General features: G+C 46.2%; 1 protein-coding gene and 1 pseudogene across 1 annotated transcript; both read left to right on the top strand.

Annotated features, from left to right (window-relative positions):
* The first annotated feature begins 16,257 nt into the window (after window positions 1-16,257).
* On the top strand, window positions 16,258-47,047 carry LOC123038945 (wall-associated receptor kinase 3-like; annotated as a pseudogene).
* Window positions 47,048-48,361: 1,314 nt separating this feature from the next.
* LOC123040395 (wall-associated receptor kinase 2) lies at window positions 48,362-54,064 on the top strand. Its single transcript, XM_044463254.1, has 5 exons — window positions 48,362-48,771; window positions 49,162-49,371; window positions 49,566-49,849; window positions 52,315-52,488; window positions 53,019-54,064. The coding sequence occupies exons 1-5, from the start codon at window positions 48,362-48,364 to the stop codon at window positions 54,062-54,064; spliced, it is 2,124 nt and encodes a 707-aa protein (XP_044319189.1).
* Window positions 54,065-72,089: the final 18,025 nt, after the last annotated feature.

The raw sequence follows: 72,089 nt of genomic DNA, 5'->3' as shown, positions 1-72,089 counted from the left end.
AGTACCCAATGCTGATACACAACGACAGAGCTATTGGTTCTTATTGGATTATCTATATTGAGGGTGGAGACGAACTCAGGTTCACCGCATCCCGGTACCTTCTTCACTACCAAGAGCATCGATAGAAGTCCGCTACCCATCTCTGGGAATTTAAGAACTGAAGCGGTCAGCACAGTTTTGCGAGACAAGGAGGAAGCAGAAAAACACAATTAGGACACGAATTTGGACGAAGAGAAGAGGGAAGATCCCGACAAGTAAAGGGCGAATGTCTGGCGGGAGTGTTTAGTGGTTCCCATAACGAATGAGCGGTCAGCGGTACATAAAAGTCACCCTACAAGTAAAAATTGTTTTAAAAAACAAGTCACGGACACGTTAGGGGTCACATGTACGTGTACTACTCCAAGCAACAACCTTTATTCAACTTCTAATGGTAATAATGCAATATGCATAGGATAGTGCAAACATATATGGCATGCTAGTACTAGTACCTAATGCTGATACACAACGACAGAGCTATTGGTTCTTATTGGATTGTCTATATTGAGGGTGGAGACGAACTCAGGTTCACCGCATCCCGGTACCTTCTTCACTACCAAGAGCATCGATAGAAGTCCGCTACCCATCTCTTGGAATTTAAGAACTGAAGCGGTCAGCACAGTTTTGCGAGACAAGGAGGAAGCAGAAAAACACAATTAGGACACGAATTTGGACGAAGAGAAGAGGGAAGATCCCGACAAGTAAAGGGCGAATGTCTGGCGGGAGTGTTTAGTGGTTCCCATAACGAATGAGCGGTCAGCGGTACATAAAAGTCACCCTACAAGTAAAAATTGTTTTAAAAAACAAGTCACGGACACGTTAGGGGTCACATGTACGTGTACTACTCCAAGCAACAACCTTTATTCAACTTCTAGTGATAATAATGCAATATGCATAGGGTAGTGCAAACATATATGGCATGCTAGTACTAGTACCCAATGCTGATACACAACGACAGAGCTATTGGTTCTTATTGGATTGTCTATATTGAGGGTGGAGACGAACTCAGGTTCACCGCATCCCGGTACCTTCTTCACTACCAAGAGCATCGATAGAAGTCCGCTACCCATCTCTGGGAATTTAAGAACTGAAGCGGTCAGCACAATTTTGCGAGACAAGGAGGAAGCAGAAAAACACAATTAGGACACGAATTTGGACGAAGAGAAGAGGGAAGATCCCGACAAGTAAAGGGCGAATGTCTGGCGGGAGTGTTTAGTGGTTCCCATAACGAATGAGCGGTCAGCGGTACATAAAAGTCACCCTACAAGTAAAAATTGTTTTAAAAAACAAGTCACGGACACGTTAGGGGTCACATGTACGTGTACTACTCCAAGCAACAACCTTTATTCAACTTCTAGTGATAATAATGCAATATGCATAGGGTAGTGCAAACATATATGGCATGCTAGTACTAGTACCCAATGCTGATACACAACGACAGAGCTATTGGTTCTTATTGGATTGTCTATATTGAGGGTGGAGACGAACTCAGGTTCACCGCATCCCGGTACCTTCTTCACTACCAAGAGCATCGATAGAAGTCCGCTACCCATCTCTGGGAATTTAAGAACTGAAGCGGTCAGCACAGTTTTGCGAGACAAGGAGGAAGCAGAAAAACACAATTAGGACACAAATTTGGACGAAGAGAAGAGGGAAGATCCCGACAAGTAAAGGGCGAATGTCTGGCGGGAGTGTTTAGTGGTTCCCATAACGAATGAGCGGTCAGCGGTACATAAAAGTCACCCTACAAGTAAAAGTTGTTTTAAAAAACAAGTCACGGACACGTTAGGGGTCACATGTACGTGTACTACTTCAAGCAACAACCTTTATTCAACTTCTAGTGGTAATAATGCAATATGCATAGGGTAGTGCAAACATATATGGCATGCTAGTACTAGTACCCAATGCTGATACACAACGACAGAGCTATTGATTCTTATTGGATTGTCTATATTGAGGGTGGAGACGAACTCAGGTTCACCGCATCCCGGTACCTTCTTCACTACCAAGAGCATCGATAGAAGTCCGCTACCCATCTCTAGGAATTTAAGAACTGAAGCGGTCAGCACAGTTTTGCGAGACAAGGAGGAAGCAGAAAAACATAATTAGGACACAAATTTGGACGAAGAGAAGAGGGAAGATCCCGACAAGTAAAGGGCGAATGTCTGGCGGGAGTGTTTAGTGGTTCCCATAACGAATGAGCGGTCAGCGGTACATAAAAGTCACCCTACAAGTAAAAATTGTTTTAAAAAACAAGTCACGGACACGTTAGGGTCACATGTACGTGTACTACTCCAAGCAACAACCTTTATTCAACTTCTAGTGGTAATAATGCAATATGCATAGGGTAGTGTAAACATAGATGGCATGCTAGTACTAGTACCCAATGCTGATACACAACGACAGAGCTATTGGTTCTTATTGGATTATCTATATTGAGGGTGGAGACGAACTCAGGTTCACCGCATCCCGGTACCTTCTTCACTACCAAGAGCATCGATAGAAGTCCGCTACCCATCTCTGGGAATTTAAGAACTGAAGCGGTCAGCACAGTTTTGCGAGACAAGGAGGAAGCAGAAAAAACACAATTAGGACACGAATTTGGACGAAGAGAAGAGGAAGATCCCGACAAGTAAAGGGCGAATGTCTGGCGGGAGTGTTTAGTGGTTCCCATAACGAATGAGCGGTCAGCGGTACATAAAAGTCACCCTACAAGTAAAAATTGTTTTAAAAAACAAGTCACGGACACGTTAGGGGTCACATGTACGTGTACTACTCCAAGCAACAACCTTTATTCAACTTCTAGTGGTAATAATGCAATATGCATAGCGTAGTGCAAACATATATGGCATGCTAGTACTAGTACCCAATGCTGATACACAACGACAGAGCTATTGGTTCTTATTGGATTGTCTATATTGAGGGTGGAGACGAACTCAGGTTCACCGCATCCCGGTACCTTCTTCACTACCAAGAGCATCGATAGAAGTCCGCTACCCATCTCTGGGAACTTAAGAACTGAAGCGGTCAGCACAGTTTTGCGAGACAAGGAGGAAGCAGAAAAACACAATTAGGACACAAATTTGGACGAAGAGAAGAGGGAAGATCCCGACAAGTAAAGGGCGAATGTCTGGCGGGAGTGTTTAGTGGTTCCCATAACGAATGAGCGGTCAGCGGTACATAAAAGTCACCCTACAAGTAAAAGTTGTTTTAAAAAACAAGTCACGGACACGTTAGGGGTCACATGTACGTGTACTACTCCAAGCAACAACCTTTATTCAACTTCTAGTGGTAATAATGCAATATGCATAGGGTAGTGTAAACATAGATGGCATGCTAGTACTAGTACCCAATGCTGATACACAACGACAGAGCTATTGGTTCTTATTGGATTGTCTATATTGAGGGTGGAGACGAACTCAGGTTCACCGCATCCCGGTACCTTCTTCACTACCAAGAGCATCGATAGAAGTCCGCTACCCATCTCTGGGAATTTAAGAACTGAAGCGGTCAGCACAGTTTTGCGAGACAAGGAGGAAGCAGAAAAACACAATTAGGACACAAATTTGGACGAAGAGAAGAGGGAAGATCCCGACAAGTAAAGGGCGAATGTCTGGCGGGAGTGTTTAGTGGTTCCCATAACGAATGAGCGGTCAGCGGTACATAAAAGTCACCCTACAAGTAAAAATTGTTTTAAAAAACAAGTCACGGACACGTTAGGGGTCACATGTACGTGTACTACTCCAAGCAACAACCTTTATTCAACTTCTAGTGGTAATAATGCAATATGCATAGGGTAGTGTAAACATATATGGCATGCTAGTACTAGTACCCAATGCTGATACACAACGACAGAGCTATTGGTTCTTATTGGATTATCTATATTGAGGGTGGAGACGAACTCAGGTTCACCGCATCCCGGTACCTTCTTCACTACCAAGAGCATCGATAGAAGTCCGCTACCCATCTCTGGGAATTTAAGAACTGAAGCGGTCAGCACAGTTTTGCGAGACAAGGAGGAAGCAGAAAAACACAATTAGGACACGAATTTGGACGAAGAGAAGAGGGAAGATCCCGACAAGTAAAGGGCGAATGTCTGGCGGGAGTGTTTAGTGGTTCCCATAACGAATGAGCGGTCAGCGGTACATAAAAGTCACCCTACAAGTAAAAATTGTTTTAAAAAACAAGTCACGGACACGTTAGGGGTCACATGTACGTGTACTACTCCAAGCAACAACCTTTATTCAACTTCTAGTGGTAATAATGCAATATGCATAGGATAGTGCAAACATATATGGCATGCTAGTACTAGTACCCAATGCTGATACACAACGACAGAGCTATTGGTTCTTATTGGATTGTCTATATTGAGGGTGGAGACGAACTCAGGTTCACCGCATCCCGGTACCTTCTTCACTACCAAGAGCATCGACAGAAGTCCGCTACCCATCTCTTGGAATTTAAGAACTGAAGCGGTCAGCACAGTTTTGCGAGACAAGGAGGAAGCAGAAAAACACAATTAGGACACGAATTTGGACGAAGAGAAGAGGGAAGATCCCGACAAGTAAAGGGCGAATGTCTGGCGGGAGTGTTTAGTGGTTCCCATAACGAATGAGCGGTCAGCGGTACATAAAAGTCACCCTACAAGTAAAAATTGTTTTAAAAAACAAGTCACGGGACACGTTAGGGGTCACATGTACGTGTACTACTCCAAGCAACAACCTTTATTCAACTTCTAGTGATAATAATGCAATATGCATAGGGTAGTGCAAACATATATGGCATGCTAGTACTAGTACCCAATGCTGATTACACAACGACAGAGCTATTGGTTCTTATTGGATTGTCTATATTGAGGGTGGAGACGAACTCAGGTTCACCGCATCCCGGTACCTTCTTCACTACCAAGAGCATCGATAGAAGTCCGCTACCCATCTCTGGGAATTTAAGAACTGAAGCGGTCAGCAAAATTTTGCGAGACAAGGAGGAAGCAGAAAAAACACAATTAGGACACGAATTTGGACGAAGAGAAGAGGGAAGATCCCGACAAGTAAAGGGCGAATGTCTGGCGGGAGTGTTTATTGGTTCCCATAACGAAATGAGCGGTCAGCGGTACATAAAAGTCACCCTACAAGTAAAAATTGTTTTAAAAAACAAGTCACGGACACGTTAGGGGTCACATGTACGTGTACTACTCCAAGCAACAACCTTTATTCAACTTCTAGTGATAATAATGCAATATGCATAGGGTAGTGCAAACATATATGGCATGCTAGTACTAGTACCCAATGCTGATACACAACGACAGAGCTATTGGTTCTTATTGGATTGTCTATATTGAGGGTGGAGACGAACTCAGGTTCACCGCATCCCGGTACCTTCTTCACTACCAAGAGCATCGATAGAAGTCCGCTACCCATCTCTGGGAATTTAAGAACTGAAGCGGTCAGCACAGTTTTGCGAGACAAGGAGGAAGCAGAAAAACACAATTAGGACACAAATTTGGACGAAGAGAAGAGGGAAGATCCCGACAAGTAAAGGGCGAATGTCTGGCGGGAGTGTTTAGTGGTTCCCATAACGAATGAGCGGTCAGCGGTACATAAAAGTCACCCTACAAGTAAAAGTTGTTTTAAAAAACAAGTCACGGACACGTTAGGGGTCACATGTACGTGTACTACTTCAAGCAACAACCTTTATTCAACTTCTAGTGGTAATAATGCAATATGCATAGGGTAGTGCAAACATATATGGCATGCTAGTACTAGTACCCAATGCTGATACACAACGACAGAGCTATTGGTTCTTATTGGATTATCTATATTGAGGGTGGAGACGAACTCAGGTTCACCGCATCCCGGTACCTTCTTCACTACCAAGAGCATCGATAGAAGTCCGCTACCCATCTCTGGGAATTTAAGAACTGAAGCGGTCAGCACAGTTTTGCGAGACAAGGAGGAAGCAGAAAAACACAATTAGGACATGAATTTGGACGAAGAGAAGAGGAAGATCCCGACAAGTAAAGGGCGAATGTCTGGCGGGAGTGTTTAGTGGTTCCCATAACGAATGAGCGGTCAGCGGTACATAAAAGTCACCCTACAAGTAAAAATTATTTTAAAAAACAAGTCACGGACACGTTAGGGGTCACATGTACGTGTACTACTCCAAGCAACAACCTTTATTCAACTTCTAGTGGTAATAATGCAATATGCATAGGATAGTGCAAACATATATGGCATGCTAGTACTAGTACCCAATGCTGATACACAACGACAGAGCTATTGGTTCTTATTGGATTGTCTATATTGAGGGTGGAGACGAACTCAGGTTCACCGCATCCCGGTACCTTCTTCACTACCAAGAGCATCGACAGAAGTCCGCTACCCATCTCTTGGAATTTAAGAACTGAAGCGGTCAGCACAGTTTTGCGAGACAAGGAGGAAGCAGAAAAACACAATTAGGACACGAATTTGGACGAAGAGAAGAGGGAAGATCCCGACAAGTAAAGGGCGAATGTCTGGCGGGAGTGTTTAGTGGTTCCCATAACGAATGAGCGGTCAGCGGTACATAAAAGTCACCCTACAAGTAAAAATTGTTTTAAAAAACAAGTCACGGACACGTTAGGGGTCACATGTACGTGTACTACTCAAGCAACAACCTTTATTCAACTTCTAGTGATAATAATGCAATATGCATAGGGTAGTGCAAACATATATGGCATGCTAGTACTAGTACCCAATGCTGATACACAACGACAGAGCTATTGGTTCTTATTGGATTGTCTATATTGAGGGTGGAGACGAACTCAGGTTCACCGCATCCCGGTACCTTCTTCACTACCAAGAGCATCGATAGAAGTCCGCTACCCATCTCTGGGAATTTAAGAACTGAAGCGGTCAGCACAATTTTGCGAGACAAGGAGGAAGCAGAAAAACACAATTAGGACACGAATTTGGACGAAGAGAAGAGGGAAGATCCCGACAAGTAAAGGGCGAATGTCTGGCGGAGTGTTTAGTGGTTCCCATAACGAATGAGCGGTCAGCGGTACATAAAAGTCACCCTACAAGTAAAAATTGTTTTAAAAAACAAGTCACGGACACGTTAGGGGTCACATGTACGTGTACTACTCCAAGCAACAACCTTTATTCAACTTCTAGTGATAATAATGCAATATGCATAGGGGTAGTGCAAACATATATGGCATGCTAGTACTAGTACCCAATGCTGATACACAACGACAGAGCTATTGGTTCTTATTGGATTGTCTATATTGAGGGTGGAGACGAACTCAGGTTCACCGCATCCCGGTACCTTCTTCACTACCAAGAGCATCGATAGAAGTCCGCTACCCATCTCTGGGAATTTAAGAACTGAAGCGGTCAGCACAGTTTGCGAGACAAGGAGGAAGCAGAAAAACACAATTAGGACACAAATTTGGACGAAGAGAAGAGGGAAGATCCCGACAAGTAAAGGGCGAATGTCTGGCGGGAGTGTTTAGTGGTTCCATAACGAATGAGCGGTCAGCGGTACATAAAAGTCACCCTACAAGTAAAAATTGTTTAAAAAACAAGTCACGGACACGTTAGGGGTCACATGTACGTGTACTACTCCAAGCAACAACCTTTATTCAACTTCTAGTGATAATAATGCAATATGCATAGGGTAGTGCAAACATATATGGCATGCTAGTACTAGTACCCAATGCTGATACACAACGACAGAGCTATTGGTTCTTATTGGATTGTCTATATTGAGGGTGGAGACGAACTCAGGTTCACCGCATCCCGGTACCTTCTTCACTACCAAGAGCATCGATAGAAGTCCGCTACCCATCTCTGGGAATTTAAGAACTGAAGCGGTCAGCACAATTTTGCGAGACAAGGAGGAAGCAGAAAAACACAATTAGGACACGAATTTGGACGAAGAGAAGAGGGAAGATCCCGACAAGTAAAGGGCGAATGTCTGGCGGGAGTGTTTAGTGGTTCCCATAACGAATGAGCGGTCAGCGGTACATAAAAAGTCACCCTACAAGTAAAAAATGTTTTAAAAAACAAGTCACGGACACGTTAGGGGTCACATGTACGTGTACTACTCCAAGCAACAACCTTTATTCAACTTCTAGTGGTAATAATGCAATATGCATAGGGTGGTGTAAACATATATGGCATGCTAGTACTAGTACCCAATGCTGATACACAACTACAGAGCTATGTTGTGTGCTGCAGGGGCCATGCCCCCCCCCAGCCTGAGTAAAATATGTGAAAGAAAAAAAATGGAAGGAAAGATTAGGGAAAATATAGACTTTTGGCCCCCCCAAACATCTATATATTATGTCTGCCCCCCCCACAAAGATTTAACCTAGCTCCGCCAGTGCTGATACACATGGCTAGTACCCAATGCTGATACACATGACTATCTAGTGAGTCCATGCAGCTGGATTGGTCATGATGCTGCATGTAGACCCCGAACTTGAAGTAGTAGGACTCGCTTGGGGTCACGCTGGTGCTGAACTTGCGCTCGCCGTCGACATACACGGCCACCGTGGATGTGCCGACATCGTGCATCACGTTGAGTCGGAACCACCAGTCGTAGATGTTGGGCTCAACGGCCGCCCCACTATAGAAGCGCAGGACGCCGTCGTAGACATGCAACATCAAGAGTGTCGAGTGCGCAGCGCCCTCCTGGTTGTGGATTTGCATCACTGACACGCCGGAGGTCCCCGACGGCACGTAGCCGTAGCCCTCGAACTGCCACACCCCCGACGAATAGTCGTGGCCCTGGAATAGTAGGATAGCTCATTTACCATGGCCGATTTGGAGCGCAGGAATTTCAAAAACAATGTGGTTTGTACTTACTCAGAGCCGGACTTCGGAGCGCGGGTTGGTGTGGGTGGCGGTGTTAAAGGGTTTGTCGTTTCGGTGCACCCAGAAGGTGCGCACGCCATTGTGGTACCGGAACCGGCACGTTGTACGGGCTCTGCACCCGAAAGTCCCCGTCGGCGAGCTGCACCTTCTGGAACCCGGCGGTGGGGTTCCCACTGCCACGGGCCGCCGCCGCGAGGGCATGCTGCAGGAAGGTGGTCATGGCCACGAGAAGCACTAGGAGACGAAGCCATGGATTTGTGAGAGAAGCCATTGCTGCAAGCTGTGAGGAAGAGGAGGGGGAAGAGCCGAAGAGGTGGAGCACTAGGTAGCTAACTGATCTCTAGCTAGCAAGCAGAAGCTGCCTTGGTTCAGATCGATGTGGGAGAAAGAAGATTGCGCGAGTTTAAATAGCAAATCGGTCAGTTTGAGGCGTGCGGGTGCCTGGATGCAGCTGGCGTTCACTCTGCGGCTCTGCCTGACGTGCATTGGGGTGCACCGTACATACGTTCTACTCCCTTCGTCCCATAATATAAAAACGTTTTTAACATTATACTAGTGTGAAAAACGTTCTTATATTATGGGACGGAAGGAGTAATTTTCAAGCACGCACGTACGCGTACCTAGTAGCCCAGTTGTGCGATTGGACATGCAGTCCTTTTCTTCTCCGTGTGCTCTCTTGGACTTGTGATTATTCAGAGAACAGGGGAGCCAAGCACCCTGCTTGAAACGTCGGACAGGCTTCATGCCGGACAGGCAGCGTACGTGTCGCTGCACGCCTGCACTTCATGCTGGAACATTCTTGCGTTTCTTTTTTTTTTTTGCGAAAGGAACATTCTTGCGTCCTAGTTATATATACATTATTACAGGATAACACGTGCTTTGCTACGCCGTTCTTCAGTTCTGAAAATTAACTCTAGTTTTCTCCCGAAGCTTCTTATGTCGATTCACATTCCGCTGCTTACCCACGGAGGCGGTCGAGTAAACATGTACCCCACGGGGCGATATTGGGTTGGTCATTTAGGGAGGTCCTTCCGATTTTGGGAATGTTTTGTTTGGTTCTTTCTTATCTAATTATTTCCATGTTTCATTTTACCGTTCATTTATATATTTCCTTTACTTTTTAGTTTTTATATTTGTGGATGTCTTTCAAATTTATTTTAAAAAATCAACATCAAGAAACATAATTTACGTGACAGATTTTTTTTTGGAAAAAACAAAGCGTTTTCTTATAAATTTGCGAAGAAAAATATAAAGCGTTTTCAACACTGACTCTGATTTGCTGACAAGTAGGTAGCACCTAGATTATCACACCATAAACATGGAGATCTAGTGCTTTTCATACCTAGTTCCTTTAGGATTGACTGCACCCATATGATTTCTACTGTTGCATTTGCCAATGCCTTGTATTCTGCCTCTGTACTGGATCTTGAAACTGTAGCTTGCTTCCTTGCACTCCAAGATATTAAATTAGGTCCAAAGAAAACTGCAAAGCCACCAGTTGAACGTCTGTCATCTAGACATCCAGCCCAATCAGAGTCAGAGAATGCACTGATAAGTGTAGAGGATGACTTGCTGAAATTTAGACCAACATTCAACGTATTTTTCACATATCTTACTATACGTTTTGCAGCAGTCATATGAACAGTGGTAGGTGCATGAAGAAACTGACATACTTTGTTAACAGCAAGGGAGATGTATGGTCTAGTCAGTGTTAAATACTGAAGTGCACCTACCAAGCTTCTGTATTTTGTACCATTTTCTAAGCTCAGAGGCTCTCCTTCAACAAGTGATAATTTTTCTGTGCTAGATAAGCGAGTGGGTGCAGGCTTACAATTTTGCAACCCAGCCTTTTTTACCAAGTCTGTTGCATACTTTTCTTGAGATAGGTGAAGGCCATCCTTATGTTGCTTTACCTCAATGCCAAGAAAATAATGCAGATCTCCTAAATCCTTGAGAGCAAACTCTGCACTCAAGTCCTTCAACAGTGCAGTTATTGCTTCATCAGATGAACTTGTCACAATTATACCATCAACATATATGAGAACAAATATGGATATACTGGACTTGTTGTAAATAAACAATGAAGTCTTAGATTTTGAAGAAACAAAACCAAGTGCTTGCATCTTTTTACTGAGACGAGAATACCATGCTCTTGGGGCCTGCTTTAGTCCATACAATGCTTTGTCAAGCTTGCACACATGAAGTGGTGCACGTGTGTTTTTAAACCCAGGTGGTTGTTTCATGTAAACCTCTTCTTCCAGAACACCATGAAGAAACGTGTTCTGAATATCTAGCTGACATAAACTTCATCCCCTGGACACAACAATAGACAAAACAAGACGAATAGTAGCAGCTTTTACAACTGGACTAAACGTGTCCTCATAGTCAATACCATACCGTTGTTTAAAACCTTTTGCAACGAGCCTGGCTTTGTAACGGTCAATAGTTCCATCAGCTTTCCTTTTTATCCTAAAGACCCATTTGCAGTCAATAAGATTTTTACCTCATTGTGGAGGAACCAGATGCCATGTTCTATTTTTCTTAAGTGCTATGATTTCATCATGCATGGCTTTTCTCCAGTTTGCATCACCCAAAGCTCCCTCAAGAGTATTGGGTTCTTCTGGTTCACCTGTAGAACATACCAGCCCATATTTTGTAATATATTTATAATTAATAGGTTTAATTACCCCTTGTTGCAATCGTGTTCGACATGGAGGAGTAGCAGCAGGAGCTTCTGTAGAGAAATCCGGCGTAGAAGATCCTGGGTCTGGATCAAGCTGATCCCCGCCTGATCCCGAGGAGGATACGCGCGGGCCTCCAGAGCCGGCAGCGTCACCAGGCGATGACGGGGTAGGATCTTCTGTGGTCGTGGAGCCTGATGCAGGGAACGATTTCGCCACAGAAGATCTGGGCATGGATGCATCATCACGACCCAATGATTGCCTGGGCCCCGGGCTGGTTGGATCTGTCCCCGCGCCCACCTGACGAGCAGTGGCGGCACGGCGCGTGTACACATGCAGTTGGGCCTCCCGCCGGACACGGCCCGAGCCAATGCCGGCCTGCCGCTTGTCGAGCGCGGAGTCATGCACGCGAGGAGAAGCACCGCAGCCCGCCAGCCTTTGCCGCGTGGCTGATGCGGACTCGGTCGCGCGCTCGTCTGCGCCTGTCGTGGTCGACCCGGCAGGATCGCTGCCAGACGCGGGTCCCGAGGAAGATCCGCTGCATGGCTGCTGCACCTGGGGTGATCCCGAGGTAGATATGTCCCCCGAGCCATGACACATAAAATGAGGACCTGCTGCTCCATTTTCTTCATTGTTTTCTGCTGCAATTTTTGCACTGTTTTCTGCATCATCACGAGACTCATGAAGGCTATTAGTAGGGTTAGTCAACATATGATCATCACAATTTGTAATACCCCCTTGATCATAGCTGGAAAGATGAGAGGGTAGAAGCAAGATCTCCTTGCGGAGTAGTGCACCGGCTTAGGATGAAGATCCGCAAAAGGGAATTTTGTGTCATCAAAAACAACATCACGTGAGATGTATACCCTATCAGTAGAGATGTCAAGGCACTTGACGCCTTTGTGTTGGGCGCTATATCCAAGGAAAGCACACCGTTTTGACCGAAACATGAGTTTGCGGTTATTGTAAGGCCGAAGATTTGGCCAACACGCACAGCCAAAGACACGAAGAGAGGTATAGTCTGGCTTTGTATGTAGGAGACATTCCATAGGTGTTTCATTGTTGATGAAACGGCTAGGTAGCATGTTGATGATGTGGACGGCTGTAAGAAAGGCCTCATCCCAAAACTTAAGAGGCATGAAGGCTCCTGCTAGGAGGGCCAAACCGACCTCAACAATGTGTCTATGCTTGCGTTCGGCTGACCCGTTTTGTTGGTGAGCGTGAGGGCATGATACATGGTGAGATATACCTATGTTTTGGAAGAAGGAATTGATTTTCTCGTATTCCCCTCCCCAATTCGATTGGACAGCAATGATCTTGCTGTTGAACTTTCTTTCAACGAGAGCTTGAAAGTTGTGGAAAACTTGAAACACATCGGATCTTTTTTTGAGAAGATAGATCCATGAAAATTTGCTATAGTCATCGATGAAACTTACATAATATGTGTGTCTACCAATAGAGGAGGGGGAAGGCCCCCACACATCAGAAAAGATCAATTGCAAAGGTTTGGTGGAGACACTAGTAGAGATGGGATATGGTAATTGATGACTTTTAGCACACTGACATGAATCACAAATAGTTTCAATATTGCGCTCACCAACAAACGGGAGCTTATTTTTCCTAAGTAACTTTTCAACCAAAGAAAAGGAGGCATGTCCTAAACGATCATGCCATCGTGTGGACGACAGCTTGATGGCACCACAAGCTTGTTTATTGAATCTTCTAAACTCCGGAATCAACGGGTAGAGCCCTCGAACGCATCTACCTCGATAGAGAACTTTCTTCGTGGCCTGATCCTTGATCAAAAAGAAGAAAGGATGAAACTCGAGAAAAACATGATTGTCAATAGCAATTCTATGAACAGAGAGAAGATTCTTGTGAGCACTAGGGACATGCAGGATTCTTTTGAGATGAATTTTACGACTAGGGGTATTAAAAATTGAGTGGCCAATGTGACGTATGCCCATACCTTCACCATTGGCCGTATGAATTTGATCTTTGCCACAATATTTCTCCTTCATGGTGACCTTCTCGAGTTCGTTGGTGATGTGGTTGGTGGCTCCGCTATCAACGTACCAGTTGGTATCTACTCCATAGGAGCCATCGGCCGCCGCACCAATTTTCTCTTCATCTTGCGAGGAATCACCGTCATCTTCTTCGTAGCGGTACCAACAGTCCTTTGCCGTATGACCAGGTTTGCCATAGATTTGGCAGCGAGGCAAGTCTGGACGGGACCTGTTGGAACCACCACTGCCACCACCACGACGCCCTTTGGAGTTGCCGGAGCGTCCGCCGCCGCGTGAGCTGTTGGAGTAGCCACCACCGCCGGCGCCAAACCTCCCCTTGCCGCGGGAAGATGAGCGCGAGCGAGAGCCACCACCGCGGCCTCTGGATGCAGAGTTTGCCGAAGATTTGAAGCCACCGCCGGAGCCATGATACTGCGCCATGCGTTGATCAAAAGTTACTGAGCATGGCAAAAAGTTCATCGAGGGTTACCAGGGTGACATGGGCATCTAGTGCGGAGACGAGGGGCTGATACTCTTGGTCCATCCCGTGGATGATGTAGGAGATGAGCTCGTCGTCCTGGATGGGTTTTCCCGCCGCGGCAAGTTCATCGGCGAGACCCCTCATGGCGGCGAAGAAGGTGGCCACCGATTGATTGCCCTTCTGCGCATTAATCAGCGATGTGCGGATGTTGTTGACGCGGCTGAGTGACTGCGACGAGAACATGCTCGCCAGCGCCACCCAGAGTTCGCGCGCCGTGGTGATCGTGGTCACCGTGACGAGCACTTCCTTGGACAAGTGTTGGAGTAGATATCCAAGGACCTGCTGATCCTCCTTCACCCAAAGCAGATGGAGGGGATTTGGCCCGATAGTCTCCTTGCCGGCGGCGTCCTTGGTGATGAGGACTTTGGTTGGCTCGGTTACCGTGCCGTCGACATAATGGAAGACGCCGGCACCCCGCAGCTGCGGCGTGATCTGCGTCCGCACAGCACATAGTTGGTGCGGGTGAGCTTCTCCGGGGCTCCACCACCGAGCATCGACTGGAAAGAGGCGGAGGAGGAAGACATGGCTGCGCGCACGTGATGGAGATGGACTAGCTAGGGTTTCTGGTGGAAGAAGAAGGCTCTGTATACCATGTGCGACTTGCGGTAAACGTCTTGCCTATCCTGGCCGATGTGTTTTGTGTTATATAGATGGGTTGCAAGCCCGGATATGCGTACAAGTTGTTGTAGAGATACATCTTGGAGGAGAAGAAATACAAGAGATAAAAGAAGATAAAGATTACATGAGTATCTTCTCTAACTACTCCTGTTGCGGTTAGCCAGGGTCTCCTCTCCTTGTACGCAGGGTATACGTGAAGATTGTATCACGTTTAACACTCTCGACATTCAGCCGGCTCTTCCCATATCGGATGCCGAAGCCTTTCTCCCATGAGTACATATTATAGAAGTCATAAGCCTCACCTAAAGAGTCGAAAGTAGTGCCAAGCACTAGTGTGATCACATTCTCAGTTGGGTTGTCGACATAACTCCGAATAGCCTTCTCAAACACACTGACGCGATTTGGGCAGGGGTGTTCTTCTCGGTGCGTCAGCCCTAATCCCCAGCCTGCAAACGCAGCAAACTTCACATATTAATTGCCTGGATTTCAGTAACCAACATTTCCTTATATGAAATGTCTCATGGGCAGTAAGCATGATTCCCTGAATATCACTACAAAAGCACTGCAAACGTAGCAAATTCACATATTAACTCCCTCAAATCAGCAATCAGTATTTTTCTCCTATGAACTGCCTGGGTTCAGTAAACATGGTTCTGCTTCCTGACAGCAACATCACTAGTTGTTATAATGGCAGGATTTACCCACTCATTCCAACTATTATGTAAATTCCTATTATACTGACTGAAATACAAATCCAACACTAACCTCTTGGTCCAACCAGGCGCCCGGAGATTCATCTTCCCAGTTGACAGCTCCGACGTTGGAGGCGAGCTATCCCTCCTGCACACCGGCGCTTCATTGATGGCGAAAATCTGAGCGTCCGCGCTATCCACCACTCCTGGCTGCTACACCTGCTGCTCTTCCACCATAGCATCTCCTCTCGGCCCAGGCGCTACAGCGGCCGGCACCAAGCTCTCTCCTAGTTCCTCAAGGACACTGGATCTAATTCAAGCCAAAACCAAATCCTTTCAGCCACCAAAGCCATACGGGTAAGATTTGCGATGAAACCACCAGGGAAACAAAGATCTACGTACCTGCCGATTGGATGCATCAGAAACTCCATAGTGGATCGCCGCTGGCGCTCCTTCTCTCTCCGCCGAAGACCCCCCTGTTTCCCAATGAGCACCGCTCTAGGCAGAGAACACTCTGGATCCTGCAATCAATTTGTCTGCCTGTCCCCACCGGACGGAAAAGCTAACTTCCAGGGCCACGGATCAGGCGGGGACACGCGATTCTGATCCACATCCCACCCAAAGTTTTAAATAGCCCGCTATAGCACGCTATAGCTTTTAGAAGAGGTTCCGCGTTAAATGTATTTTGTCCAACCACATGAGCGAACATTTTAAATAGCCCGCTATAGCGCTGCTATAGCACGCTATAGCATTTAGAAGAGGTCCGCCGCTAAGAGGCTTAGCGCGCTATTTAAAACTTTGGTCCCACCTCCGTTGGGACGAATGGACGCCGACCCGAACATTAACTCTGGCCCAACCTCAGCCCTGCTGCGAATGTATTTATCTATAGTGTGCGTTTTTTCTAGCGCCACTCCAATGCTCGTATAAACAAATGGCTTAGATCTAGATGCACTGTCGAACGTCCAGGATAACGGGCTCATTTGAGCTCGAGCTCAATTACTCCACGTTCGAATATACGAAATTATCTGATTGTTTGGACGTAGTTATCGTAACACTTTGCATGTGCGCATCAACCGATGCAAAGACTGAAGTTTATCCTCCTCCAAGCATAGACATGTTATCATGACACTTTTTCGTGGTTGCACACAATAATAATTCTACCAATGGATGGCTTGATATGCAGAGTCAGACCAAAATCTTACAAAGAAACGTCGTACATGTAGCAGTGTAATCTAGCTCTTTGTAAGTCCACTAGATAAATTTGAGCCAGGCTAATTGTGGATTTCTCAAACAGGTACAATTTTAGTCAATCAGATCTTGTCGGGAAGAATTTTGCCAACAAGCTTGTCAAGGGCATGGTCCCACTTGTTCTTGATTGGGCCATCAGGAAGGGGAGATGTCCGTCACCACAGCACGATGGCAGCAAGGATATTCCCTATGGAGTCTGCATTAGCACCCACAGCTACTGCGTTAATTCTAGTAATGGCCCAGGCTATTTCTGCTATTGCAGCAAGGGATACGTCGGCAATCCCTATGAAAGCAACGGATGCAAAAGTTTGTCTTCACTTCACCCTCCATATTCCTTTGGGCACACTAACTCCAAATATTCTTCTCGCCAGAAGAAATATCTAATTTTTCTGTTTATCTAGTGACTTTAGATAAGGGGGTGGGTGTGGTTTGGGTGGGGCTTGTTCTCTGACAAGCACAAACAGTATCTTCAAATGTCTGCCCCTTTCAAAACACCTAAATGCTATCTATAAAATAGTAAAATTGTGTGGAAGAGTCAACTCAATTTTTTTCTTCTGATATGGGTGTTTTTATTAACTCATAATGAAGCATCAAGGGTATACAATTATAAATACAATGAGCATACACCCGAGCTCTGCATAGCTATGATGCACACATCCATTACGAACACACGTGCGCGCGCGCGCGCACACACACACCAAGTATTGCACTAGCTGAAAAGCAAAGCCATATAAGACCAACTCTATGCCTAGGTTCCCGCAAAAAAAATCTATGCCTAGGCGGAGGGGAAAAGAAAAGGGGTGGGGTGGGGGGGGGGGGCAACATTGATCCTTGTCGAGCAGTTGTAGCCACCGAAAATGATGTAAGAGCATATGACCCACATGTGATATCCATGCGAGATGAAAATCCTACACACACCAAGCAAATAGCCAGTCACCCAAAGCTGAGTGCAGCCATTGACTGCAGGGCGGGAGAAGGCGTCACCATCAAAATCCCACCTTGGAGGCGATCCAGCAATACCACACTTTTGTCGCTAGTGTCTGTCAGTGGTAAATATAGGCATCCTAGACAATACACCACGTTGCCGCTGTCCCGCGAAGGCCACTATTATCGCCGAAAAATTGCCACGTGCCATCTTCGTAACGCCATGTCTCAGTGAAGGACCGCTGACACCCTCTTCCTCGCTCCGTCACGATGCTTCAGCCACCCAAAACAAGGCAACGGTTAAACATGGAAACGTCAGCTACAGCGCAAACCCGCCATCATCCGCTGCCCCCTAGCCAATGCACCATCAAAACGTTGCTCCCAAGAGAGAAAAATGACACAATTGACTTGATCGTCCGATTCGAGATCATCCGAACCTAGGGTTTCCCCCAAGCAACAGGCAGGTAGGTAGGTGAGTACGTCATTGACGACTCCCATCAACAAGGTAACAGCGCACAAAGGCGTCGCCATCGTTGGGCCAGAAAAATCCGTGCATGGCTTTCGCCGTCCATCTCACCGTAGCCAAACAGTTCGTCTAGCTACACGTTGGCCAAGATAGAACCATGGCATCGCCACATGTGAAAACCGAGCCACAAGTCGTGACACCACCCGACAGGCCCAACTCCCGCTTGCCAAGCCCCGCCGATGCGTGCATCGCAGCACCGCTGACTGCCACCAAGATCCGCCAACCGAAGATCCTAAGGTGTTGGGAGGAAGGTTCCTACTGCCTTCGTCGGTCGCCCATGACTCACCTGGTGGCTTCCCCGGGTGGCGGCGCATGGACGAGAAGGGTTGGGGGCGGTGGCACATAGTGTTTGAAGGGAACTCCCAGGTCACCCTAGGAAAGGACGACGTGAGGGGCGTATCAGGTCGACTTCTCCTGATCTAAAACACAAAAGTTATACAATAAATGAAATATGCTTCAACTGATTAGATGAGGCAAAACAAAATATATGGCTTAAATCTATGAACATGATTTCTAGATATGATTATGTCAATTAATCATTGACAGTTCATAAGAAATGAGGGTTAAGAGTAGAGTTTATTCAATAAAGAGTGAATTCCAACTTTTAATCTCTGTAATATTTAGGAAGTTTTTACCGCATTCAACAACAAAAGAATTCACATTTTACTCGTTAGTTTGGACATTATTATTGCTTTGCCTATTTTATTATTTTCTCCAAGCTTAAAATCTATATCAGTTTGTTAGGGCGACATGATAGCATATCGCACAGACACCACAAATGAGTACTCATTAGGGTATTACCAAATACTGTCGAATTTCCTCATGTTGTATCAAAGTATGCCAAATTCTACAAAATTATGTCAGTTCTGCCAAACAGGTGCGCTAGCTGCATCACATTGCTCCCTAATGAATATGGATGTGAGATGTCTGCCTAGTCAGTTTTCATGTCATCCCGCAAAAAAGAAGTTTTCATGTCATCCCGACACATGGTCCCACCTTGTTAGTTTGAAACAATATAAATGGGGTATAGGCCGTTGTTAGGAATACTTCTCCTAACAGCTAGGAAGCTAGTTACCTTTAGAATGGAATATACTTCCTAATATTTGGCGAAGTATTTCTAACAACTTCAATTCATACCTTTAAAATTTGTTATATGGTTAATTTTATAAAATAAATAAGGTTTAAAGTTTGAATGGGAGTTATGGTTCACGTGTTCAAGTGATCAGGATGATTGTACAATAGATAAGACTTGGTGTTTGATTTTTTTAAGAACAACTTAATGTTTGAATTGGATTCATTATTTACAATGTTGTGGGAAATACATCCTTTTCAGATATTAATGAGTGTGAGCCATCGACGTGGACAAAATCAATAAAGTACGGAAACTTATTTCCTTGTCATGGTGGGAAATGCCGCGGTCACTACTAGGAAAAGACCTACTAATGGCGCACCTAATTTGGCCATTAATGGCGCATTAGTGGTGCGCCATTAGTGCCACGCCATTAGTATATTTTATTAATGACGCACCACTGGTGCGCCATTAGTATCTGGTATACTAATGACGCACCACGCAGTGCGCCATTAGTATAGCCCAACATGCGCCATTAGTATGCCTCCTAGGGGACCATGTATACCGAGGTGCTTTGGCATACTAATGGCGCACAACAACAAGATGCGCCATTAGTAACTTCGGCATACTAATGGCGCACTGTTTAATGATGCGCCATTAGTATCCTTTGGCATACTAATGGCGCACTGTGATGTGATGCGCCATTAGTATGAATATTAGGTTTTTTTAATTTTTTTTATTTTTTGTTTTTTGCACAGGTTACAAAATGTATAATTGGACAAAATATAGACATCACACATCAACAACAGATTCATCGAATACAATAGAAGATTAGTCTCTGAATACAATTCATCATATTAGTCTCTGAATACAATTCATCATATTAGTCTCCGAATTGAAAAGACCGAACAAAGATAGAACATTATATTACAAGTCTCGAGACCGCGAGTAGTGAGTTTGTCTTCACATTACAAGTCGATATCGATCATCTAAACTACCATCACATAGAAGAGAGCTGCGGTCATCACGATGAGCATCATCACGATGAAACTCGTCTTCATCCGGTTCCTCCAACGCTCCCTCCCCTCTCCCGCTAGATAGCGGGCGTATCTAGATTCGGCCTCGGCCCTAGTGGTGTACCCTTTGTAACTGTTACCGCTGAATCGGTGAACCTGTCTCCGACACTCCTCCCAGTCGTCGTAGACTCCGGGAACCTTACCCTTGTACACGACATACGACGGCATCGCTATGCACTAGCCAAACGAAACGTTAGTACCAATTCACAGACAATACATAAGCAATATATAAGTATGCAACAGAACGATCGGAAGAGAAAAGCAAGACATTAATAGCATCGATTACATCTAAGTTGAACGACTCTCGAAACCAAAGAGACATACTACAAGTTCATTAAAGTTTAATTACAACATGAGCCAATCGATGTTTCAGAACTAGACACAGCATCACTGCTTTCGACTCGACTCAAGGGACCGGAGCGTGGATGAAGCCGCCGTCTATCGTGGGAGTCATGAAAGAACGGGCGTTGTCAGCCTGCATTTGTAGCATTGTGTCGATGTCACTGTTGGACGGTTGATTTCTGAGGTAGAACTGCCCCGAGGTACGAAGGACATCTTGATGGATGATTTCCGCAAACTCCGACTGGATGCGAAAGAATTCTTGTCTGATGTCCGCGTCCTGGATTGCCGACACGCTCGCGGCCCAATCTTTGAGTTTACTCGGTAGCAGAAGTTGATGATGGTCCCGTACGATCGCCCGCATGTGATGGATGGCGTAGTAGGCACCCTTCTGACCGCCAGGCGGCTGCTTGACGCAGCAGAACGTCGTATTGTGGGAGAACACGTGCTTGCCGTACTTACGAATAGGCCTGGTGAAGGTGCCTCCAGATTTGGCGTAGCCGGGGAGAACATCATCAAGAACCTTCTTGACATTTGTGTAGTCTACGTTCGACTGACGGTCCGGGTCGAAATACGTGGCCATGGAATATTTGGGGCTTAGGAGGATGAGCGTGCAATGTGTGTCACTGCAGAAAACACGGAATGTTAAAAGAAAAACGATCGAAATCTAAGAATTCATATGTTACGGGCCGGTTGAGGGGAGGACTTACTCGGGAAAGTAAGGCACGAGGAAGTTATCCTTATCTTGGTTTGCCAGAATGACGCCTTCGAGGTAAGAACTCGCGACTTGCCGGTCCCCAGCGCTGCCCAAGATCTTGGCACGCATGTAGAAGGGGTCGACTATCACGATGTCCGGGGTCTTGTCGCGAATGATCCGCATCTCCATACTCAGCGAAAATAGCCGAACGAAGGTGTAGTGCAGCGGATGAAGGTTCAACATAGCGTGGATGTCATCAAACCGCAGGACGATCGTACGCCCGATGGAGTTATCCACAAAGCCCTTGCCCTCTGGCACCTTGGCCGTGAAAACCGGGTATGCCACATCCTTCTCTCTGAGACGCCGCTTCTCCAAAGAAAGAACACTGTCATGCAGACTCCGCATAGCACCGGTTGTAGCATTGAGCATATTTGTCGGTAGCATCGCCCTACCCGCCACATGCACCCTCCTCGAGATATCCTCAGGTGAAGGTGGCCCGTCCTGAGCACGGATCGTACTCGGTGCCGGCTGGCTCGCACCCTTGTTAGTCTTTCTTTTGCGTGCCTTCTTCTTCTCCTGTAATGGGACCGAGTTCTGCTCACAGACCGCCTTCTTGAGTGTGTTGGGGCTGATAATATTTCGCACCTCGCCTATCTGAGGCTCGGTGAAGTCGGCAGCTGGAGGCGTCTCCTGAGAGCTGAACGGCAGACGACGCCTGTTGCAACTTGGCTTCTCCGCGGTACCAGCTAGATCGCGCACGTCTTTTGTTGGGTTGGGTTCTTGAGAAGGAGGCCCCATGAAGTCGCCATCGTACCCATGTTCGGCAAAGTACTGATCGACGTTGCCAAATGTATCGTCGTCGTCGTCGTTCTGATCCTGTGCCATATGCATGTTTGGATCCAGTGGCATAGGGATGTCGGCACCGTTGCGGCGGTCTTGCCATGGGGCCGACTTGGCGCCGGCACGACTGGCGGTGTTGTCTTTGGGGTGGTGTCCCCCGCCCCCAAATGAATCTGGCTCTTCGGCCAAAGCAGGGGCCAGCTCAGGCAGGCGCTGAGGGTCATCACGTCATCATCGTCGGCCCCGACGGGTCGAATCGGAGGTAACAACTCGTCGCAGCCTGGCAGCACCCGAACCAGTTCAACCCTAAACAAGTTGGGTGGCATCTGGGTACCGTGGAACAAGGGGTTGCCCGGTTGAACGATTTTGCCCTTGGCGACATCGACCAACTCGTTGTTCACGAAGTGCAGGAGAGTGCACGGAACGTCGGCGGCGCCCTGCGAAAACATGTAGGGCGTCAGGGATGCCCAGTCAAAGGCAAGGAGATGAAGTCCTCGACCGAGAGAGGCTTAATTAGTTACCGTGATGATGGCGTCGAGCTCGGCTAATGTCGAGGCACCGCCAACGGCGGGCGTGCAGTTGACGGAGGGGCCGCTTGCTGCAGAGGTGCCGGCCGGCGTACACCCGGGTGCATTAAGCTCCCGTGCCGGCGTCGGAGACACCAATGCCGCCTCCGCCGGAGACACCAATGGCCCCGCCATCGCATTCTGCGAGTTGCTGGCCGTGAAGCTAGGAATCGGGGGCGGCCCCTGTTGGCCGCCCGCAATCCACGCACTCAACCCCTGGATCAAGGTAGGCACAATGGCGGTGATCGTCGCTCCGAGTTGTTGTTGCACTTGCTCTTGGACAATCTCCGGAATCCGCGCCACCTGTGCCTTGAGTTCTTGAACCTCGCGCGCCTGGCTTTCCGAGCTGGTCTTTTTCTCCTTCCGCACACCAGCGGTATAGTATGACCCCCATTTTGTGGACAAGCCTTTGCCGGCCACACGACCAGCTGACGTCGGCTTACTGAGCTTATCCTTGTTCTTCATTACATTCAACGCCCTATTTAGAGTGGTGTCCCAAGGGTTGCTCTTAGTCGACCCCGCGCTACTGCTTTCAGTAGCCTGTGGAAGGAATGTGAACCATTTAGAAATTTGGCTTCATTAATTAGAATGCAACCATATGGAGCTAATTACGCGGGGGTGTATTCCTTACCAGAACAAGCTCAAGCGCCCTGGTCTTCGGATCCGTGGTAAGCTCCTTTGTTATCGGGCCCTCCTTGTACCGGGCCCTGACATAGTTCCTGGTTTGCTTGTTACAGCTGTATTTCTCGAAGAGGGGCGGTAGGCCTTGCTCGGCACGCTCCGCGGCCTCCTTGTCCCATATAGGCTCCGCCACTCTGTAACCGCCGGGACCGAGTTTGTGTTCCCCTAAGTTCAACTCCCGCATTTCTTTCCCCCACTGACTTGATTCGGAGTTTGCGGTGCTCGAGCAATTGATCTTGAAGTCGTTGTAGTCATCTTCGATGATCGAAGGATTTTTCTCCTTGATCTTCTCATAACTCTCACCTTTCTCGATCATTCTCTTCACATTGCTTTTCCAAGTAGACAGGGCCTTGCTCATCTTCGTGAGGGCAGCATTGTTCACTTTATTCCCTTTGAGGCTTCTGTTTTCAAATTCAGCGGGGAACTTGTATCGTTCGTGCAGCTTCGTGAAGAGGAGGTTGCGCAAATTCCCTCGGTCAGGATGCCTCAGGTTCTCGGTGTTGATCGAGACGGTGCTCCGGAGAATGCACCCGAGCTGAAGCGAGTACCCCTTGACTATTCGTTCGGGCGCCGTTGGATTCCCGTCGGAGTCCACTTCAGTAACTTCCTCCTTGAGGGTGCGGAGCACGGTCGGGCGCCGGTCCTTCCGTTGCCTCTTCGGTTGGCTGCCATCTGTGCGTGCGCCGCCATCATCAGTGGTGGCATCCTCGGCGGCACCATCAGTGGTGGCATCAGTGGGGTCATCCTCGGCGGTACCATCAGTGGTCTCAGGATCGGTGGGGAAGGCGGCGTCCTCATACAAGTGAGGTTGTTCCTCCATCTCCTGGGACAGCTCCCAGAATGCCTTGCCGCCCGAACCCCCGGCCTGATCGTTGTTGGCCATGTTTCTCTCTAAATAGGAACAAAGTTGGTCAAAAGTTGGTTATTGTCAAGGAACAAGATCATGGTCTCATCATTTAGGGTTTGTCGACACCGAGGCATCCTAAAAGCTAAGCTTTTATCATTGAGGGTTTTTCGACGCCGAGGCACCCTAAAAGCCTAAGCTTTCATCATTAGTCACAAGTACCCCGGCCCATGCATTAGTCACAAGTACCCCATATGTCCTATTTTTAGCAAAGTCATGCTAAAATTCACGGAAAATTTCAGCATGACCTTTGCTGAAAATAGGACATATGGAGTACCCGAATTTGCTGGAACGGAAGTTAATCGACATTCCAGCAAACTCAAGGGCCTCTCGGGTGGACAAGGCAAAAAAGGCCTTCATCACAACATGGAAAATACATTGGCATGTGAAGAGGTGAAACAATATATGCATCTCCAAGCAGTATCATTCAACATTTTAGACAAACCACTACAAGCAATACTGGATCAGAATGTTTTTTATACATAACTGCTAAAACCCTAGGAGTTAACCGAGCCACCAACAGAATGTGGACTTAAAAAGAGAGAGTCACGGACAGTGACATGATACATTTTCATAAAATTAGCTAGTTTTACTTATGGTGCACAAAGGAACAAGTACTGCAGTGCACTTAGAAAAAAATGAGCACCGCAAAACAAGAAGACTTGTTTCAGGTAAACGGAAGCTGTCGGCTCCATCAAGTGGAGGCAAAAACAAGTGTAATTGCAAATGAATGCAAACCACGTTAAGACTTAACTGCTAAGGCCTAGTTTGGCAACACGGTTTTTCCAAAACCATGGTAATTGAAAACCTCGGTATTCCAATGTGTGGGCAATGAATACTTTGGTTTCTAAAAACTGCAGTTTTTCTCAGTTTTAGCAAAACTATAGAGATGTTTGGCAAGTGCAGTTTTTCTTAGTTTCTTGGTTTTGACCACTCGTTGCATGGATAATCCTAGATACAGCTAGCTGAACCAAATTGAGCTATAACAAAGGAGTTATACAACGACGTGATCAGCTTGTGCTAATCACAAAGTATTTGTCAAAACCAAACACGTCAAAGTATTTAAAACTAGGATTTTTTTCAAAAACCATGGTATTCTTTTAAAACTCCAAAAATACTGAGTAGCCAAACGTAGCCTAAGTAATCATCATATTTTTCTAATCATCAGAGGCCATAGTAAGACGATGTACTCAGTCCCAAGTACAAAATTTAAATTGAATTAGCCTACATAGCTTTTGGAGCGTGCAAGAGGCAGTACACAAGGGGTTAACTACTGAACACCAAGTGCTCTAATCAAAGTTGCGATTAAGAAGCAATATTTCGTAAGAGCGTCTTCAACTCTTTGGTTCCTATGCAGCACCCCCCCCCCCCCGCACACAAAATTTATCTCAGCTGAAACTAACTCATTATGCTCTCAAGCTTAGGCTACCGTCACAGAACTGTTGAATCCAATCAGGCGATTCTTTGCAAAATTGAGTCTAAAAAATTTGGCGTCGTTAATTAACGATAGATTGAAATAGTTGAGTACTGTTGAAAAATGACAGGTTAAACTGACCTCAAAGTCTGCTGACAAAATCAATACCAACTGATTGATCGCGACCGGCCAGTTTATAATCAACGGGAACTATAAGATTTAAAAGAAAACCAATTAAATAGGTAGTCGGTAAGTCGATCGGCATAAGCAACGGTTCACACGTCACCTATAGAGGACAGTAAAAGTACACTAATAAAACTCAGGAAAGAAGAAGTAAAAGTACCCTCAAAACAAGTATTAACAGACTAGTACTGTGTAAATTTGGAAATTGCAGAGGGTAATATTGCATTTGAGATTGTAGTACAAAGAGCAGAGCACTAGGCCAAGAATTGAGAAAGCAATGGAGGTTGCCAAAGGGATCTGTATTCCAGTATACTGGAATGGACTGGCTCCAAAACCTACTGAACAATTGTGACACGGACACACGCAACAAAATTCTGCTAATGCTATGGCGAGCCTGGTACTTGAGAGATACACCTGCTGCCAAAACCTATATGGGGATACACCTGTCGTCAGCCAAAACCTACTAAACCATCAGCAAGTCTCGGGTTCGGTAGCCTTTCTGATAAAATATGAGCAGGAATTCAATTCACCCAATGACAAAATTAAAGCAATGGAATACACCTGCTGCCAAAACCTATATGGGGATCAGAGAGCCCAGCTAGCAGCCGGCGGCAAATGAAGTTCAGGTTCCTTAATGCAAGCAAGTTGGACCAAAGTGTTTGGCCCCAGGATTGTGATTTGTGAAGCATTGGTTCCTATATGCTCAACTTGGGTTCTCTCAAACAAAAACAAAAAGCACATGCTCACCTTGGATGGGCAGAGAACGAGCTCCGGGGAGGTGGTCGGGAAGGAGCTTCGGGAGGGAGAGGTGGAGGGCGGCGTCGCGGAGGTCGGAGAGGTCGCTGAAGGCGCTGGCGGCGACGGCGCCGGTGAGCCCCAGCAGCGAGAGCGCGGCCGCGCGACGGGCCCACGCTGCGGCGCCCTCGTCCGACGGTGGAGGCGGAGGAGGTGGAGGCGGAGTGACCTTGGGCTTGGGCTGGGCGGAGAGGCACCGGAGGAGGAGCGGGGCGGGCGTCAAGGCGTCGAGGCGGCGTCGGGGCGGCGTCGAGGCGGCGGGGCAGCGGCGTCGGGAGAGGAGAGGGGAAGGGGATCGAGGGCGAGGGCGAGGGAGAGAGAGGGGATAGGTTTGGGCCGGGGAGGAAGTATGGATGGGGGCGGCACAATACTAATGGCGCACCACACCTCGGTGCGCCATAAGTACATCCATACTAATGGCGCACCTCGCCCTGGTGCGCCATTAGTATTTTTTTTGATTTCTGCTCGAGCCAACAGGTTATCTTCCACCTGACCTGATCCACATCAAGCTCCCTCTACTAGCTCGACTGGTCAGCAACCAGTTCTCACACCAGGAGGTCCTGGGTTTGATTCCCAGGCTCCACAATTTTTTTATGCATTTAAAATGCTGTTTGATACTTATTTGTGTTTAAATATGTTCAAACTTGTTTAAATCATAACAGTAATATATTTTTTATAAGACAGTAATAATTTTTTTAAAAAATATCATCAAACAGTAATGCCGGTGGAGCGGGGAGGGTGCGGGGGGGGGGGTCGGCGGCGGCGGTTGAGTAGGGGAGGGGTGCGGGGGGTCGGCGGCGGCGGTTGAGTAGGGGAATCGAGGGTGCGGGGGGTCGGCGGCGGCGGCCGGTGGACCGGGGGGTGCTCGGCGGCGAGGGGGACCGGATCTGGCGAGGTGGGATAGCGATCGAGATGGAGGGGGATCGAGATCGAGTGTCCATGAAATTTAAAAATATTCATGATAGTTCAAAAAGTGCCCATGAAATACAATCGAGAAATGAAGGCTACGATTTAAATACAATCGATCTTAGCTAGCTATCTGTTCACAATCTTCTTGCCCTTCTTTTTCGCAAATGGAGTTCTTCTGTGGAACGGACGTCCTTTAGGTAGGGTGGTCCTGCTTCTTCTTGTGGTGTATGCTGCTACTTCATCATCGTCGTCATGTTCGATCCTCGGGTCGCCGTACTTGTCGAAGTCTTGCTCATTGGCTACTCCATCCATTCCGATGATCTTCCTTTTGCCTCTCCTCACGACAACACGACTGGGCTTTGACGGGTCGGTAATGAAGAAGCATTGGTCAACTTGGGAAGCCAGTACCCATGGCTCATTTTTCGCGGTGACGTTTGCGCCCGCGGTCTTGGATTTGGCTTCGGGTATAACCATGGTGGTGAAATACCGGTCTTCTTTTAGGACGCTCTTCGCCCATCTGACACGGAACATCGGGACCTTCTCTCCAGCGTAGCTCAGCTCCCAGATCTCCTCGATCCTTCCGTAGTATCTGTCCTTGTCATTACCGGTGTAGGATTCCATCGTTACCCCGGAGTTCTGATAACCATCGCTCTTCATGTCCTTGGCCTCGGTGTAGAATGTGTAGCCGTTGATATCGTACGCCTCATAGGTCATCAGGTTGTGCTCGGCGCCCTGTGACAAGGCGAATATGAGTTGTTCTTCCGCGGAAGAATCCTCATGTAAAGGGTACGACAGAAGCTTCTGCTTGAACCAACGCGTGAAACATGAGTTGTGCTCTTTGATTATATCTCCGTCCGTCCTCTGTTGGCCTCGGTCATTGTACGTCTTCTTAATAAAGGTTTTGTGCTCTACCACCCAAGGATCGACCACGTCTATGTGTTGTAGCGCGACTAGGTTTGCTCTTTCAAAGTCGGCGAGTCGACCCTCTAAGTCGACATGCATTTCGCGGCGACCCTCACGGTGACCCCATCCAGCGAGCCTGCCGAGGTGCCTGTTGACGGGCAGACCAACGGGGTTCTCAATGCCTAGATAATTCGTGCAGTAGGAGATGCACTCTTCGGTCAGAAAGCCCCTGGCTATACTTCCCTCTGGACGTGACATGTTGCGAACGTATCCTTTGATGACACCATTCATCCTTTCGAACGGCATCATGCTGTGCAGGAACGTCGGCCCAAGTTGGATGATATCCTCCACTATATGGACCAGCAGATGCACCATAACATCGAAGAATGCGGGCGGGAAGTACATCTCAAGCTCGCATAGTATCACCACGATCTCTTCCTGTAGCCTTCTGAGTTGCCTCACGCCAATCGACTTCCGAGAGATGACGTCGAAAAAGTTGCATAGGCCAAATAGCGTTTCACGGACGTGCGCGTCCATGATCCCACGGATTGCAACTGGAAGTATCTGCGTCATCAGCACGTGACAGTCGTGAGACTTCATCCCACTGAACTTCTGCTTCGCTGGGTCTAGGTATCTGCTTATCTTCCCCGCGTAACCGTAAGGAAGTTTTACTCCTAGGAGGCAGGTGAAAAACTGCTCGATCTCCTCCTGACTTAGAGTGAAGCACGCGGGAGGGTAGTCATTTCCGGTCTTCTTGGCCTTTTTGCCTTTGCGACGACTTACTGTGTCCTGCTTCGCCTCATCATCATCATCATCATCATCATCATTAGCGTGAAGCTCCTGCCTGATGCCCATTGATTTCAAGTCTGCCCTTGCTTTCGGCCCATCTTTGGTCCTCTCTGGCATGTTGAGCAGGGTACCAAGCAGACTCTCGCACACGTTCTTCGTGATATGCATGACATCAAGGCTGTGAGGCACACGGTGGATCTTCCAGTACGGCAAGTCCCAGAAAACAGACCTCGTTTTCCATACCTTCAGCAGCGGCTCTGGCGCCTTTCGCTTCTTTCCCGGCTCTGGCGCCTTTTGCTTCTTTCCCGGCAGTGGGCAGTCTTTCCAATTTTTCAACAGCTTGTCTATTTCCTCGCCGCTCCTCGTACACGGGCGTTTTCGGGGTTCGGTTTCACCATCGAACAGATCCTTGCGTTTCCTCCACGGGTCATCGTCGCGAAGCCACCTTCGATGTCCCATGAACACGGTTTTCGAAGACCCGGGATCTCTATCTAGCTGGCGATACGTTGTGTCATCCATGCACCTTACGCATCCAGAAAATCCGTGGACTACCTGCCCCGCGAGATATCCGTAACCGAGATAGTCGTGCACCGTCGTGAGCAGTGCGGCTCTCATAGGGAAATATTCTTTCTCTGCGGCGTCCCACGTATTGGCTGGCGTTTTCCACAGCGTGTCAAGCTCCTCTTTCAGCAGCCCCAGATACAGATTGATGTCGTTCCCTGGTTGTTTCGGCCCTTCAATTAGCATACTCATGTGAATGTACTTCCTCTTCATGCACAACCAGGGGGGAAGGTTGTACATCCACACAAACACAGGCCAGGTGCTATGTGTGCTTCTCTGGCTGCCAAACGGATTGACTCCATCGGTGCTCGCGCCCAGCACGATGTTCCTTGGATCGTTCCCAAATTCTGGGTCTTCGAAGTTCAACGCTTGCCACTGGCTCGCATCCTTAGGGTGACTCAGCATCTTGTCTTTTTTATCTATCTCCGGATCATTTGCGTCATCTTCTCGCTTCTTCTCCTCCCTATCCGCGTGCCAACGCAGGAGCTTTGCTACCTTAGGGTCCGCGAAATACCGCTGCAGACGAGGAGTGATCGGAAAGTACCACACCACTTTTCGAGGAGCTTTCTTCCTCTTCTTGTATCGAGTGACGCCGCACACCGGACATATGGTAGACTCCGCGTGCTCGTCCCGATAAATGATGCAATTGTTCATGCACACATGGTATTTCACGTGCGGTAAATCCAGAGGACACACGATTTTCTTCGCCTCCTCCAAACTGGTCGGGCACTTGTTCCCCTTGGGAAGACGTTCGTGCCAGAATGACATGTTCTCGTCGAAGCATGCGTCGGTCATTTTGTGTTTTACCTTCATCTCCAGAGCCATGAGCGTTACTTTCAGGCGGGTATCCTCGGGCCTGCATCCTTCATACAATGGAGTAACCGCGTCTAACTCAAGTTGATCCATCTTGGCTTTCTCTCGGGCGGCAGCTCTTGCGTTATCCGTCTGCTTGAGAAGCAGCTCTTGAATATGAGGGTCCTGCACCCAGCCCATCGATGGTCCAGCGTCGTCTGCTCCGCCGGCATCATCATCTTCATGATCATGCCCATCGTCTGCTCCGGCATCTTCCTCATCATCATGTCCTGCATCTTCTACATGATGACTGTGTACAGCATCACCGTCATGATCATCTCCTGGGGATTCTTCGTCTTCTCGCCCGCCCGAGCCGCGGTGGTTGTCTTGCTGCCCTTCCTCATTTCTTGCCCGGCCCCCATGGACGACTTCGTAGTCATCTTCATCACCTTGCCACCGATAGCCATCCATGAAACCACGCAAGAGCAGGTGGTCCCGCACCTGCCCGGAATCCGGGTCCGCAATAAGGCTCTTCAGCTTGCATCTTCGACACGGACATCTTATCTCCGTCTCGTTCTTTTGAAGCATCTCGGCCTTCACGGACCTCAAAAACCTATTCACGATGCCTTCGGTCATCGTGCGGACCATGGTCGCCTGCGGGGTAGAGCAAAACAATATTTTAGAACCAAGAAAAAATTTGGCATGACTTTCCCTAAAAATAGGGCAAAAAAGAATGCTTACTGCCAAAATTCTCGCCGAAACGGAAATGAATCTACATTCCGGCAAAATATTGGCAACTATCGCATTTCAAATACCGGTACACCTCCAAACACAAACACATATGCAACACCACAAACATATACAACACCACGAACATACATAGATCTAGCTATGCCATAAAAAGTGCATGTGCACATTGTTGTAGGGAGAACACCATAAATATAGCTTCCCCCCTTACTTACCTATCAAAACAAGGTAATTTAACCACTTAAATTGAATGAATCTATGGTGGAAATGAGGTGAAAAAGAGGAGGCACCCGAGACAAGGAGGAGGTGGAGAGAATGAAGTGGGGAGAAAGTGAGTGTGGGTAGGAGAGGCTATCCAAAATATCTTGTTGCTGCCCACTTACTAATGACGCACCAACTCTAAATGCGCCATTAGTAATCCAGGTTACTAATGGCGCACCTTCTGGTGGTGCGCCATTAGTAGTTTTGCCAAAAAAAAACCATACTAATGGCGCACCGTCCTACAGTGCGCCATTACTAGTTTAAACTAGTAATGGCGCATGGTGGAACAGTGCGCCATTAGTAGTTTTGCAAAAAAGGAATAAAAAATATAATAAAAAAATAACATTAGTGGCGCACTTTCCGACAGGTGCGCCATTACTAGTTACAACTAGTAATGGCGCATTGAGTCTGGATGCGCCATTAGTATGTTTGGACAGGCGCACTAGTTCAATTTTTTTTTTGATACTAATGGCGCACATTGGGCCAGGTGCGCCATTAGTAGTTTCAACTCTAATGGCGTATCAGAAGATGGTGCGCCATTAGTATATACTAATGGCGCACCGCTTGTCTGGTGCGCCATTAGTGTCAATCCCATCTATAGCCCTTTTTCTAGTAGTGGATGTGGATGGTGACTATGAATGCAATTGCAATTTTGGGCAAAGAGGTGACGGTAAAAGTGACAAGGGTTGTGAACCCGTATTGTCCTCAGCTGCAGTTGTAGTGATAGGTAAGGTTGATGTACATGTAATTTATTCCAGAAATAAATATTGCACTACCTACATATTCTTGTTGGGTCTCCATTAACTTTTTATGGAAGAGAAGTGTCTTAGTCTAGATAGTAGATGGTTATGGTGAGAGATAATGCTCGAGTATATGCACTTTACATAATTCATTATGTCTAGAATACTACTGAAAAAGGATTTCCCCCCGCTTTGTATTCCAAAGCAACCAACATCAAGTCCAGATAACACTGTGGCGAGCAGCACAACACACCAAGAAAAAGAAGAAGAAACAAATGCCAACCACGACAACTTGGCAAAGCGCGGATGAATCGCCACCGCGGCGCCCACCAAACATAAATCACCACAGACCGAGGCTCCGAACCGCCGCGTACCAAGCAGCACCTCCAAGAAGGGATGCGACGCCGACGACGCTGCTGCCCGGACGAGTCCTCAGGTTTCCCCAGGCACGCGGAGGGAGGTGGGGGGTGGATACCACCGACACCCTCCAGGAAGGAATGATGGCACCCGCAGGTGTCACCACATCGGGGCTGAAGCCGGCAGGGATTTCTCCTGCATTCCAACCCCAACCGCCCAACCGGACGGAACCGACCCACCAAACCGACGCCCACCACCATGCGCCAACGCAGTAGAGCCGCCACCCACGCCGCCTCACTACGAACACCACCACGAGGCCAAGAGGACCGAAGAGAAGCTCACCACGACGGGAGCAGCAACACCGACGCCGAGCGGGAGGGAACCACCTCCACCGTCGTCGTGAGGCACGGTAGCCGTCCGGACGCGGCAGCGGGGCATGCCTGGCCACCCCTGGCCCAGCCAGGCTCGAAGCGGGCCCGTTAAGCCCCGCCGGCCGCGATGCAGCAAGCCGGCATCGTCGTCGCCGGCACCCAGCTGCTCGTCGCATCTCCCCCGCCTCCCAGAAGCCATGCCGGAGACCATCCCCGCCGCCGGCCCGCCCAGGCCCAGATCTTGGCCGAGCGGGCGACGCCAGATCCCGCCGCCCCGCCGCCAACGGCAGCGCCACCGCCCAGCTGCTCGCCTGCATCCGCCACGGAACCCCGCCGCCACGCCAGACCGCCGCCGCCTAAACACACCACCCGGAGCAGCTCCACCCGCGCCGGAGAGCGACCGGGAGGGGGAGGGCCAGGAGGCCGCCGCCACCAGCAGCCCCGGGGCCAAGCAGGCCGCGGGCGCCGGCGACGGCGGCGGGAAGGGATGAGGGAGGGAGGGCCTGGAGGGAGGAGGCCTGGCGCGCGGCCGGTCGCCCGCGGGGGGGGGGGGGGGGGGGGGGCGACGCGGTCGCAAGAGGAAAGGGCTAGAATACTAGACAATGATATTTGTACAACCTAAATCTATTGTGTTTCACTACTTCCTTGAAAAGAAAATTATGTACCTTAACATGGCAGTTGTTTGCTGAATTTTCTGAAACATAATAGATGAGCTCTTTTAAGATCATCCCTTTTACCTCGCAGAAGGTAAGAGTACCTAAATGATCCGAGCTATTGATTATACAAATTAGTGGGGCAAATTTATTAGCATGTGCAAATTAGCTAGCCTCGGTTGGACACTCTGTCGCGACGACTCAACATATAAACAAGGAAACCCTTCCATCAAAATGAAAAGAAAAACACATCTTCCAAATCACACTCTCCTCATATCTATATATGGATAGAGATTCATTTCACCAAACTCCTCTCCCTAATCACCACCCCCCCCCCCCCCCCCCCCCCCCGGCGGGAAAAATCCAGGTCCAAATCACCACTGATGGACGTGGGATCGTCAAGCGTTCAGGCGACGTTGAATCGAGTCATCAGGGACTAAAGTGACTAGTCCATCGGCTCAGTCGTCGCATGACTGTCTGCCACTGCTAGAAGAACACATTTAATCAATCCACTAAGTTCATCGGTGTATTTAATCTACATATGTGTCTTTACAACTTAATATCATAGGGAAGGAATCAAATCATTCTTATTATTTCTTATGTCACATTAGTCCATGACTTCACAATATTTTTCTATCAGTTGTGATATTTAGCGGCTCCAATCAATTTAATTAGAAAAATAGTAGTTTCCTTACTTGGACACACTCCATATGGTAGGAATAACAATAATATTTTCTACATTATTGATTGATACTGTCCAGTTGTCTTGCTATCTTTTACCTAACATTTACCCAAATATAAAGTCTGGTAGTCCCTCTGATCCATATTACCTGTCGCTGCTTAGTACAAAGTTAGAGAGGAATACTATTTTTTGACATTGTTTATTTTCAGGTAGCTTACCACATGGACCATGTGGTTAGAGGGTAATACTTTTTATCATGGTTGAGTGACATATATTATCTCACATGGGTTACCTATGGTAGGTAACAGGTCACCGTTCGGTCTAGGCCCATGGATGATAAGAAATGGACAGTCAACATTAGGTGGGAGCATCTTAAAATTAGCCCGAGGGAATTAGGTGAAGATATATATATGTGGAGAACTTTTTCACAATTTTATGGGTAGCTAGCTATAATTTCGTCTGGGGTACCAAGTGTGTGCATATGTTGCGTTAGCCTATTTGCTGACCGTTTTATATTCCAAACTATACTAGTGTCTACACATATCAGTGCTTTGTTAAACTGTGAATCGGCACAAACTGGGATTATCTCACATGATACATGTACTTGTTTACAGGAACAATTAGTGCCATATTCATATCAGCATTACTACTGATATTCGTACACATGGAGCTTGAGAAAAGAAAGCTTAGGGATCGTTACAACATGAATGGCGCAAAGTTGCTGAAAAAGCATCAAGATCGAGATTTTTTAAAAGGAGGAGCTAGACAAAATAACCAAGAATTATAGTACTATCATAGGAAAAGGTGTCTTTGGTGAGGTCTACAAGGGAACTACTCATGAATACCTGCAGGTTGCGGTCAAACGCTTCATTGCAATCAACAAGGATCGCCAGAAGGTTTTCGCCAATGAGATTCAAACCCAGTCATAAATAAGTCACAAGTATCTGGTCCAGCTGTTGGGGTGTTGCTTGGAGACAGAAGCTCCTATGCTGGTTTTAGAGTTCGTGCCAAGGGGGAGCCTCTACGACCTTCTTCATGGCAAGAATGGCAATATGAGAAGAGATCCTATCTTCCTACGAGTTTGCCTCGACATTGCCATCTGCTCCGCGGATGCCCTTGCATACATGCATTCACAGGCGAGTCAGAAGATCCTACATGAAGATGTCAACTCTGGAAACATCCTCCTTGATGATGAGTTCATGCCTAAGGTGTTGGACTTCGGTATGTCGAGGCTTATGTCCATTGAAAAGGACCACCCCAATTGGGTGATCGGGGACAGTAGCTACATCCACTACACCATAGCACTATATCCCTAACAGCAAGGTTGGTCGGAAATACAGCTTTCACCGAACGACAGTCGGTCGGGAAAGACTATTGCCGACCGACACCGTCTGATAGGGAAAGTCCAGACGGGAAAATCCTTTCCCGACCGACATATCTTTCCCGACCGACTGTTTGATGGCTATTGAGTACCTTTCCCGACCAACAGTCTGCTGGGCCTGCTATGGGCCTTTCCCGACCAATAGTCTGTTGGGGGTAGCAATGGGCCTTTCCCGACCAACTGTATGTTGGGGCAGCAATGGGGCTGGTGTTGGGCTTTCCCGACCAACATTCTGATGGGCCTGGTGTTGGGCTTTCCCGACCGACTGTCTAACAGGTTTTTTTGCCAACCAACAATCAGACAGTATTTTCCTTTGCTAACCAGTAAGTCAACAACATTTTTTTAGCCAACCGCAACTTTAATAAAACTATTGTACGCTGTCACGTACATGTAGTTCATGCATTCGAAGCATAATCACCAAGACACCGTATTTCAGGTGCACCAAACATTTTTTTATTCCATTAACTAATTGTCACATACATACACTTCAGTCTGTTCTAAACATAACCACTAAGACACCATACATCATGATCAGAAAAGGATAGATAAAAATGCAAGTATGAGACATCAGTTGTACAAAATGGAAGCTCAAACATCCAGTTGACGTGGACTGTTGGCTTCATGGTTCTTTGTGAGTCCAGTACGGCTTCATGGGTCTTTGTGAGTCCAGTCCTTACGGTTGCTTCCTACAAAAGTTAAACAAGTCTCAATTTTTAGAATGCTCAATTAATTTAAGAAATTGAATGCATGCAAAATTCACATGTGCGCTGTGCACAAACAACATCATAAAATGAAGAATACACTTACCTAATTATAGAACTAGCATTTGAGGACATGGAGACCGCCAATCGACTTCCAGCAGTAGGCCATGGATGTGTCATAGAAGCCCTCCGTCCACTTTTTGTCTATCGATTGAAAGGAAATGCATCATTTACTTTGTACGATTGCTGAGCTTATAATGTTCCCGGGGATATACTTAAGTTACTGTACATAGGTACCAGCAGCAATATTCCAACACTTATTTTCAAAATAATAAACATACAACTTTACAGATAGTGGATACAGTGAGCTGACAATTGAATATATATAACTGTGACTCTTTCAGTAGATGTACCGATTTCTAGTAGTTCACACTGGATATAGCAAGCTGAAAGCTAATTATAGATGTGACTCTTTCCGAACGCCGAAAAGTATTATCTTAGCTCACCTAACACTGTTTGGGTAGGAAGGGGGAACACTTAAAAGATACACGTGTCCAAACAGTTCCCAGCATTTTCGGCCCTGAATGGAAATAGGAATAACAAATGAAACCTAAAAAAAATAAGAGTAAGAAGAAAATATGCTACACCACCAAAGTAGATTAACCTGCTATCCTTGCCAAGGTAGGCGAATGCAGACTAGTATTTAGCTTTGACTTGAATACACCATGATAATTGAAATCGTTAGTATTGGATATATACTCTGTCGAATTTGCCTCAAAAGGGTATAAATTCTAGATTGATAATGAAAGCCATGAACAAAATCCATCAAAATGAGGAGTTACAACAACTAGGTTGAGACCAATATACTATTAACCAAATAGTTCTTATTGAGATAAAACTACATCAATCATACATCCCATCACTTCAGCCTGCACTACAGTAGTTGTTGAGATAGAGAACAATGCAGAAGAATAATTAGAATGCTCAATGCTGCATATAGTTCACGATTAGTCGCAGCAAAAGTACATAACCGGAGGGGTCTAACAAAGGAGAACTTATTTGCTTACATTATTGATGCAGTAGTCTAGAAAATTAAACTCATACGATTTTTTCCCATTTCATGAACCTAAGGAATCACATTTTTCCACTTGAAGGTTAAAAAAACATTTCGCCACTCGACATCTGTGGTAGTGTCTACGAAGGGTTGCATAAAAAACCTACTTTTTAGAAAGAAACAAATATATACAACAACGACCGAAACAGCCCGATTACAAATTTCATGAGAATTGAGCAAACTTATGTAGCACAAAAGATTTAAACATTTTTTTCCAACAAACAACCGGTGAAGCAGAAGAAAAAATAATCACTTTACTATAAGTGAACGACAATGTAACTACTAAATTGTACTCCCTCCGTCCGAAATACTTGTCGGAGGAATGGACGTATCTAGACGTATTTTATTTCTAGATACATCAATTTTTATGCATTTCTCCGACGAGTATTTCCGGACGGAGGGAGTAGTAACATTCACCATACTTTTGGTTAGACAAACAGAGGACAACATCCACGTAACAACCTTTCTAAGAGCATTTCCATGTTATGAACCTGCATGATCATCTAGGTATATGCTCCAGGAACTAATTAAGTTCTGCATTTCTTTTTGTTGATTTTGAGATGTGCTATAGCTTCCTCCATTGCTTGATGATTCTTTATATATTTTTATACCTTCATATCTCACTAGTAGAAAACCACCCATTAGTCCCGGTTCGTAAGGGCCTTTAGTCCCGGTTCATGAACCGGGACTAATGGGTCGTTACTAATACCTCCACCCATTAGTCCCGGTTCAAACCAGAACCGGGACCAATGTGCCTCCACGTGGCCCTGTGCGCCCACCCCAGTCAGGGAGCCTTTGGTCCCGTTGGTGGCTCCAACCGGGACCAAAAGTAATTTTTTTTAAAAGTGGCTGTTTTAGGGGTTATTTTTAGGTTGTTATTATAGCTAGCTAATAGAGAGAAGTGTCCTCTCTTATATCTTCGTCCTTGGTTTATCAACGCTGCTGCTATGTTCATTGCACCCGCAGATATAAAATGCTCATGCATGCTTGCATCATACATCATCATATATATATATAATAACAAGTCCTACTAATCATGCATCATCATATACAACTTCTACTCGTTATTAATAATAAGTCATACGATCATCATCCTCATAGTCATCGAACCCAACCCTACATAATTGTTCTTAGCACATGATCATCAGTATCAGGAAGGACCTAAACACCCTTAAGGTAAAATAGCATAAAACAATATAGACCCTGACTCTCCATTATGAAGAATGGCGATCATCCTGTCTCCAATTTTTGCCCTTCGCTGAATGTTGCTTCCAAGAAGCTCCTTACGACTGTCCATACATTTTTTCCATTCTTTGATTATCATGTCTCCACTTCTTTTAGAAACCCGGTATGGACAGTTGAGATTCGTAGGACGACCTGGTTGTATGTTCAAAACATGAAGGCTACCCCGTGTATACATCAGATGAGGCACACAATCATTTGGGATTATCTGTTGAAAAACATAGTAATAACTTCGTAGTTAGCAATGATATGATGTACTAGTTTTAGAAGTGTGCAAAAAGATGCACGAATGTTGTAATAGTAAAAAATCATACCAGGGTATCTCCATGGTAGTTACCGTAGTTCAACACGTGCACTAGTGGCACGTATTGACCATAATGTTGAGGAGTTCGATTGTAGACATTGTAATTCTCAAGATCAGTACAAAATCCGACCAGATGATTTTTCTCCTGATAAGTTAGTTCGGAGCCTTCGGTGTAGTAGGTTCTGTCTACCATCTTCCGCACATTCTTTGAAGAATGAAAATAAGCTGTCAATGGAGAATAAGTTGTCAACTATTTTCAAATAAACAATATAAATTACTTAATAACTATGTTAAGCTCACATGGGGGAAGAATTGGAGGTGTATCCACAAGGACGAAAATCGTAGGTCTCTCTTGCTCGATTGTAGGATCACCAAGATCCATGGTAACAAGCATACCCTCATCAAAACCATACATCTTGCAAAGTGCTTCCCAATTTTTGCAACCAAAATGGGTTACACTCTGAGCATTGTACAACTTTACTTGAAAATCCACACCATGATGGGTACTTAGGATAATTTTTTTGGTTTCGAAACTTTCATGGTCTTCAAAACCCATCCTCTCCAAGACATAGCGTCTTGCAAAGCATGGGATAAGCTAGTCGAATTGGAAAAGATGAAAAATATTGTCATGATTAAAATAGTTGAAGTCATGAGTAATTACGAAAAAAACTATTATCGTCGGTTGCGTACCGTATGAACATCGAAGGTCTCCTCGAGCTTAATGCTGAAGCGCCGATCTTCGTCCAGCACAATGAACCTGTCGCAGATACCTCGGTCGTCGTGGCACCAGTCGCACTCCCCCGGGCGGTTTTCGTCGTCCGATGAGTACGACATTTCCGGCCTATACGTTCATAATTCAAATATTAAACTAGATCATTATTATTAATCACGGGTTGAGTATCGATGATCGATGTACGTAGCTCCTCCTTTCATTCCCGAATGCATTATTAATTATATCAAATTGTCTAGCACACGGGAATGAAGGAGAAATTATCCAATATGAGCATTCAATAAGCAAAACCAAATCATAAAATAAGCAAAACCAAATCATAAAATAAAGTATAGTATTCAAATTAGCATGCATTCAATAATTATAAGCAAAAGTACATCATCTCTTGGTGTCCGTACATCGTCGAATATTATCACTAATACAACTAGAACCGTAGCTCCCGACGGGTATCGACGCGGGCGGTGGACACCCAAAGATAAGGAACCATCACAGGATCATAGCTCCAGTGAGATCCCTGAAGAACCTGCCAGGTATTGTCGAACCTCCCCTCCAATGCAACCATGTAGCGACGGACGTGCTCGTCCTCCTCGCTGACACGGTGACGTACCACCTCCGCGGTGTCCGGATGCCTCACCACCGTCACTGGCCCACGCGACCGCCACCAAACAAGGATCGGGTCAACAACGGGCTGCCTCCTCACCAACCTACGTCCCCCGGAAGGTAGCACCTCCCAATACCAACCCGGCGGAGCCCAGTCCCGAACATGGCCCTGATCAAGCAGGCCTCCACCGCCGAGTCGACGACGACGAGGATGCGGGATAGGCATCGCCGACGTCGACGCGGGAACTACTTCTATATATAGTTAAATAAAAGTAGTTTTATTAATTAAATCAACTATGTAGTTCAACTACTAAGCACTTACTATAAATAAATAAGTAGTACTTACTAAAAACAAACTACTTCTATATATAGTAAAATAAATTAGTTTATTAAATCAACTAGCTAGTTCAACTATATATAAACTACTTCTTATTTTTTTCCTTTTTCTAAATACTATGAACAAAAAAATCATTAAAATTCTATGAACAAAATTAATTACACAATCTAAATATCACCAAAAAAATCTATTAACAATAATATCACCAAACATGCATATTCAATAATAATATCACCAAAAAAATCTATTAACAGAAAAAAATCTAACATAATATGAACAAATTAATTACTACACATATCTAGTCTAACAAAAAAAATCTAATTAATCTAACAAAAATATCTAACATAATATGAACAAATTAATTACTACACATGTAATCTAACAAAAAAATCTAATCTAACAAAAAAATCTATGAACTACATATCTAAATTACTACACATCTAACCTAACAAAAAAATCTATGAACTACAAAAAGAATCTAAAAAAATCTAACAAAAATAAAAAAACGCTCACGTCGGCGTCGAGGCGGCGCGGTGCAGGGGCGACGACGGGCTCGGGGCGGCGCGGGGCAGGGGCGACGAGGACAGCGGGCTCGGGGGCGGCGACGGGGACGGCGGGCTCGGGGCAGGGGCGACGGCTGGCGACGTCGGGGCGCGGCGGCGCGGGACGCGGGCGGCGATGACGGGGCGGCGCGGGACGCGGGCGGCGATGGGGGCGGCGACGACGGCGGGCTCGGGGCGGCGACGGGGACGGCGGGCTCGGGGCGGCGTGGGGCGGGCTCGGCGGCGACGGCGACGAGGAGCAGAGGCTCGGGGCAGGGGCGAGAAAGAGATGGGATTTGGCGAAAACTGCTAAGTCCAGTATATATAGCAAGAGCATTGGTCCCGGTTGGAGGCTCCAACCGGGACTAAAGGGGGCATTAGTCCCGGTTGGAGCCACCAACCGGGACCAAAGGCCTCTTTTCAGCAGCCCAAAGGGCGGGAAACGAAGACCTTTGGTCCCGGTTGGTGGCTCCAACCGGGACTAATGCCCACCCTTTAGTCTCGGTTGGTGCCACCAACCGGGACCAAAGGCATCTGTGCTGTCCGCCTCGGGGCCAAAGTTTAGTCCCACCTCGCTAGTCGAGAGGGGCGCGCAGTGGTTTATAAGCCCCACTGCCGCACCCCTCTCGAGCTCCTCTCCACCGCAGGCTTTCGGACCTACTTGCTATTGCTTTGCCTGATGGGCCTTATGGGCCTACTGTGGGCCTGAATCCTAGCCCATAGTAGGGTTTCTAGTCGTATTCAGGCCGTGGGGGCCCAGTAGGAAGAATTTTTTGTTTTTTTGTTTTCTTTACTTATTGTTGCTATATTTTTTTTTCAGTTTTTTCCTTTTGTTTTCTGCATTATTTATTTTTTGTTGTTTTTTGCTTTATTTTTTAATTGTTTTTGCTTTTAGTTTTAGGAAAATTATAAACTTTCTGTTAGTGTCATTAGTTTTCAAATTGGTCCAACGAACCGGGACCAAAGAGCGGCATTGGTACCGGTTGGTTCCATGAACCGGTACCAATGGACCCGTGTAACTACTTTTTTATTTTCTGTAGCTATATTTTTGTTGATTCTTCCTGCAGCTGTTTTTTAGTCCCACCTCGCCAAGCGAGAGGCAGTCGCAGTTGTTTATAAGCCCTGAGTGCAGAGACGATGACGAAGAGGCTCAATGCTCCTGCACGTTGGTTAGCTTCAAGCCTTGAGGAATACGGTAGACTGCACAGAGCTATGTGCAGTGCAGTTGACACTATTCCGAAAGGCTTGAAGCAAATTAACGAGCATTGCGCCTCTTTTTTATTTTTAATGACTTATTACAATTCAGAAATAAATAGAAGAAAAAATAATTTTGATTAACTTTACTAAAAAATAATTCTGACTGTTGCAGCCGGCGATGGTGGTCATCTCTTCAGTCAGAGGTGGTCGGCCTGAGGCTGGGTGTTTGGAATTCGGGATCCGTCATCTGGCACCAGCTGCGAGTCGGGGAGATGTAGTTGCCGGTGAAAACCGAGCTGACGGCGGGCGATGGCGGCGTTCCATGTCGTTACCATGATGAAGGCATCATCGTGTGACTACCGTTGACCCACTCGTATTGCTCCGGGGGAGCGGCTTCGTCTTAACGAGCATTGCGCCTCTTTTTTATTTTTAATGACTTATTACAACTCAGAAATAAAAAGAAAAAAATAAATGTAGCAGAAAAGAAAAAAAACTATATAAAAAACCACTCAGAAATAAATAGAAGAAAAAATAATTTTGATTAACTTTACTAAAAAATAGCATAGATGCTTATTTCTAATGACTTATTACAACTCAGAAATAAAAACAAAAGAATAAATATAACAGAAAAGAAAAAAGAAACTATATAGAAAACTACTCAGAAATGAATAGAAGCAAAAAATAGTTGTGATTAACTGTACTAAAAAAGGAGCATATATCCTTATTTTTAATGGCTTATTACAACTCAGAAATAAAAAGAAAAAAATAAATATAGCAGAAAAGAAAAGAAAAATATAAAAAACTACTCAGAAATGAGCATATGTGCGCTTATAGAGGAAAATCAACTTAAATTCATAACGAATTTCAATCGAAATCCGTATGAATTTAGGCTAATTTTCCTATATAAGGGCATCTATTTTCATTTTCAGAGGAGCTCAATATGGCAGAGAGGGAGGGGCTTATAAACCGATCCGATTCCCCTTCGGTTGGCGAGGTGGGACTAAACTCTGGCCGCAACGAGGATCAACCCTTTGGTCCCGGTTCGTCCCACCAACCGGGACCAATGGTGTTGGGCCAAGAGCGAGGCCCATTGGTCCCGGTTCGTCCCACCAACCGGGACCAATAGGTCCAGCCGAACCGGGACCAATGGCCCACATGGCCCGGCCGGCCCCCGGGGCTCAAGAACCGGGTCCAATGCCCCCATTGGTCCCGGTTCTGGATTGAACCGGGACTAATGGGCTGGACCGGCCTGGACCATTGCCCCCTTTTCTACTAGTGTCTGAAGCATCCCCTTTCATGTCTAAGTGCCCCTGACATGGCGGAGGTAAGAATATATTTACTGAAGGAGCACCCTTGGAATAGCTACAAATTTCTCACCAAATAACTCAAGGCGGAAAAAGGCTAAATAACCAGCATGTTTGAATCAACAGTAAAATCCTAATAGAATAATACCAGAACCAGAGGATGCATATAATTAATGGAAGTACTGGGATGGGTCTTGACATGGTTCAAATGGAAAAGAAAAAGCATGGAACCTATTTTCTCATGCAATAAGTAACAACCAAGGAATACATAGAAGCATGAGTGTGGTTTTTCTATACCCACCATAGGTGCACCCACGCTGCACCCAATATCTAGACCGTCCATGTAGTGATGCTCTCATTGAGATCTATTTCAGGAATAGTAGATGCGGCAGATATTAAATCACATCATAAACAGTAATCTCTGCTGGACATTTCTCTCTCCTCACGTCGTGTCTCTCTTAAACTATTCTGCATGCACATGCACAACATCACTCAGAGTTTTTTCTTCCACTTATAAACAAAAGGCTTTTTCTATTTGACCAAGTAAAAAGATTATCTCTCGCGCAGTTTCTCTCTTCCATTTAGATAAAAAATAACTCAATCACATAGTCGCTTAAAACTGTGAACCACTTTCTGCCCATCTCTCTCTTCCCTCACTATCCGGTTCTCTTGGTCGAAGTTCTCTGACATGCATGCACATCATAGTCTCCTGTCAAATCTCTCTCTCCCCCTCACGGTTTCTCTCTCCTCGTGCATGAAAGAGTGGCACCTAGTAACAATGCACATTATTCTCATGTAGGCTGTGCAGCTAGCTGAGACAAGGGGACAGCAACAGTGCGCATGCATATACTTACTACTATCACTAGCTACTAAACAATCTAAATAGACTGCTACCCGAGCGCTAAATGTATTCTACTCCTAATAACCTAGCATCCCACCAAAAGTGGCTGGTCCACTGCACAAATCCCAAAACAATTTGACGGTTTGGATAAGGGGGTGCAGCGTGGGTGCACCGAGGTTGGGTTTAGCCACTACTTTCCCTAGAAGCATTCCGGAAGAACTCACCAGCAGGTGTGGACAGGGGCCATGGGGTATCACGGGGCACCACCGCTAGGAGCTGATGAGCAAGACAACAAATTGCGCTGCTGCCGGGAGGAAGAATCCTGCAAATCAAATGATTTTCATGGTCTGGATTTGGATTACGATCAAAAAGTTATTGCCTCCATATCAAAATATAAGACATTTTTGTAGGCCTACAAAAACGTCTTACATTTTGGTATGGATATGGTACGTGATAGCAACGAAGAAATCGATAACAATGGTGCTGTATTTGCAATGAAATGATATTCTTTTATGGAAGATCATGAATCACTCAAGATAATAAGGTTGTTGAGGGTCACACTTCCTTGGACATTAAAGTAACTAGAGACAGGATTAAAAATGGTATGCACTTGATTTGGGTGCCGCTTTTTGTTTCCCCATATGCATATGGTTTTTACACGTTGTGAAACATATTTTTACTGTTTTACCAAATGATGTTAGTTTTACAGGATTAAGAATTTGGAGCTGATTCTGAAGCACAGTGTCTATTTGGGAGCTCTAGAACATAAAATTGGATTCAGTGACTTTCTGTAAGGTGTTCTTGTAGTTTAGGCAGTAGGTATCTACTTGAAAATACATCTGCGCATTACAGTCCAATCTCTATCCCATCCAATTTCATGAACAAATCTAAACCCATCCTGTTTCACGTGGCAAAAATAAACTACAGATAAAAACGGATGTAAAGCTAGCAGATATACAAAAGCTGCCCTTGGTCTTCGTCTTCATCCATATCCAGCTTTTGCCACAATCACGATGAAGACGGGACTATGAATATGCTTACCGGGGGCTCCAGATCTGATGGAGGAAGGCTGAACTGGGGGGAGGCGTGCACTTTGTACTGCCGCTTCTGCCACAAGAACGACCACCAACGGTCGGAGGCCTAGATCCTTGGCCATGCGCCGCTTTTGCTGCTGCTTGTAGTCGTCGCCTTCGCTCGGCGCTACCCCAGGAGCAAGGTACACACCGCTCGGAAGGAGGGCCAGAGGGGCACCCAGCACCAGCCAGGTGACGGCGCTGCGTCCTCCTTGACTACTTCACCTGGTAGAGGACTGCGCCGCTAGATCTGAAGGGGCCGACCTCCATGGTAGCCATCTCCGGCGGCAGCAAACCCTAGGCGGACGCATCTGGATGCGGGAGCCGGGAGGAGGCACTAGGAGGACGGGAGCACAGAAAGGCGGAGAGAGTGGGAGGAGGTGGGCATAAGGTCAGGCAGTTGAGGAGAAGATGGGGCGGCTGCGGGGCGGAGAACAAGAGAATGGCGGCGCCATCGCCGGAAAGAACACGTGGGTAGGGATAGGGTTACTGTGTGGTGACTAGTAGGGGAAAGGGAGAAAAGCTAGTGGAAGATTTTTCAGGCCGGTTGGCGCGAAGCCTTTTTTCGGCCCGCGCGGGAGCTCAATTTCGCTGGCCCAAACGATTGGCGCGGGCTATTTGCTGGCCCAACGAACGGTCGGTCGGTATTGTTTCCCGACCGATGGTTGGCTGGGTGTAAGCATATTGCCGTCGAACAATGAGACACTAAATGTCTGATTATTGCCGACCGACAGTCAGTTGCCTAAATAAGCATTACCGACCAACGGTTCGATACAAACATTGCCAACAAACTGTGTGTTGACGTATGCTGACTTTTCCCAACCAACGTCAGTAGGGAATGTGGTGTCGTGGTGTAGTGATCGACCCCGTGTATATGAAGACTGGACTCCTCACAGAGAAAAGTGATGTGCACAGCTTCGGGATCGTGCTGTTGGAACTCATTACCCAAAAGAAGGCAAGGTATGATAGAAACAACAGTCTTCCGTTAAACTATATCAAGGCTTCCATGGAAGGGGCTACAGGGCAGATGTATGATACCGAGATTCTGTCCAGCGGGGAGGATGTAAAGTGCCTCGGCGAGGTTGGACTGATCGCGATGCAATGCCTCGAAGTTGATGTGGATGACAGACCAACCATGACCGAAGTCGCGGAGAATATTAAAAGGTGTAAGAGCTAGTGGCTGCAAAGCCATTGGCATGGGAAGACCAAAGCATTGTGATATGTGCCTTGAGTTGAACTCTGTTGTGTGACAAGTAAAACTATTTTGTTTTGCCGGTGTACTTTTCATATGACTGAATTTTTGTCATGCAATGATATTTTAGATGACTGATTTTGCGTCATAGGCATGAGCTGCGGTCACATCAGTAGTGACGGCAGTCTTAACTGCTCCAGTGATGTTGTGATGGGATGCTTCAACTGCCGCGGCGTCACGGACGCTACTCTAAACATTGCTATATCCAAGCAACGATGAGTTCATGAGCTTGCTAGCACCAAACCCAACAAACACCCATGATCAACGTCAAAATGATGTGTTGAAAATCCTCCTTTGATGCTTGCTATGTGCTTCATCTTGAGCTTTTTTTGTCGAACATATCATCTTGAGATGATTTGTAGCATCAAATATGCAGGTATGTGGCAAAAGCAATACGTATGATGTATATAAAAGTAAAAAAGGAACAGTTAAGTCACAGGACCACGTACCTTCACGCGAGCAAGCTAGCCGCTATGCAGTTGCGATTGATCGGTGTGCTGTGTGCAGTCAGGTAGTAGTGGGCAGGCTAACTCAGCGTGATGGACAAAGAGGCACTCCACGCGGACTCGGCGCCACACGATGGCGTGCGATCAGACGGCACACGACGCGGCTGACGAACCAAAAAATCATCCGACTGTTTCTAAACGTTTTCTGATGATTTGTAGCACCCGCCTAAACAGTATCAAGAATTGGGCCTTGTATTATATTCGGTATTGGAGTTAAGCGGCTAAATTAAACATTGTGGTTAGTTCAACTTATCTCTATCCAAGGAAGAAATGTCTATACCCTGATGATTGGCATTTTGTCCTAAAACGACATGAAGTATATATATGTATGGTTCGGTATTGAGCTTGCAGTTATATATACGCAACTGGCCGTTAAATATGCACCCCGTACACAATTGTATGTGCGAGATACTTACTATACGGAAGGAAAATCATCCAACTGAAAAAAATAGCAATTCAATATAATATTTGACATTGTGACAGATCGTCTGCTGTGGATCATTATTGCCCCTGAAATTCAAGAGTAGATCGACTTTGACATTTCTCAATTGGCACGAGAGCGACACCAGAGGTGCTTCATGTACTCCCTCTGTGAATTAATATAAGATCGTTTAGATCATATGTGAGGATAGGGTGAAGTGGCACGCCAACAGAACGGCGACTTTCAGTGTTATACAATTGCAAATTGCAGGCACATCTGTATGTTCCCCTCGCCTATACATTAGTTACTACTCGAGAAGAACAGAGAGGAGCCAGCAAACAAAGCAATTCTTCCATGGCACAAGCGACGTTCTTCCTAGTCATGGTCTACATAGCCCTCCTCGGCATCGGCAAGGGCGTGTGCAGCGCGTCGCCGCGGCAGCCACGAGACTGTCCTGATAAGTGTGGGGACGTAACAGTCCCCTACCCATTCGGCATCGGCTCCGAATGTTCGCTGCCCAACTTCCACCTCAACTGCAGCGAGGGGATACTGCTCACAGTCACAGGCAACGTCCGGATCGACAACATCACGCTGGAGACGGCGCAGATGGTCGCCTATACCCAGTTAACATACGTCTGCGACATGGCAGAGGAGAGTACACAGCGCATGTCCGTCAACTTGGCAGGTAGCCCATTCCTGCTGTCGCCGGTGGCCAACGTCTTCACAGCAGTCGGCTGCAGCCAAGGTTTTGGTTACCGAATGAGGTAATTTTACCGAGGGGGACTGATAAATGTGGTTACCACGGTTACCGAGAAATACCGACAAATACCGAGAATATTTCGAGCGAATTTTATAGTTGAATTTTGAATTCAAATAAGAAAATGAACGAATATTCAAACCAGAGACCTCTCAAAACAGGAACTAGGTTGCTACCAATATGCCATAACCAACTTTCATTGCATTAATTAGACCCTACATACCTTACTGTAAATCGAGTGTTTAAATTCAAAAATTTCAAAAAAATGGTATTTTTTGCTCGGTATGACGATTTACCGAGGGGCACGGAAATACGTGGTAACCATGGGAAATCTTGAAATTTCGACTGGTAACCAAAACCTTGGCTGCAGCTCGGTGGCGAGGATCAGTGGCAGCAGTACTGGCGGTCGGTACCTTGCTGGGTGCATCACAACCTGCGCCAGCGTGAACCAATCCGCGGAAGACGGCGCGCCGTGCAGTGGCCAAGGCTGCTGCGAGGCCTCGCTTCCGACCGGCCTCAACTATGTTTCTGTGTTCTGGAACAAGAACAACAGTCCGGACAAGCCGTCCAACAGATGTGAGTATGCCTTCGTGGCCCAGAAAGGCAGGTATGTATGCTACTCCTTCCGTTTCTTTTTTACTTCGTGTACAAGATATGTTTGAAATCAAAATTATAGTGCGCAGTTAATTGAAAGAAGAAATCACATAGTGCGTGCAGTTAATTGAAGAAGAAATCGCATGAGAAGGATTTGTTAGACGAATAAAATAATAATTTTGAGTTGTACATGAATTTGTCAAACAGGTACAATTTTAGCCGAGCAGACCTCGTTGGGGAGACTTTAGCCCAAAAATATGGCAATACAAAGGTCTTCCCACTTGTTCTTGATTGGGCTATTGGTAGGAACGAGAAAGTGACATGTCCACCGCCACTGAAGGATGGCGACAATGAAAAGTTGTACTTCCCCTATGGAGTATGCATTAGCACTCACAGCCATTGTGTTAATGCAAGTAATGTCACACCAGGCTATTTCTGCAGATGTAACAAGGGATATGCCGGAAATCCTTACAAAGAAAACGGTTGCACAGGTTTTTCTTCACTGCACCTTTTATATTCCTTTTGGCAGGGAAGCAAATTTTCTATAAATCGCAACTATACTTGATTATCTCCCTCGCCAGAAGAAAATATATTGTTTTATTAATTATCTTAAGGATTTTATTTTTGTGCTATTTGGCGTGAGATACTATTATGTAAAACCAAGAAAATGAATCTCATCAATATTCCCCATTCAAAATCATTGAATATTTCAAATAATGTTATTATATTATCAAGACAATTCAACTTAAGATAATGAGATACTGAAAACTCGTATAGTTCCCAAAATAATATCATTCACAATTCTGTGAATTACTATATGTTAGATGGATTAGATTCATATTTAAATAATACTTATTGAAAGCTTTCAATTGTAAAAAATTGTAAATTATATTGGAAGCAAATTCAAAAAATTACAATGCAACTCAAAACTCTTTAAAAGGAAATTATAAACTTCCATCAATTTGATCTCCACAAGAGCCTGACAAGCAGGTTAACCTCGTCAGGGCGGGCACATGTTAAATATCGTAAAAAGAGAAGTATTGGCTTTACATGTGTAAAACATTGATTCATCATTTACACAACGGAATAAACCAGGGTGAAAAGTGTAATATCATCAAATCAGTGACCTAGGTTGCGTTTTTGGGCATCATTAGTACTTTTATGTGTTGGAGAATAAAGTTTTCTAGTCATTTGTTTGAGGATAGGAAATTTTTCATTCACAATTGTCTCCAGGGATAAAATCTAGAGTTGAATGTGAAATAAGAAAAAAAGCGCTAGATTGCTCGAAACATTCAAGAATGTGTACCAGTTGTACAGTAAACAGTGAACATAGCGGACAAATAAAAGGTAGAGCTTTGCCACAATTAACTTGATGTCTGCAATGATTGAATTAGTGAAGGAGCTGCCTTGCGTTGAAAAACTAAGCAGTTTGCACCAGTGTCAGGCAATCTGATCCAAATATCACATCATGTCATCCTATCTTTCATCGCGGGCAATGAACCAAATGCTAAGAACTGAGCCATGGAAACTGATGTTTTACATAAAGGAGATTTGGATTTGGCGGCTTATAATATGGGAAAAGGTTCAGGCTACCATATCGCACATCAAGGTTCCACATAATCAAGTGATAATTTGATTCTAATTGTTGGGATGTTATTTTAGCTTAATTACAACCATATTGGGAAGTGAATACTTTTCTACAGACCTTGCGCTAAAGGTCATTATATTTTTTGTAGGTCCTATGTTATAAGGGTATTTTGGTTATTTTACGGGATATTTGAGAGGAAGGGGAACATATGATATATTGGGGGCAAATTATAAGGTTGCACATAAATGATATTTGAATTTGGTGCAAGATTTCCATATGAAAACGAGTTATCCCCTACAAGGAACATATCAATTTAATAATTGATTTCTCATTTTATTCTATCTGGAGTTATTTCTCCAAACCTTTTGATAAGCTATGTTGGTCAATAATTATAAAGAATATATAAGTGCTAAGTGTTTGAATAGTCTTCATGGTTCACTTGTTCAGATGCTTGTGTGATTATTAATATTTGGTTCAGAAGGATTTAGTGGATTTGGCCCTTTCATATTTTAGAAAAAATGAATCAAATTAATATCAACATTGGATAATAATACTATTTAATAGTTAAAATAAGATTCAAATTATAATGCCTCCCAACAAACAAATAGTTTTCATCACAATTTCTGTTAAGCACCATTTTCCGGAAAACATGATTCACACGTGAACTAGTGTCTTACAGGTGCTCAAATCGGACTTGTCACTAGCACAGGTCTGGTGCATGGCCTCTTAGTTTCATAGGAGAGGATACCTCCACAAGGTCCTCTTGTTTGAAACTTTTTCTTGAGACACCACACTTGCTACCAGCAATCCAGCATCGCAGAACCATTCATGAATTGTACCATATGGTGAACAGTCATGTGTGTAGTTCAAAAGGAGCTGATAATCGACGTCCGGTAGATTTGTTGCTCTCATCATGCATGATATTCTCCCTGCTTCATCATGGGATACAATAAGTAGAAAAAAAATAAAGATTCATGGCCCTGTTGTAACTGATTTTGAGTAAACTTTTATTGTTTTGGATTGAAACTCAAACACATAATCTTGAAAATTTTCCAATAACATATTTAAAAGTAGATAAGAACTGCATTATAATCAGGAAATGGATAGCAGTGTTGGCTTAACACCGTGATTGTAGTCCTTCCTGGTTTTGATCCCTTGCTAAACCATATATTATTTTTTAAACAATCACAGACCAAAAATAGATATAACGTATTTTGGGCCCCTATGAAATTACTGAATGTTCCCCAATTTTTAGTGATTGCTCATAGTTTGCAGTAACAAAAACCTTAGCACAAAGGATTAATGACGTGCCTTTCTCGTTTTCTTTTGAGTCCCTTACATATGTATCTCTTCTCACAAAAATTGCAGATATCAATGAGTGTGATTTGACAAAGTACAAAGACGTCTATCGTTGCCATGGTGGGACATGCCATGATTCAGAAGGTAACTATGAATGCAATTGCAATTTTGGACGAAGAGGTGACGGTAAAAGCGACAAAGGCTGTGAACCTGTATTATCCCCGGCTGCAATTGCAGTGATAGGTACGATATGAATGTGGTCTACATATGCTACTTAATTTATTCCAGAGATAAATACTCCACTACCTAAACACCTTTATAATATATCTTTTTGTTGACGAGAAGTTGGACTCTAGGTAAAGAACTGCTCTAGTATATGCAATATTGTACTCTTCAATACGTATATGTGTAACTAGACAATAATATTCGTGCAATGTAAATCGATCATGTTCGCCAAATTTAACACCTAACTACTGTCATGTTAATCTGCAGGATTGTTTTCTAAGAGCATTTGAGTAAATTAGGAAGATATCTTCTCTTTTAACAAGCAGCTGCCACTTTTTCACAGTTAGGATTGTTTTCAAAATGAAATACTTTAAAAAATTTATGGTTAGCTAGCTATGACTTTCATCTAGAGTAACCAATTATAGATTCCTTTTGTGATAGCGTGCCACATATGCCATGTGGTTCTAAAGTAACCAATTAGTACATGTGCTCTTCTACATATATACTAGTGCTCACCAAACTTAAAATGGCATGATCTCACATAGTAGATATTTTGTTCACAGGAACAATTAGTGCCATGTCCATATCAGCAGTACTCCTGATATTCTTTCACATGGAGCATGAGAAAAGGAAGCTTAGGGATCATTTCAACAAGAATGGTGGAAAATTACTAAAAAGCATCAAAATCAAGATTTTCAGAAAGGAGGATCTAGACAAAATAACCAAGAACTATAGTACTATAATAGGCAAAGGTGCTTTCGGTGAGGTCTACAAGGGAACTACGTGTGAATACATACAAGTTGCTGTCAAACGCTCCATTGCAATCAACAAGGACCGCCAAAAGGATTTTGCTAATGAGATACAAATTCAGTCGCAAATAAGTCATAAGTATGTGGTCCAACTGTTGGGGTGTTGCTTGGAAGCAGAAGTTCCTATGTTGGTCTACGAGTTCGTGCCAAGGGGTAGCCTCTATGACGTTCTTCATGGCAAGAATGGCAATATGCGAAGAGAACCTATCTCCCTACGAGCACGCCTCGACATTGCCATTTGCTCTGCTGATGCCCTTGCATACATGCATTCGCAGGCGAGCCAGAAGATCCTACATGGAGATGTCAAATCCGGAAACATCCTCCTTGATGATGAGTTCATGCCTAAGGTGTCGGACTTCGGTACGTCGAGGCTTATGTCCATTGAAAAGGACCACACCAATTGGGTGATCGGGGACAGTAGCTACATTGACCCCGTGCATATGAAGACTGGACTCCTCACAGAGAAAAGCGATGTGTACAGCTTCGGGATCGTGCTACTGGAGCTCATTACCCGGAAGAAGGCAAGGTATGATAGGAACAACAGTCTTCCACTAAACTATATCAAGGCTTTTACGGAAGGGGCTACAGGGCAGATGTATGATATCGAGATTCTGTCCAGCGGGGAGGATGTAAAGTGCCTCGGCGAGGTTGGACTGATTGCGATGCAATGCCTCGAAGTTGATGTGGATGACAGACCGACGATGACCGAAGTCGCAGAGAAGATTAAAAGGTGTAAGAGTCGGTGGCTGCAAAGCCATTGGCATGGGAAGACCAAAGCATTGTGATATGTGCCTTGAGTTGAACTCTGTTGTGTGACAAGTGAAATTATTTTGTTTTGCCGGTGTTCTCTGTGCGGTTTTAGTTGGCATACCTTGTGACGTGGAGGTGTGTGATTGTGTTTACTTAATGCCAAAGTATATTGTGATAAAATATTGTATAATAAAGGCTGGCCGCCTGGCTAATTTAGAGGCTGACACGGTCAGTGTACGTCAAGATGCAAGACACACAACTAGCTGTTAACCTTTTGTTGCTTATAAACTCTCGCTGCTTTTGATCATTGTTGAAACGTGATATCTCTGTATTTATTACCGACTCATTTTTCTATTATCTCTAGCCTTGTATAGTTGGTTCCTAGAGATACTGTAGGGGTTAGTTGGCTTGTCACGCAAGACACCACCTGTATATATTGTAACAGAGACTCTAATGAATACAATTAGTTGCATCCTATAGTCTTCTACGTGGTATTAGTTTTCTACCAATCTCCATTGCTTCCGCCCTAAGCCGCCGCCGCGTCTCACGCCACCGCTGCCTCCTCTCTCCCTGCCGCCGCTGCTGCTTGCTCCCCAAGCCACCGTCGCCGCACCAAACCCTAACCCTCCCACGCCGCCGCCGCCGCCGCACCAAACCCTACCTCCTCCCACGCCGCCGCCGCCGCTTCTTCCAAGTCGCCGCCGCCGCCAAACCCTAAACCCTCCCCAACCTCCCAGCCGCCGCCGTTTTTCAATCATCATGGTGGGATCCCACTCCTCCCTCGGCAGCTCCACCACCGTCATCGCCTTCACCTCCGACCGCCTCAATGAACCCCCATCAAAGACTGTGTTCTCATCATCCTTGAGCTCGACTCCCCCTCCTACAATGCTTGGCGCACCTACTTCGCGCTTCTCTTCCGCTCCTACTGTCTCATTAAGCATGTTGACCGGAGTGTCGACATCCGCGACATGGAAGACGATGACGAGTGGCTAGCCGTCGACACTTGTATCGTAAAGTGGTTGTTCCTCACAGTCTTGCGTGGGCTTTTTGACATGGTGAACTGCCGCGGCCTGTCTGCGCATGCCATCTGGAAGCGGCTATGCGACCTCTTCCTCGACAATCAGCTTCAGCACCATGTGTTCCTCCAAGGGGAGTTTTTCAACATGCAGCAAAACGATCTCACGATCGACGAGTACTGTACCAAGTTGAAAGTTCTCTCCAACGAGCTTCGCGACGTCGGCATGGTGATCGACGACTCGGTCCTCCTCACCTACCTATTTCGCGGCCTCCACCCCGACCTTGGCCAGTCCGCCGCCAACCTCTCCCTCACCACGCCCTCCTATGCGAAGGCTATCACCTACCTTCGCGTGGAGGAGAAGCGTCTCCTTCAAGTGGCTCGGCAAGCGCCTCTCGCCGCGCTCCATGCCGGCACCGTCGGGTGTCCCGCTGCCCTCCCGCAGCCTCCGCGCGCCCCGGCTCCACAGCCACCCGCTGCCCACGACCGCGGCCGCCAGAACAAACAGGGGGGGGGGTCACGACGGGCGGGCCCACAATGACGGCCCCCAGCCCCGCCAGGCGGCTACACCCGCCCCAGCCCCGACCTCGGCGCCCCCGCCTTGGCTCATGGGGTACAACCCCTGGACAAGGGTGGTACAAGCCTACTCCATGCCGCTGCCACGGGTGCCTGCTCCGGGCATCCTCGGCCTTTGTCTGGCTCATCACCAGGTCCTGCTGGCCACGCCGGGTGGCTCCGGTCCTGGCGACTCCTCGGCATACGGTGGGCCTGTGCCCTACGGTGCCGCCATGCCACCCCCCTACGGCTCCGCCCCCACCGTCTACTCCTACGACTCGGCGCTCCTAGCCGCCCTCCACGCCACCCCTTCCCCAAGCAACTACTCCGGCGGCAGGGATTGGTACATGGACACAGGCGCCGCCGCTCATATGGCGTCGCACCCCGGTATCCTCTCTCATGCTCTCCATACCCCTTCTTCCCATGCATCTTTGTTGGTGATGGCTCTACGCTTCCCATCACTCACCACGGGCGTCTTCCCTCCCCTTCTCATCGTCATCTTTACCTCTTAACAATGTTCTCGTGTCTCCATTCTTAATCAAAAATTTATGTTCTGTTCGTACTCTTACTCGTGAACATCCTATTACAGTTGAGTTTGACAAACATGGTTTTTCTGTTAAGGATGCCCACTCCCGGAAGGTTCTGCACTGATGTGATTCTCCCGGCGATCTCTATCCGTGCGGCCCAACGACGAGCCGCGGTCCCGTCACCCTTCACGTCGACGTCTCCCTCTGGCATCCTCGTCTCGGTCATCCCGGCGCCGACGTTCTTCATAAAGTTTTGCAGACTTTTCCGTTTTCATGTAATAGATCGAAGGCACACACTTGTCATGCCTGTCGCGTAGGAAAACACGTTCGTTTGCCATTTTCTTCTTCATCATCAATTGCCACTTTTCCCTTTAATGTTATTCATTGTGATGTTTGGACATCTCCCATTCTAGCAATTCAGGTTTATCATATTACCTTGTGATTTTGGATGATTTCTCTCATTTCACTTGGACCTTCCCGTTACGCCGCAAATCCGACGTTGCCTCAACACTTCATGCTTTCTATGCTTATGTTGCCACCCATTTTCATTGCACCATTGCTCGTCTTCAAACGGACAATGGGATGGAATTTGATAACCTTGCTATTCACACTCTTTTATCCACTCATGGCACCATTTTTCGTCTTACATGTCCATATACATCACAGCAAAACGGTCGTGCCGAATGTGTTCTTCACATGCTCAAAGAGAGCGTTCGCGCTTTGCTCTTCCACGCGCATATGCCTGCCCGGTTTTGGCCCGATGCTCTTGCCACAGCTACACTTCTTCTCAACATCTGGCCTTGTAAACCCTGCAGGAACTACACCCCTCGTCATCTCCTATTCGGGTCACCTCCATCATACGATGATCTCCATGTATTCGGTTGCCTTTCTAATCCTAATATCACAGCCACGGCACCGCACAAGTTGGCACCTCACTCTCTTGCCTGCATCTTTCTTAGGTATCAACCCAACACCAAAGGCTTCCGCTGTTATGACCCGGAGTCCCATCATGTGATCATGTCTCGGCACATTTATTTTGATGAGGATTTTTTTTCCTTTTCAGCAGGTATTGACGTGTTCCGCACCATCTCCGGACACCCCTCCTCGACGGGTTCGGGAAACCCTTATGCTCCCCCCACCTCGTCGCTTGGGCACGGCTGCGACCCCGTCGGACTCCTCGTCCTCGATCGTGGCCTCGCTGCCCTTGACGTCCCCCTCGTCGGCTTAGGAGGAGGCGGCCTCCCGGGCCTCGTTGGGCCCTTTCCTCTCGGCTCTGGAGGAGCCGGCCCTGCTCCCGGCCTCGCCCCAGGCAGGGCCCTCGGGGGTTTCGTCCCCGACCTCGGCATCGCCCTCGACTGGGTCTCCGCGCATCTCGCGGTCCTTCACGCCGGCCCTCTCGGCTCCGTCGGCGCCTTCATCTCCGTCCCCAGCTGGGCCCTTTGCGCCTTGCCGGCCACGCCACCGGCCTCGCTCGTGGCTTCACCCGCATCCTCTTCATTGTCCGAGCCGCCGGTTGTGGCCCCTCAACGCGGTGCACGCCCGGCTCCCCCGCCGCCTCACCACTCCATGGTGACGCGTGCCAAGGCTGGGGTGCATTAGCCAAACCTGTGCTACCACAACCTCGGCGTCACAACCATCTCTCTGGTTCTGTGCTCGGTGCGTTCTGCGTTGAGTGATCCGCATTACACCACCGCTATGCGCGCTGAGTATGATGCTCTTGTCGCCAACCGGACTTGGACCCTTGTTCCTCGTCCTCCTGGAGCGAACGTCATCTCCGGCAAGTGGGTTTTTTGTCATAAACTCCTCCCGGACGGTTCTCTCGACAGGTACAAGGCTCGCTGGGTTGTGCGTAGCTTTGCACAATGTGCCGGTGTTGACTTCTTCGAGACTTTCTCTCCGGTTGTCAAACCCGCCACGATTCATGTTGTCCTCTAGCTGGCCGCCTCTCGTTGTTGGACCGTACATCAGCTCGACCTCAGCAACACTTTTTTGTACGACCATCTTTAGGAGCGGGTTCTTTGTCAGCAGCTGGTCGGGTTCGTTGACCCTCAACATCCGGATGATGTATGCTTCTTGCCACGGTCGTTATACGGCCTCAAACAGGCTCCGCGCGCGTGGTACCAGCGCATCACGGCATTCCTCGGTATTCTCGGGTTTCGCGGCACCACCTCTGACACATCATTGCTCGTGCTCCATCGGTCTGATCATGTGGCTATGCTTCTGCTCTACGTCGGTGATATTGTCATCACTGCCTCCCGAGAGGATCTTCTTCGCGACATCATTGGTCGTCTTGGCTCTGAGTTTGAGCTGAAGGACATAGGCGTGTTTCACTTCTTCCTCGTCATTAATGTGCGACGTGATGCCTCTGGGTTCTTCCTTCACCAGGGACAGTACGCTCTTGATCTTCTGGATAGTGCCGGCATGACTGACTGCAAGCCAGCCGCCATGCCTGCCGAGGCCAAGCCGAAGCTCTCCGCCACCGCTGGCCAGCCCGCTGCTGATGTCGCCCTCTACCGCGGCATTGTTGGCTCCATTTAGTACCTCACGCTCACGAGGCCAGACATCCAGTTTGCTGTGCAGCAAGTTTGCTTGCATATGCACTCTCCCCGTGATGTTCACTGGTCCTTGGTCAAGCGCATTCTCCGGTACGTTCGCGACACGCCAACCTACGGTCTTCGTCTCCGCGCCTCCACCTCGACTGAGCTTATTGCTTATACTGACGCCGATTGGGTTGGCTGTCCTGACACTTGACGCTCCACGTACGGTTATTGTGTCTTCTTCGGTGACTCTCTTGTCTCTTGGTCCTCTAAACGGCAGCCTACCGTCTCCCGTTCGAGTGCCGAGGCCGAGTACCGAGTTGTTGCCAACGTGGTCGCAGAGACATGTTGGCTTCGTCACCTTCTTGGTGAGCTTTAGATTCCACTTCCCAAAGCCACTGTGGTCTTCTATGATAACGTGTCGGCCACCTACCGACTAATTTTCCTATTATCTGTAGCCTTGTATAGTTGATTTCTAGAGATATTGTAGTGGTTAGTTGGCTTGTCACGCAAGACACCATCTATATATATTGTAACAGACTCTGATGAATACAATTGATTTGCATCCTATAGTCTTCTACAATCATGATTCATGACTACTAATCGAAGTGTTGTTTTCCGCAAAAAAAATGTAGTCTTGTAAAAATAAGTATGTTTCTTCTTATGTACTCCCTCGTCCCAAAATAAGTGACTCAACTTTGTACTAACCTAAAGCTAGATCCTAGTAAAAAATACAAAGTGAGAACTAATCATTGGTTGGGTGGCTAGTGGCTAGTGTAGATGGTTCTATCCCTACTCCTGGGTCCGCCGGGATCATTCACCGGGTTTCACTTCTTTTGTTGACAGATGCAATCCTTCAACCACTCTTTTGCTGACGGATGCAATCCTTCAAACCACAGAATAAATAATTACATATAGAGCCCTAGGGTTCTTGCACAGTGCACGCCACAGCATCGGTGTTTGTCGCCACACACCATCGTTGAGCAATTGGGATCTTGCTCATGATATCCATTCATTTCTTTCCGCAAAAATAAAAGATATCCATTCATTTGGGTTGAAGAAGAGGAGCGGACAAGTTAGTAGCTACCAGCTACCTGCAACCACCAACCATACTCCGAAGCACCTGCCCTCCCGAGAACGCCACCACTACCTCCGGGGAAGAAGATGTCACCCACCGTCCAAACAACTCATATACAAATCAACAACATGGGATTAGTGCTTCTAAGGTTCACAACTTTTTGCAGGTTATCATCAAGCTACAGGATGGATATGTACGTACGTGGTTCTTACTTCATCATGCGAAAGTACAGGAGATTATGGTCTTTGAGTGTAACCAATGAAACATGATAACACGAGATACATACAACCGGTTTGAATGGCGGTTCAATAATAAGCTATGTGCATAGGAGGCGGCGAACATAACTTGTCATTATCAACTTAGAGAGGAATCGGACAAAAAATCCTCCTCCCACGACCCCTCTCCCTCCCCCCGTGCGGCGGCGCCGCGCCACACCAGGGTAACCCCGCCGGCTGCCTCCCGTCGCCACCAACGACTCCCACCTCCCGCCGCCGTTGTCTAGAGCATCGCAGGCTAAGCCTGCGGGCCACGGCGGCAATCATCCTCGGCCTGCGATTGGATCTGGGTGGCGGCGTTCTACTCCAGGCAGATCAAGGGCGGTGGCGCGGGCTGGTGGCAACTAGGGTCGGCGTGATGGAGCCGGCGACGGCGAGATCTCCACGGTGGCGACTAGGGCGCCCGATCTGGACCCAGATAGGCTTCAATGGGCCGCTCCACACGCTGTTGTCCATCTCCGCTGATCCGACGACATCAACCGGCTTCTGGGCTGGACCTGGAACACGAGGACGTCGGGGGCTCCGGCCCCGGGGGCGGCGGTGGTGGCCATCTCCTTCACCGGAGGTGGTCGGCCTGACGCTGGATGGGCAGATTTTGAGATTCGTCATCTAGCTCCGGTTGCGAGTCAGGAAGACATAGTTACCGATGAAAACCGAGCCGATGGTAGGAGATGGCGACATTCTGTGTCGTTACCTTGATGAAGGCATAGTCATGTAACTACTGTCGACCCACTCGTACTGCTCTGGGGGAAACCCTAGGATCTTGTCTTCCAGATCGGACGATGGCGGTACTGCGGTGTCGTTTTCTCTCTTGGGTGCATCGTTTGTGGAGCACCACTGGAAGACAGAGGCAGGAGGTGGAGTGGCTTCGTCTTGCATAGAGCTTTTCGTGGAGATGTCAAGTCATGACTGGTCGGCAGGTGCTACGCACAACAGATCTTCTAGAATCTTCGCGTCTGGATGGACGAGCGCGGGGCGGTGGCGTTGTTGGGCGTCGTGGTGGCGTCGACGGATGAACGGATTCGCAAGGATGATGCGGATCTCTCTCCTGAAGTTGGGTTAGCGGTCCGGTGAAGATGGTGGTGTCTAGAACATACGCATGTGGTGTACGCTTTAGGTCTGTTGCACCGGCTGTTGGTTCCGATACATTATGTGGATGGATCGACGACGACACCGAATTTAGATATGGAGAGTAAGAGCTTCCACATTATCAAGTTTATAGATGGGACTGGAGTGGTGGCTTCAGGTGGCTTGATGTCTATTCTTCTTAGACCTTTGTTAAATAATAAATAAAGATAACCGTATGCATCGACTGATGCAGATGCCGGGGTTTCAACCTCCTTTTCAAAAAATAAAAGCGTATATCCTTTTTTGCGGGTTGTAGCTGATTTTTTATGTCCGCTTTGTACTTTAGTTCTGGATTGTGACACTTAAGACTATTTAATAAATGATTACGTGCATCGTAATAATGCAGAGGCCGGGGGTATTCCTTCTTTTCAAAAAGAATGCACAAACAAAGTCGCAGAAGTACCGCATGTGACAAGCCCAGCACTTGTTTGAGATTGCTTGCCGGTGAGTTAGTAACTTAGTATAACCACAATACCGTAGAGAGTATGTGTGCCTTAGAAGAAAAAAAAAGGACACCATGATATGGGAATGCTAAACACATTGTATGACCACTTCTAAAGCATATGAGCTCAAATGCATTAGCTAATCTTTTTTTGTCTACATTGTTGCATAAAATTGAGTGTTATCCTTTTTCTTATACCTGGGCATGTTTATGTTTGCCCTACTCATGAAATTATTCACATGTGCATAATATGGTATTCCTGCATTGATAGGTTGATGAACCTGGGGCTGACATTGATACTTTATGTGTTGGACCAAGGTATGTGAACCGTGAGGTATCTTCTTTTCCTTTCATCATGTGCCATAAGTGTTGTTTATACTTTAAGATATATCATGTTTATTTCCTAACATACTGCTCTTTTTTTTGAAGAGGAGGTTATCCCCCGGCCTCTGCATCGGAAAGATGCATACGGCCACTTTATTAGAGCAAGTTCAAACAAAACAAATAGTCTTATCTACAAAGTACTGTAAATTAGGTTGGAAGCGTTGAACCCTTTGGTCTCGGGCCGCGTGTTTATATATTGGCAATGCCTTGGAGTACAAGAGGAGATCAGAGATCGATCTCAAGGAGTTCAGTACAAGGAGGCAACGAGAGGGAGAAGGAAAAGGAGATGGAGATAGAATACAATTTGAATGAAATATATCTCTATCCTATACATACTCTAACACTCCCCCTCAATCTAAACCTCATGAACTTCAGCCAAGGTTAAGATTGTACTTGAACTCATCTAACCTTCTCATAGTGAGAGGTTTTGTGAACCCATCAGCAAATTGATCTCCTGTAGGAATAAACTGAATCTCGAGAAGCTTTCTAGCTACTCTTTCTCTGACAAAATGAAAATCAACTTCAATATGCTTTGTGCGTGCATGAAAAACAGGATTGGCTGACAGATAGGTTGCACCAATATTATCACACCATAGTCTGGCAGCTTTGGGAGTCTTGATTCCAAGTTCATAAAGTAGTGTTTGTATCCACATTACTTCAGCTGTGGCATTTGCCAAAGCTTTGTATTCAGCCTCAGTACTCGATCTAGATATAGTGGCATGTTTTCTTGCACTCCATGACACAAGATTGAATCCCAGAAATACAGCAAATCCACCAGTAGACCTTCTATCATCAATACATCCTGCCCAGTCTGCATCAGAGTAGGCAGTAACAAGCATAGAAGATGACTTGGTAATCTGAAGTCCAAGTCCCTCTGAAAACTTAAGATCCCTCAAAATTCTCTTAACTGCAGTCCAATGAGTAGTGCTGGGAGCATGTAGATACCGACATACCTTGTTGACAACATAAGAAATGTCAGGACGTGTGAGTGTTAAATATTGCAATGCACCCACAACACTCCTATAGTTTGTTGCATCCTCTGATCCAAGTGCCTCTCCACTTTCAACAGAAAGTTTTTCTGAAGTTGAGATAGGTGTACTCACAGGTTTACATTTTTCCAAGCCTACTCTCCTAAGTACATCAGCTCCATATTTTTCCTGTGTCATAAGTATACCATCTCTTATCTGTTTGACCTCTACGCCAAGAAAATAATGAAGGTCTCCCAAATCCTTGAGGGAAAATTCCAAGTTAAGATCTTTAAGTAGACAAGTAGTGGCACTTGAACTTGAACTAGCAACAATAATATCATCAACATAAACAAGCACAAAAATAGTGACATTTCCTTTATTATAAAAGAAAAATGAGGTGTCTGCCTTGGATGGTACAAAGCCAAGTTGTTGTAGTTGCATGCTCAATCGTGAATACCAAGCTCTGGGGGCTTGTTTTAAACCATATAAAGCTTTATCCAATTTACAAACATAATTTTGTGTGCTTCGATTTTCATAACCTGGTGGTTGCCGCATGAATACCTCTTCCTCAAGAACACCATGAAGGAACGCGTTCTGAACATCTAGCTGTCTTAAGCTCCAACCTCTGGAAACAACAATAGAGAAGACAAGTCGAATAGTAGCTGATTTAACAACTGGACTAAAAGTATCCTCATAATCAATGCCAAACCGTTGTTTGAATCCTTTAGCAACTAATCTAGCCTTGCATCTGTCTATACTTCCATCAGCTTTTCTTTTTATCTTGTACACCCATTTACAGTCAATGGCATTCATGACTCTTTGCGGTGGTACTAGGTGCCACGTTTTATTTTTCATAAGTGCATCATACTCACTATCCATGGCCTCTTTCCAGTCTTTATGAGGAAGAGCATCAACTAGATTAACTGGTTCACCAACAGTAGTGAGGAAAGCACGCTTTTTATCATACCCGATGGTACCATCTTTGTATTCTTTTGCCTTAATGATACCTGACTGAGACCGCGTGTGACATCGAAGAGCTGTCGGTGCAGCAGAGGAGCCAGCCACAGAAGATCCAGCCGCCACAGAATCCTGCGCCAGATCGCCTACTGGTGAGATCCGCCTTGGGATCGGTTCACCAGCCGAGGCGCTACGCGTGTCGCCCGCCGGTTCCGCGCGAGTGGACATGCGCATCGGGGCCCCTGGCTTGGGCCCAGCCACAGTCGCTCGGTCGGGTGGTTGGTCGTCCGCTCCCGCGGGCTGAGGAATCGTGGCGAGTGGAGTGGAGAGTCGTCCCCGCCCCCGCCTTGGCTGCTGGACTCCGTGCTGCCGGCCACCGGGTCGCACGCCGCCTGCAAGAGCGTGGGATCCTCCTCGGATCATGCGCCAATGATTGCGCTGGCGCCAGGAGTTTCCTGGGATCCCGCGCCAGATCGCCCGCTGGCAAGATCCTCCTCGGGGCACGCGACGGTTGCTGCTTTGGCTATTTCTGTCCACATAAAATCATGAGCTGCACCTGCACATACATCATTAGAGATGTAATTTTCTGTATATTTGTTCACATGGTCAGCTTTAGATAATTCACCCCCGTGATCAGATGATGTGTCAAGGTCCGGAAGAAGTGCTATTTCAGCACGAAGAAGTGTGCCTACATTGGGATGAAGTTTGGCAAACGGAAAAAGAGTTTCATCAAAAACTACATGTCGAGAAATATATATACGTCCGGTTGCAATCTCTAGGCACTTGTATCCCTTATGTAGAGTACTATAGCCAAGAAAGACACATTGGTGGAACGAAGCTCAAGCTTATGATGCTTGTATCGATGCAAATTGGGGTAGCAAGCACACCCAAATTTTCTGAGAGAGTTGTAGTCGGGTTTTTGATGATAGAGACGTTCCAATGGAGTAGATGTTGGGGAACGTAGTAATTTCAAAAAGTTTCCTACGCACACGCAAGATCATGGTGATGCATAGCAATGAGAGGGGGAGTGTATCTTCATACCCTTGAAGATCGCTAAGCGGAAGCGTTTATCAACGCGGTTGATGTAGTCGTACGTCTTCACGATCCGACCGATCCAAGTACCGAACGCACGGCACCTCGGAGTTCTGCACACGTTTAGCTCGATGACGTCCTCGCCTTCTCGATCCAGCAAGACGGGCGAAGTAGTAGATGAGTTCGGGCAGCACGACGGCGTGGTGACGGTGTTGGTGAAGAACAATCTCCGCAGGGCTTCGCCTAAGCACTACGGAAACTATGATGGAGGATAAACTAGAGGGGACGGGGTTGCCGGCACATGGCTTGGTGTTTCTTGATGTGTCTTTGGTGCTAGCCCTTCCCATCTATTTATATGTTGACCCTTGGGGGTCAAAACTTGGAGTAAAAGCCTCCACAAAGTCGGTTTCACCAGAAAGGCAAGAGTCCTTCTCGGACTCCAGGGCCAGACGCCAGGGTTCCCGGCGTCTGGACCCAGACGCCAGGGACCCTGACGTCTGGCCCTTGGACTCCGCAAAACTTCCTTTTGCGCTTTCCAAAAACCTTGTGGGCTTTCCCCTTTGGCCCAAATAACGTGTTCTCGTACCCAAACATTTCGGGAAACATCCGGAACCCCTTCCGGTGAATTCCGGAACCCTTCCGGAGATCAAACACTATTATCCCATATATGAAACTTTATCTCCGGACCATTTCGGAGTTCCTCGTCATGTCCATGATCTCATTCAGGACTCCGAACAACATTCGGTTACGAACATACATAACTCATATAATACTATATCATCAAAGAAATGTTAAGCGTGCAGACCCTACAGGTTCGAGAACTATGTAGACATGAGCGAGACACGTTTCCGGTCAATAACCAATAGCGGGACCTGGATGCCCATATGGGCTCCCACATATTCTACGAAGATCTTTATCGGTCAAACTGCATAACAACATACGTTGTTCCCTTTGTCATCGGTATGTTACTTGCCCGAGATTCGATCGTCGGTATCTCAATACCTAGTTCAATCTCGTTACCGGCAAGTCTCTTTACTCGTTACGGAATGCATCATCCCGCAACTAACTCATTAGTCAAATTGCTTGCAAGGCTTTATAGTGATGTGCATTACCGAGAGGGCCCAGAGATACCTCTCCGATAATCGGAGTGACAAATCCTAATCTCGAAATACGCCAACCCAACATGTACCTTCGGAGACATCTGTAGAGCTCCTTTATAATCACCCAGTTACGTTGTGACGTTTGGTAGCACACAAAGTGTTACTCCAGTAAACAGGAGTTGCATAATCTCATGTTTGTAGGAACATGTACAAGTCATGAAGAAAGCAATAGCAACATACTAAACGATCAAGTGCTAAGCTAACAGAATGGGTCAAGTCAATCACATCATTCTCCTAATGATGTGATCCCGTTAATCAAATGATAACTCATGTCTATGGTTAGGAAACTTAACCATCTTTGATTAACGAGTTAGTCAAGTAGAGGCATACTAGTGACACTATGTTTGTCTATGTATTCACACATGTATTATGTTTCTGGTTAATACACTTCTAGCATGAATAATAAACATTTATCATGAAATAAGGAAATAAATAATAACTTTATTATTGCCTCTAGGGCATATTTCCTTCAGTCTCCCACTTGCACTAGAGTCAATAATCTTGTTCACATCGCCATGTGATTTAACACCAATATTCATATTTGTATATGATTAACACCCATAGTTCACGTCGTCATGTGATCAACACCCAAAGGGTTTACTAGAGTCAATAATCCAGTTCACATCGCTATGTGATTAACACCCAAAGAGTACTAAGTGAAGGAAATATTCCCTAGAGGCAATAATAAAGTTATTATTTATTTCCTTATTTCATGATAAATGTTTATTATTCATGCTAGAATTGTATTAACCGGAAACATAATACATGTGTGAATACATAGACAAACATAGTGTCACTAGTATGCCTCTACTTGACTAGCTCGTTTATCAAAGATGGTTATGTTTCCTAGCCATGACAAAAGAGTTGTCATTTGATTAATTGGATCACATCATTAGGAGAATGATGTGATTGACATGACTCATTCCGTTAGCCTAGCACTTGATCGTTTAGTATGTTGCTATTGCTTTCTTCATGACTTATACATGTTCCTGTAACTATGAGAATTATGCAACTCCCGTTTACCGGAGGAACACTTTGGGTACTAGCAAACGTCACAACGTAACTGGGTGATTATAAAGGAGTACTATAGGTGTCTCCGAAGGTACATGTTGAGTTGGTGCATTTCGAGATTAGGTTTTGTCACTCCGATTGTCGGAGAGGTATCTCTGGGCCCTCTCGGTAATGCACATCTTTATAAGCCTTGCAAGAAATGTGACCAAATGAGTTGGTTACGGAATGATGCATTACGGAACGAGGAAAGAGACTTGCCGGTAACGAGATTGAACTAGGTATTGGATACCGACGATCAAATCTCGGGCAAGTAACATACCGATGACAAAGGGAACAACGTATGTTGTTATGCGGTTTGACCGATAAAAATCTTCGTAGAATATGTAGGAACCAATATGGGCATCCAGGTTCCGCTATTGGTTATTGACCGAGAATTGTTCTAGGTCATGTCTACATAGTTCTCGAACCCGTAGGGTCCGCACGCTTAACGTTACGATGACAGTTATATTATGAGTTTATGAGTTTCGATGTACCGAAGGAGTTCGGAGTCCCGGATGAGATCGGGGACATGACGAGGAGTCTCGAAATGGTCGAGATGTAAAGATCGATATATTGGACGACTATCACTGGTAGAAAAAGAGGCTTCCGTCCAGCCCCATTAGTCGCGAAACTGTAGGAACCGCGACTAATGAAGTCTTTAGTCGCGGTTCGGCAGACGAACCGCGACCAAAGGCTTGGGCCAGGGCGCTCGGTGGCCAGCTGGTGCACGTGAGGGGCTTTAGTCGCGGTTGGCCAGGCCAACCGCGACTAAAGGTGCCCAAAGGCCTTTAGTCGCGGTTGGCCTGGCCAACCGCGACTAAAGCTCCTCCCCTATATATACCAGTTCAGCGCACTCACTTAGCCATTTCGTGCCACTTCTCTTCACAAGGGGGTGTAGGTTTGCTTTTGGTTCCTCTTATGCACACAAGGTGTTTGATGAAATGCCCAACAGCGTGAAACAAACATGATATGAAGTGTTGGAGCCACACTTGAGGTTCCTCCTCGATCGCGGTTAGCAACTTGAACCTTTCATGCATGTGTGTCATTGATAAAATATGCATGTGTGTTGTTCATTGTTTAATTTCTATTGTGTATAGCTAGTTACTTTAACAAATGCATGATGGTTAATTGTATATTTTATATTATAATAATGCAGATGAATCGGCAATGGATGTACGGTAACCGACTCTCCCGCGAGTTCACTACGGGTTTGAAAGATTTCCTCGTAGTGGCTAATGCGAACAAGCAGAAGGGTTTTGTTATCTGTCCATGTGTTGACTGTAAGAATCAGAAGGGTTACTCTTCCTCAAGAGAAGTTCACCTGCACCTGCTTCGGCACGGTTTCATGCCAAGCTATAATTGTTGGACCAAGCATGGAGAAAGAGGGGTTATAATGGAAGAAGATGAAGAAGGGGATGATTTCATCGATGAAAGCTATCTTGCTCATTTCGGTGATACTTTCATGGAGGATGCTGAAGGTGAAGGGGAAGGTGAAGGGGCAGGTGAAGGGGAAGGTGAAGGGGAAGGTGAAGGTGAAGGTGAAGAAGAGGCACGTGATGAGACCGTTGATGATCTTGGTCGGACCATTGCTGATGCACGGAGACGCTGCGAAACTGAAAAGGAGAGGGAGAATTTGGACGCATGTTAGAGGATCACAGAAAGTCGTTGTACCCTGGATGCGATGATGGTCTGAAAAAGCTGGGCTGCACACTGGATTTGCTGAAATGGAAGGCACAGGCAGGTGTAGCTGACTCGGCATTTGAAAACTTGCTGAAAATGTTGAAGAATATGTTTCCAAAGAATAACGAGTTGCCCGCCAGTACGTACGAAGCAAAGAAGGTTGTCTGCCCTCTAGGTTTAGAGGTTCTGAAGATACATGCATGCATCAACGACTGCATCCTCTACCGCGGTGAATACGAGAATTTGAATGAATGCCCGGTATGCACTGCATTGCGTTATAAGATCAGAGGCGATGACCCTGGTGACGATGTTGAGGGCGGGAAACCCAGGAAGAGGGTTCCCGCCAAGGTGATGTGGTATGCTCCTATAATACCATGGTTGAAACGTCTGTTCAGGAACAAAGAGCATGCCAAGTTGTTGCGATGGCACAAAGAGGACCGTAAGTCGGACGGGGAGTTGAGACACACCGCAGATGGAACGCAATGGAGAAAGATCGACAGAGAGTTCAAAGATTTTGCAGATGACGCAAGGAACATAAGATTTGGTCTAAGTACAGATGGCATGAATCCTTTTGGCGAGTAGAGCTCCAGCCATAGCACCTGGCCCGTGACTCTATGCATCTACAACCTTCCTCCTTGGTTGTGCATGAAGCGGAAGTTCATTATGATGCCAGTGCTCATCCAAGGTCCGAAGCAACTCGGCAACGACATAGATGTGTACCTAAGGCCATTAGTTGATGAACTTTTACAGCTGTGGGGCAGACCTGGTGTCCGTGTGTGGGATGAGCACAAAAAAGAGGAATTTAACCTACGAGCGTTGCTTTTCGTAACCATCAACGATTGGCCTGCTGTTAGTAACCTTTCGGGACTGTCAAATAAGGGATACAATGCATGCACGCACTGCTTACATGAGACTGAAAGTGTACATTTGCGAAATTGTAAGAAGAACGTGTACCTTGGGCATCGTCGATTTCTTCCGAAAATTCATCCAGTAAGAAAGAAAGGCAAGCATTACAACGGCAAGGCAGATCACCGGCCGAAGCCTGCGGAACGCACTGGTGCTGAGGTATTTGATATGGTCAAGGATTTGAAAGTCATCTTTGGAAAGGGTCCTGGCGGACAATCAGTTCCGAAGGGAGCTGACGGGCACGCAGCCATGTGGAAGAAGAAATCTATATTCTGGGAGCTAGAATATTGGAAAGTCCTAGAAGTCCGCTCTGCAATCAACGTGATGCACGTTACGAAGAATATTTGCGTGAACCTCCTAAGCTTCTTGGGCGTGTATGGGAAGACAAATGATACAAAGGAAGCACGACAGGACCAGCAACGTTTGAAAGACCCTGATGACCGGCATCCGGAATGGTTTCAAGGTTGTGCCAGCTACGCTCTGACCAAAGAAGAGAAGGTCATCTTTTTTGAATGCCTGAGCAGTATGAAGGTCCCGTCTGGATTCTCGTCCAATATAAAGGGAATAATAAACATGGCGGACAAAAAGTTCCAAAACCTGAAGTCTCACGACTGCCACGTGATTATGACGCAATTGCTTCCGATTGCTTTGAGGGGGCTCCTGCCGGAAAATGTTCGAGTAGCCATTGTGAAGCTATGTGCATTCCTCAATGCAATCTCTCAGAAGGTAATCAATCCAGAAGATCTACCACGGTTACAGAACGATGTGATCCAATGTCTTGTCAGTTTCGAGTTGGTGTTCCCGCCATCCTTCTTCAATATTATGACGCACCTCTTGGTTCACCTAGTCGAAGAGATTTTCATTCTCGGTCCTGTATTTCTACACAATATGTTCCCCTTCGAGAGGTTCATGGGAGTATTAAAGAAATATGTTCGTAACCGTGCTAGTCCAGAAGGAAGCATCGCCAAGGGCTATGGAAATGAGGAGGTAATTGAGTTTTGTGTTGACTTTGTTCCTGACCTTAAGCCGATTGGTCTTCCTCGATCGCGGCACAAGGGGAGACTAAGTGGAAAAGGCATGATCGGAAGGAAATCAACGACATGTATGGACGGCCATTCTCTGACTGAAGCACACCACACTGTACTGACCAATTCCAGCTTGGTGGCTCCGTACTTTGAGAAACACAAGAATATTTTACGCTCGGACAACCCGGGGAAGCCTGAATCCTGGATTAGGAAGGCCCACATGGAGACTTTCGGCAGTTGGTTGAGAAAACATTTAATGAATGACAATGATGTTGTAGATCAGCTGTACATGTTGGCCAAGACACCATCTTCGACTATAACGACTTTCCAAGGGTACGAGATAAATGGGAATACATTTTACACGATCGCCCAAGATAAAAAGAGCACCAACCAAAACAGTGGTGTCCGCTTTGATGCAGCAACCGAGAATGGGCAAAAGGTCATATATTATGGTTACATAGAGGAGATATGGGAACTTGACTATGGACCCTCCTTTAAGGTCCCTTTGTTCCGGTGCAAATGGTTCAAGCTAACAGGAGGTGGGGTAAAGGTGGACCAGCAATACGGAATGACAATGGTGGATTTCAACAATCTTGGTTACCTTGACGAACCATTCGTCCTAGCGAAAGATGTCGCTCAGGTTTTCTATGTGAAGGACATGAGTAGCAAACCGAGGAAACGGAAAGATAAGAAAACGATCAGTACATCATGCGATGATCCAAAGCGCCACATTGTTCTTTCAGGGAAAAGAAACATCGTGGGAGTGGAGGACAAGACAGACATGTCAGAAGATTATAATATGTTTGCTGAAATTCCGCCCTTCAAAGTGAACACCGACCCAAGCAGTAAGTTAAATGATGAGGATGCTCCATGGATACGGCACAATCGTAAGCAAGCAGGGACACAAGGGAAGAAATGATGTGTAATAATTTATTGTACCAAACTTTGTTGAATGGATCATGTGATATATTATTTGTATTTTTAGAATTTTGAATTGAATTAGTTTTATTTTTCCGAATTTTTTGATATAATATTTGTGTTTTTAACATATTGAATTGAATTAGTTTTATTTTTCTGAATTTTTTGATATATTATTTGTGTTTTTAACATATTGAATTGAATTAGTTTTATTTTTCTGAATTTTTTGATATATTATTTGTATTTTTAACATTTTGAATTGAATTAGTTTTATTTTTCTTAATTTTTTGATATATTATTTGTATTTTTAGAATTTTGAATTGAATTAGTTTTATTTTTCTGAATTTTTTGATATAATATTTGTGTTTTTAACATATTGAATTGAATTAGTTTTATTTTTCTGAATTTTTCGATATATTATTT

This window comes from Triticum aestivum, chromosome 2B, assembly GCF_018294505.1.
Source record: "Triticum aestivum cultivar Chinese Spring chromosome 2B, IWGSC CS RefSeq v2.1, whole genome shotgun sequence".
Taxonomy (NCBI): Eukaryota; Viridiplantae; Streptophyta; class Magnoliopsida; order Poales; family Poaceae; genus Triticum; species Triticum aestivum.
This window is presented reverse-complemented; position numbering and strand designations above follow the sequence as displayed.

Excerpts from the sequence above, each read along its gene's own strand:
- LOC123040395 (XM_044463254.1), top strand. The coding sequence starts at position 48,362 with ATGGCACAAGCGACGTTCTTCCTAGTCATGGTCTACATAGCCCTCCTC. Across the intron at positions 48,772-49,161 it reads GGTTTTGGTTACCGAATGAG|TACTGGCGGTCGGTACCTTG; the intron begins GTAATTTTACCG and ends CAGTGGCAGCAG. Across the intron at positions 52,489-53,018 it reads GGCTGCAATTGCAGTGATAG|ATATTTTGTTCACAGGAACA; the intron begins GTACGATATGAA and ends CTCACATAGTAG.